A 72,089-nucleotide genomic window follows, 5' to 3' on the forward strand; every position below is an offset into this window, starting at 1 on the left:
AAAAAGTATACCGCCTTCACAACACCATTAGGCCTGCACGAGTATAACAGAATGCCACAGGGGCTTTGTAACAGTCCAGCGTCCTTCATGAGGATGATGATGAGTATCTTTGGCGATCTTAACTTCAGCAGTCTCTTGTGCTACCTAGATGATCTCTTGATATTTGCCCCCAATGAACAGCAGGCCCTCAGCAGATTAGAGGTTGTTTTCCAGAGGCTACGGGAGCACAATCTAAAGTTGAGTCCAAAAAAATGCCATCTGTTGCGGAGATCTGTGAAGTTTCTTGGACACATCGTTGACAGTGACGGTGTTGCTGTTGACCCAGAGAAGGTCGAGGTCATCACCAAAATGTCAAAGAGGGACTTGATGGAAGATGATGGCTGCACTCCTTCAGTTCGCAGAGTGAAGTCGTTCCTGGGGATGGTATTTTATTACCAACACTACATACCAAATTGCTCCTCCATCGCAAAACCCCTGTTTGCTCTCACAGCTGGCCAGAAACGGAGAGGAAAGGCCGGGAAGTACAGTCAGAATGCGGGAGTCTACAGAAAGCTCAAACCTGCGGATTGGACCCTTGACTGCGATTCCGCTTTCGCCGGCCTTAAGGAGAAGCTCCTGAATTGTGTGGTCCTTAGCCATCCAGACTTTACTAAGCCCTTGGTTTTGTCCATTGATGCGTCTCTTGATGGCCTTGGGGCAGTTCTGTCCCAGATACCAGAAGGAGAAACGAAGGCACGCCCGATCGCCTTTGCCAGCAAGACCCTCACTGGCTCACAAAAGAGGTATCCTGCTCACCGACTGGAGTTCTTGGCGCTCAAATGGAGTGTTTGTGAAAAATTCAGCCACTGGTTGAAAGGCCACACTTTTACAGTGTGGACCGACAATAATCCTTTGACCTATATAATGACCAAACCAAAACTTGACGCTTGCGAACAGAGGTGGGTGGCAAAGCTTTCCCCCTACACCTTCAGTATCAAACACATTCCTGGGGTAAAGAACATTGTGGCAGATGCCCTGAGTAGAGATCCGTTTGCTAAATCAGTGAGCCAAAGGTTGATCAGTGAGCCCTATGGAAGTCTTTTGGCCGAGGCGGAGGGAACCAAAGAGGAGAAAGTCCAAGATCTCTTCCGGAGTAAGACCCAGTGTCTCCAGGCACTTGATGCAGGGTGCTGTGTAACTATGGACCCCACTCAAGACAGGCTGGCCGGCAGTCAAGAACCCTCTCATGTGAAATCTGCTTGTGAAGCTCATGTAGAGTGGGAAAGGGGAGCAGAGATAAGAGCAACACAGTTTCTCAATGTTCTTCCCCAGGCGGTGCCCTCAGAACAAGACACACTTCCAGCCCTCTCCATCGGGCGAGCTGAGGCACAGCCAGGAAATAGATCCAGTTATCAGGGAAGTCCTGCCACTCATTCAGAGGGGTGAGCCACCACCTAGGCGAGGGAGGAGGAGGTTAGCTCTTACGACCCAGACACTGTGCAAGCAGTGGCATCATCTAAAAGTCCAGGACGGAGTCCTATATAGGGTAACCAAAGACCCATTAAGCAGAGAGAAGAGGTATCAGTTTGTGCTGCCTGCTAGCTTGAAGGCCAAAGCTCTCGCTGGTGTGCATGACTTCGCTGGGCATCAAGGGCAGGCTAGAACAGCACACCTCGCCCGACAGCGTTTCTTCTGGCCGCAAATGGGAAGAGACATCAAGGAATATGTGAAATGCTGCCAACGCTGTATCCTTGCAAAGACCCCTGAACCAGCTGCCCGAGCTCCCTTGGAGAGCATTCGCACTTCGGCACCCATGGAGCTGGTGTGCATTGATTTTTGGAGTGCTGAGGACTCTAAGCAAAGATCTGTCGATGTGTTAGTCATAACAGACCACTTTACAAAATTGGCTCATGCCTTTCCCTGCGTAAACCAAACTGCAAAGCAAATAGCGAAGAAGTTATGGGATAACGTATTCTGCATCTATGGTTTCCCAGAGCGAATACATTCTGATCAAGGGGCCAATTTTGAAAGCAAACTCATAGCTGAACTCCTCAGCCTCACAGGGATTAAGAAAACACACACAACAGCATACCATCCCATGGGAAATGGGCAAACCGAAAGGTTCAATAGGACACTTGGCAGTATGTTGCGTGCCCTACCCTGACAGCTAAGCAACACTGGGCCCAACAGATACAGACTTTGACTTTTGCGTATAATGCCACCACTCATGAAACAACTGGATATCCTCCATTCTATTTGATGTATGGTCGAGTGCCCAGACTCCCAGTAGACATGGTCTTCAAACAAGTCTTGAGGGATCCAGTCGTGGTGAATTATAAGACCTATGCAGAGAAACTGATGGCGAACCTCCATGTGGCTGCCGACATAGCTCAGCAGCATGCGAGGAAAGGACAGCAACATCAAGCTGATGGCTACAACAAGAGAGTTCATGGAACCCACTTGAACGTTGGCGACCGAGTTTTGTTAGCTAATAAAGCAGAGAGAGGGAAGAGGAAGTTAGCAGATAAGTGGGAAGCCACTATGTATACCATCATAGACCGGAACCCTCAGACTCACGTTTACAAAGTCAGAGACGAAAGTGGGAAAACAAAAGTTGTTCATCGGAATTTGATGTTGGACGTGAGCTTCTTGCCCATGCCAGAACTAAGCGATGAAGAGACGAATGGAGCTGCCTCGGATGTGGCCAGTGAGTTTCAGCCTCCTTCTGTTGATGCTTTGAGTGGCCTAGCAGTAGATGCTTCTGAGGACCGTACATGTTCGTGGTTAAACGCATCCTCTGACTCTGAGTCTATTGGAGAAGCTGATGAGTCTGAGATGGAGAATGAGACGCCCCACTCTCTGTCCAGGAAGTCTGTTCAACTGACACCCACGAGAGCCCAGTCTAAAGAGGTCAGAGGCCAAGGGGAAAATGAATACTCACCTGTGAGAGACTTGTCGGATTCCAGTGACCCCCCTGATTTGCACATGACTGACACTGACTCTGTTGCCCCAATTGATGTTCCTGACTTAGATGAGACAGGGTCTTCGGACGTCAACTCACCTGTTACACTGATTGATAGTCAGATACCCCCTCAAGTACAAGGGTTTGAAAGTCAGGTTGTCAGAACACGTACTGGCAGGGTTGTTAAGGCAGTCGATCGCTTGATAGAGAACATGGTGCAAAAACCACTCACCAAGGGTTTTGTTACAGGAGTCAGAAGGTCACTGTCTTTCCGTTCTTTATTTTAGATACATTTTTGGGATTGAGATATTTTTCTTTATTACCAGTAGTATGACCTGGGTCATGAGATGTTCATAATGGAGGGAAAGTATTCCAAGATTTCATATGATGTATAAGGCATCATATTCACTAGAAGGGGCAGTAGCCTGATCAACTGCTGTTTTCTTTTAACTTACTTTGTAAGTAGCTTTATACGCTGTATATGGGAAATGGAGTCCCAGGGCTATCTTGGACCAAGTGGACAAGAGTTTTATTCTATATGTTTTTGGTTATTTTCCACCCTCGAAGTGTGAAGGATTTTGGTGAAATTAAAGAGGGGTGAATGTAACAGGTCAAAGAATTACAGATTTTTGCAACCGTTCATTTTCTATTTTTATTTTATTTTGTGAGTTGATTTCACCAAAATATTGTATTGTTCAGCATTTTGTGTAGTTTACAGATATTGGGAGAGTTTAATTGTGTAAGTGCGCCCTCTAGTGTTGGTTTGGTTATATGCGGAGGGATGTCATGCTTTTCTCAGTCTGCATTGTACTCGGCTGGGAAAGGTATGTGTTCACTTCGGCGTGATATAAACTTGATATACCTGTTAAAACTAAAACGTTTCAGTGCACATAGTAACTTGTATGTATATTATATGATGAGTGTACGTACATTTAATCAAGCTGTGTCGTGAATTTAGACATTTTTGAGAGTTGAGAAATTGCTAACTTAGCTAACCTCGTGTTCTGTTTAGCTGTAAGTTAGCAATCATCATTCTATCCTCTTGTGACGAAGCTCACGTTGTTCTTTTTATGTTAGGCGGATTCTGGTCGAGGGTAGAGTTTTGAACATTTTCTCTCTTTGATGTTGAACAGGTATGTATTCCCTATATCAGGTTAAAAATGTGTTCATTTAAAATGTTTTCATGTATTGATTAGTGTTTAATGGCACTGAAAAGCTCAAATGTGAAGGATTACATGTTGCTTCGTGCATATTACTGTATGTATTACCTATTTGAAAGATGGTTTATGTCATGTTGCACAGTATTATGTAAAGGCTAAAAGCTCAGAGTTTTTGGCAGAGATAACATGAATATGACACATACATAAGATATACACCAGATGCAATGTTTATTTTCCAATGATGTTGTATTTTATTCCTTGTATTTTTGAATGTGATTATATTGAGTCTGCATTGTACTCGGCTGGGAAAGGCGGATTCTGGTCGAGGGTAGAGTTTTGAACATTTTCTCTCTTTGATGTTGAACAGATTGAGAGAGTTGTACACAATAAAGTGCCTTCAAGTACGCCAGTGTCTTGTCTTCAGTGCACCGGAACACAACGCAGTAGTCGGCAACGAGCAGACCGCGCCGGCTACACCAATACAATACAATACCCACCCTACCACCCTGCCAATACAATACGATACAATACCCACCCTACCACCCTGCCAATACAATACAATACCCACATACCACCCTGCCAATACAATACAATACCCACCGTAATACCCTGCCAATACAATACGATACAATACCCACCCTACCACCCTGACAATACAATACAATACCCACTGTACCACCCTGCCAATACAATACGATACAATACCCACCCTACCACCCTGCCAATACAATACGATACAATACCCACCCTACCACCCTGCCAATACAATACAATACCCACCCTACCACCCTGCCAATACAATACAATACGATACCCACCGTACCACCCTGCCAATACAATACAATACCCACATACCACCCTGCCAATACAATACAATACCCACCGTAATACCCTGCCAATACAATACCCACCGTACCACCCTGACTTTTGAACCTCAAACAATATTGCAACACGGGGGTGCAATCAGTCACCTCTATGGTACCCCAACACATGACCTCTCACCTCTATGGTACCCCAACACATGACCTCTCACCTCTATGGTACCCCAACACATGACCTCTCACCTCTATGGTACCCCAACCCATGACCTCTCACCTCTATGGTACCCCAACACATGACCTCTCACCTCTATGGTACCCCAACACATGACCTCTCACCTCTATGGTACCCCAACACATGACCTCTCACCTCTATGGTACCCCAACACATGACCTCTCACCTCTATGGTACCCCAACACATGACCTCTCACCTCTATGGTACCCCAACACATGACCTCTCACCTCTATGGTACCCCAACACATGACCTCTCACCTCTATGGTACCCCAACACATGACCTCATACTATTCAGTAGTGTTTTAATTAAGCAACAAGGCATGCGAGAAAGTGCTGTATCATGAATACAGTCACAGGTAAATGGCATTGTTCAACCCAGTCAACACATTTACCTGTGACTGTATTCATGATATAACCCTGCCTTTGCGTGCCTTATTGCTTATATTAAACTGTTACCAACATATTAAAATGACAATGAATGACATATTTTCATTAAAACTTTATTTTGAAAAGTAAATTAATAGAATTGAATTCTTCCAACTTCAGCTAACTCAGTCACGTCAAACGTTAACCTTGGAATGAGCTGCATTTTCATTTTTTAGAGCTTATTTTTTTTCTATTGGCATTTACTGGGATATGTCCACGATAATGAAGTCGATGCGTGATTTCGCCTGGCTCAGAAAAAAAGTTGTCTCGTCTCATCTGGGCACCGTTCACTCTCTATGTATGGTACAGAGATCGAAATTCTAAAGTGAAACACTGTTACTAACCCCCCCGCTGTACCAAACTAAATGCAAGGCTGGAAGCAAGGGGAAATAATGTGAGAGTTGAGATGATTGGGACAGCTACACGAACATGATATTCTTATGGAGGAGCAGTGATCATTTTCAGATGGAACTGTTAACAGGCACAGGTGTGTCAGTGACGGACAATACAGCGTGGCTTGGAATGCTGCTTGTCCAATCAGCATCCAGGATCAAAACAACCAGTTTTATAATGGTAGTGTGAGGATGGGATTGCGGATGGAGGGGATCAGTGCAACCCTTCAGCCTCTTCTAATTAGTATGTCTCCTCTCCTCTCCTCTCCTGACTCCTCTCCTCTCCTGACTCCTCTCTTCTCCTCTCCTCTCCTCTCCTCTCCTCTCCTCTCCTCTCCTCTCCTCTCCTCTCCTCTCCTCCTCTCCTCTCCTCTCCTGACTCCTCTACTCTCCTCTCCTCTCCTCTCCTCTCCTCTCCTGACTCCTCTCCTCTCCTCTCCTCTCCTCTCCTCTCCTCTCCTCTCCTCTCCTCTCCTCTCCTCTCCTCTCCTCTCCTCTCCTCTCCTCTCCTCTCCTCTCCTCTCCTCAGGAGGCGCTAATGCCCCCTCTTCTGTAAGCACATTAACTACTCCACAACTCTGTTGGGCCTTTTCTTGACTTTTTCTTGACTTTTTCTTTATCTTTCCTTCATAACAGTCTTTAGGTATTTTGTCTAGACTCCATTGTAGAGAGGTTTTGATGGTGGTGATACAGATACAGGTGAAATAGGAAATATAGTGTGCATCCTGATTTCATTTAGCTTTTGTATCCTCACGCTGATAGGCATGACTGCAGAAACTGTTTGTGTGTTTGTGTTTGTTTGTGTGTTTGTGTGTGTGTGTTTGTTTGTTTGTGTTTGTGTGTGTGTGTGTTTGTGTGTGTGTGTTTGTTTTTGTTTGTGTGTGTGTGTGTTTGTTTGTGTTTTTTTGTGTTTGTTTGTGTGTTTGTGTGTGTGTGTTTGTTTGTGTTTGTGTGTGTGTTTGTGTGTGTGTTTGTGTTTGTGTTTGTTTTTGTGTGTTTGTTTGTGTTTGTGTGTTTGTGAGTGTTTGTTTGTGTGTGTGTTTGTGTTTGTTTGTTTGTGTTTGTGTTTGTGTGTGTGTGTTTGCTTGTGTTTGTTTGTGTGTGTGTGTTTGTTTGTGTTTGTTGTGTGTGTGTGTTCATGTGTGTGTGTTTGTTTGTTTGTTTGTTTGTTTGTTTGTGTGTGTTTGTGTGTGTGTTTGTGTTTGTTTGTTTGTGTTTGTGTGTGTGTGTTTGCTTGTGTTTGTTTGTTTGTGTGTGTTTGTTTGTGTGTGTGTTTGTGTGTGTGTTTGTTTGTGTGTTTGTTTGTGTGTGTTTGTTTGTGTGTGTGTGTTTGTTTGTGTGTGTTTGTTTGTGTGTGTGTGTTTGTGTGTGTGTGCAAACTGTGCACGTGTGGGCTTGCGAGTATTCATGTCCATAATCAAATGAATATTGAATGGTGTGGTAATGTGTATAGGCTCTACCTAATTTAGTAAATTGCACTTCATTGCCAAGAGAATGTGGACACGCCTTCAAATTAGTGGATTCGGCTATTTCAGCCAAGTGTATAAAATCGAGCACACAGCCATGCAATCTCCATAGACAAACATTGGCAGTAGAATGGCCCATACTGAAGAGCTCAGTGACTTTCAACGTGGCACCGTCATAGGATGCCACCTTTCCAACAAGTCAGTTTGTCAAATTTCTGCCCTGCTAGAGCTGCCCCGGTCAACTGTAAGTGCTGTTATTGTGAAGTGGAAACGTCCAGGAGCAACAACGGCTCAGCCGCGAAGTGGTAGGCCACACAAGCTCACAGAACGGGACCGCCGAGTGCTGAAGCGCGTAGCGCATAAAAATCGTCTGTCCTCGGTTGCAACACTCACTACCGAGTTCCAAACTGCCTCTGGAAGCAACGTCATCACAATAATTGTTCGTTGGGAGCTTCATGAAATGGGTTTCCGTGGCCGAGCAGCAAGCTCCCCAAGCGTCGGCTGGAGTGGTGTAAAGCTCGCTGCCATTGGACTCTGGAGCAGTGGAAACGCGTTCTCTGGAGTGATGAATCACGCATCACCATCTGTCAGTCCGATGGACAAATCTGTATTTGGCGGATGCCAGGAGAACGCTACCTGCCCGAATGCATAGTGGCAACTGTACAGTTTGGTGGAGGAGGAATAATGGTCTGGGGCTGTTTTTCATGGTTCGGTCTAGGCCCCTTAGTTCCAGTGAAGGGAAATCTTAACGTTACAGCATACAATGACATTCTAGACAATTCTGTGCTTCCAACTTTGTGCCAACAGTTTGGGGAAGGCTCTTTCCTGTTTCAGCATGACAATGCCCCCGTGCACAAAGCGAGGTCCATACAGAAATGTTATTTTTTTTAGATCGGTGTGGAAGAACTTGACTGGCCTACACAGAGCCCTGTCCTCAACCTCATCGAACACCTTTGAGATGGCCTAATCACCCAACATCAGTGCCCGACCTCACTAATGCTCTTGTGGCTGAATGGAAGCAAGTACCCGCAGCAATGTTCCAACATCTAGTGGAAAGCCTTCCCAGAAGAGTAGAGGCTGTTATAGCAGCAAAGGGGGGGACCAACTCCATATTAATGCCCATGATTTTGGAATGAGATGTTCGACGAGCAGGTGTCCACATACTTTTGGCCATGTAGTGTATATCCATGGATCATTGTGCACAAATGGCTTTAGCCACATATGGGATTCCTGTTTGTACCAGCTGTAGACGTGTTATAAATATCGCTATATAAACAATGATGCCAGAAAGATTTAATTTGTTGTTCCTAAATGTCCTCTACTTTTACCTCCTCTGTGTCTATCTGTCTGTCTGTCTGTCTGTCTGTCTGTCTGTCTGTCTGTCTGTCTGTCCCGCTCCAAACCATTCCTCGGTAATAGCAATTGTAAAACAGTGTCACCATCCCAGAGACATGGTGTGAAAGGTGATAGTCCTATCTATCAAACCTCCAATCAGAGATTAGGATTTACTATCCTTTATTTGGGGTTATAAGGATTCCCTGGGCCTAGTTCTTCTAAAGTTATCTATCTGGATTTCGGATAGGATTAAATGCATAGAAACAGAATGAATAGAACAGACGGATCACTGACTTGAATGGGAACTCCAGTTCTATGTATTATATTTCTATGCATTTAATCCTATCCGATAGCTGAAATCCAGATAGATACATTTTGAAAAACTGGGTCCTGGAGATCAGATGAATGTGTTATCTTCTCTGTGTTTTGCTTTGTATTTGATGGAGGAGTGTTATGGGGTTTTTGAACACCGCTGCTCCTCTCTCCTGGGATGATCTTTTTCATACATCTCTCTGCCTGTCTCCATGTTGATGTTGGTTCCATGTTGTTAATCCCATGGCTGAGCCAGCGACCACCTGTTCATTTTCCCTATCTGGCTCTCTGCTGCATCCTGCTGTCTGAATGTTGAGCTACATGTCTGTGTGTTTCTTGGTCAATCATTTCCCATATATTTCCATTAATGGATGGCCAATATAAGGATGGACATGTCAACTTTATTTTACCAGCTAAATTGACCGAAAACATATTCTCATTTGCAGGTATCGTATAGCTGTGCCTGCAAGCTTTTTGAATGTAAGAGAGGGAGACTTTGTTGCTATTTTTGCACCATTAATGGAGCTGAGAGTCAGTGTTGTGTCTATTGCTGTGTGTCCCCACAGAAGAAGGATGAGAGTATATTTCTATGGGTGTCCCCTGACGCTGTGATGTCACGAGACAGACCCAGAAATGTATGTTCTGAACAGATAACGACAACTCACATCACCACTTCCTACTAGGCCTCCACACCTCCTGGTCTGAATACTGGTCTGAATACTGGTCTAACTACTGGTCTGACTACTGGTCTGAATACTAGTTTAACTACTGGTCTGAATACTGGTCTGACTACTGGTCTGACTACTGGTCTGACTACTGGTCTGAATACTGGTCTGAATACTGGTCTAACTACTGGTCTGACTACTGGTCTGAATACTAGTTTAACTACTGGTCTGAATACTGGTCTGACTACTGGTCTGACTACTGGTCTGACTACTGGTCTGAATACTGGTCTGAATACTGGTCTGACTACTGGTCTGACTACTGGTCTGACTACTGGTCTGAATACTGGTCTGACTACTGGTCTGACTACTGGTCTGAATACTGGTCTGAATACTGGTCTGACTACTGGTCTGACGACTGGTCTGAATACTGGTCTGAATACTGGTCTGACTACTGGTCTGAATACTGGTCTGAATACTGGTCTAACTACTGGTCTGACTACTGGTCTGACTACTGGTCTGACTACTGGTCTGAATACTGGTCTGACTACTGGTCTGACGACTGGTCTGAATACTGGTCTGACTACTGGTCTGACTACTGGTCTGACGACTGGTCTGATCATTTTTCTGACTACTGGTCTGACTACTGGTCCGATTATTTTTCTGACGACTGGTCTAACTACTGGTCTGACTACTGGTCTGAATACTGGTCTGACTACTGGTCTGACGACTGGTCTGAATACTGGTCTGACAGTTCATTATCACCTCAGAATGACTGTATGACAGATACACACCACAACTACGTACTTTACCTACCACATATAGACCACTAAAATGTCACACTGTGAGTCAGACCTCATACAAACATTTGCACACACTTCTAACACTCTCAGTTCAATCTTTCTCAAAGTACCAATATGTCTGGTGACTCGTTTGCACTCCAGACCTAACAAAGTGAGTACAGTGCTTTGCAAAAGTATTCATCCCCCTTGGCGTTTTTCCTATTTTGTTGCATTACAACCTGTAATTTAAATGGATTTTTATTTGGATTTCATGTCATGGACAGCTGCAAAGCTCCACAGTGGAGATTGGAGTATCTGTCCATAGGACCACTTTAAGCCGTACACTTCACAGAGCTGGGCTTTACGGAAGAGTGGCCAGAAAAAAGCCATTGCTTAAAGAAAAAAATAAGCAAACACGTTTGGTGTTCGCCAAAAGGCATGTGGGAGACTCCCCAAACATATGGAAGAAGGTACTCTGGTCAGATGAGACTAAAATTGAGCTTTTTGGCCATCAAGAAAAACGCTATGTCTGGCGCAAACCCAACACCTCATCACCCCAAGAACACCATCCCCACAGTGAAGTTGATGTCTCGTTAAACCGTCAATACGTGCTAAATTAACCGGCACAGCTGATCTCAATTGCGACCATTATTGGTCCCTTCATTACCGCTCCCTAAAAGACGATGTCGGTGTTACCTTAGTCCTGCTTACAACCAAAGTCTTTCAAGATATGTTTGCCCTCTGGTTGGTATTGTAATCGGAACAACTTAGTCCTTTTTCAACAGGCTACGGTCGATTTATCTATTTGACAAGCATTCCGTACAATATAAATAAAGTATTTCATATTTTACCACGGCAAATCTACTGTGGCGATTTATCCGACACTTTGCATAAATGGAAACTAATGTTGGTTTAGCCCTATTGTTTTTATTTTATTAGTTTCCTATTTAATTTATCCAAAAGTGTCTGATATGGTCATTTCTTATCAAGATCAGGGGTCAAATATCCCTGGACTGTCCATATTTGACTGTCCATATTTGACTGTCCACATTTGACTGTCCATATTTGACTGTCCACATTTGACTGTCCACATTTGACTGTCCACATTTGACTGTCCATATTTGACTGTCCACATTTGACTGTCCACATTTGACTGTCCACATTTGACTGTCCATATTTGACTGTCCATATTTGACTGTCCATATTTGCCAGCAGACCTAACCACTACACCACCCCAGGCCACGATTGAACTCAATTCTAACATTAGGATACACTTGGCACTCTTGTATGTCTTAGCCTAGTGGATACCAATATTTATCTTGTGTTATTAAGCTATATAAAACTACAGCTGTTGATGTGTGTGGCTGCATTCATTTCAGATAAATTTTTGTACATTTGAATGTTGCAATACTAGGACCTGGGCCTAGTGTTTGAGCGAGCGAGAAAATTATTTTGATAGCAAGCCCTGATCCCAATGACTCGACTGCCCCCACATAAAGAAAAAGAGAACTGCTCTTTTTCAGGGACTCACAAGACTAATTAGAATTTCCTGATGCAGCAGGAAAATGATTTGCGAAAAAAATAGTGATGAAGTCAAGATCCAACATCTGTACATCACTACCTCATCCACTTGAAAAAAATACAAAATAGTAGCTAGCAAAATGGAGGTTATTTTAATTAGTGCATTTTGCAAGTGGCTAGTTTGCATCAACTACCTTCACTGCAAAGGTTTTGCCTGCAAACTTTGGTTTTGAATTGCGACGTTCTGGCATGTCTGCCTCGTGATTCATTGGGAGAGCTGTCTGTCTGAAGAGGACCCACTGAGGGACATTGATTTTTTTTTTTCCCTTATCAAAGTTCACAAAAGACTCTACCCTGGAGGAAGGTGCCTCGGGGCCCCAGATGTGGTGGTCCGGCCCTGGATTCGGCCATTGGAAATAAACAGACAAGACACACACATCAGAGTGCTATATTTTGAGTTGGGGAATGTGAGGCCTTTGTCGCAAAAGGAAAAGGCAAAAGATGACTCAAAGCTGAATCTGATTCTTCCCAGGGAATGACTGTTGATCTCAACACATTTGAGTGTGGAAATCAACACAACAGTGTCTGAAATCCTCATAATGTACTGAGTCCCTGAGGTCTAACTACAGACACCTTGAGTGAGGTAGACTGTACACACACTGTACACACACACACACACAGACGCACACACACATACACTGACCACACACACACACACACATTATGTGCATCGTAGCATGACCTGACAACAACAAAGCGTCCGTTTCTGCGGATCTTTCCTCTCATCAACATCCCAGCGGATGAAATAGTACAAATGAAGTACTCACCACATATCAGCGATACAGTTTCCCAGGAGGTGGTCCAGGGGGGTGTGTGACACAGGGAGAGAAAAAGACATGGTCAGCAAATTCTAACTCGTACACTGTAGCCTAGATGTTCGGATATTTCACTTACAATACAATGGTGTTAGCCTGGGCACCAGTCTGTTTGTGCCATCATGTCACTCCTTGCCATGCCATACAGGAGTTGACATGAGAGCACAAACAGATCTGGGACCAGGCTACAATAACGTTGCACAGTATAATGTACAATCCAGTACAATCTAGTACAATCCAGTACAATCTAGTACAATTTAGTACAATCCAGTACAATCCAGTACAATCTAGTACAATCTAGTACAATCCAGTACAATCCAGTACAATTTAGTACAATCCCGTACAATCTAGTACAATCTACTACAATCCAGTACAATCTAGTACAATCTAGTACAATGATCAGCCAAGCAGGCATATAGCATATATGTTTTTGATGATCAATATTTACTGTAATCCTTTCTTCTCTACAGTGCCTTGCAAAAGTATTCATCCCCCTTGGCGTTTTTCCTATTTTGTTGCATTACAACCTGTAATTTAAATGGATTTTTATTTGGATTTCATGTAATGGACATACACAAAATAGTCAAAATTGGTGAAGTGAAATTTTAAAAAATAACTTGTTTCAAAAAACTCTAAAAAAATAAATAACGGAAAAGTGGTGCGTGCATATGTATTCACCCCCTTAGCTATGAAGCCCCTAAATAAGATCTGGTGCAACCAATTACCTTCAGAAGTCACATAATTAGTTAAATAAAGTCCACCTGTGTGCAATCTAAGTGTCACATGATCTGTCACATGATCTCAGTATATATACACCTGTTCTGAAAGGTCCCAGAGTCTGCAACACCAATAAGCAAGGAGCACCACCCAGCAAGCGGCACCATGAAGACCAAGGAGCTCTCCAAACAGGTCAGGGACAAAGTTGTGGAGAAGTACAGATCAGGGTTGGGTTATAAAAAAATATCTGAAACTTTGAACATCCCACGGAGCACCATTAAATCCATTATTTAAAAATTGAAAGAATATGGCACCACAACAAACTTGCCAAGAGAGGGCCACCCACCAAAACTCACGGACCAGGCAAGGAGGGCATTAATCAGAGACAATAAAGAGACCGAAGATAACCCTGAAGGAGCTGCAAAGCTCCACAGCGGAGATTGGAGTATCTGTCCATAGGACCACTTTAAGCAGTACACTCCACAGAGCTGGGCTTTATGGAAGAGTGGCCAGAAAAAAAGCCATTGCTTAAAGAAAAAAATAAGCAAACACGTTTGGTGTTCGCCAAAAGGCATGTGGGAGACTCCCCAAACATATGGAAGAAGGTACTCTGGTCAGATGAGACAAAAAATTGAGCTTTTTGGCCATCAAGGAAAATGCTATGTCTGGCGCAAACCCAACACCTCTCATCACCCCGAGAACACCATCCCCACAGTGAAGCATGGTGAGAGACATAGAGACATACTCCAAGAGACTTGCAGCTGTAATTGCTGAAAATGGTGGCTCTACAAAGTATTGACTTTGGGGGGGTGAATAGTTATGCACGCTCAAGTTTTCAGTTTTTTTGTCTTATTTCTTGTTTGTTTCACAAGAAAAAATATTTTGCATCTTCAAAGTGATAGGCATGTTGTGTAAATCAAATGATAAAACCCCCCCAAAAAATCCATTTTAATTCCAGGTTGTAAGGCAACAAAATAGGAAAAATGCCAAGGGGGGTGAATACTTTCGCAAGCCACTGTATCTACTGGAACATGTTCATCAACAAGACTGCAGTGTATCCATTTATACTGACTTAAAGAATCATCCTTAAAAGACTGCAGTGTATCCATTTTGTCATAAATGCTGTAGGTGGGTGTAGTGGTGGAATCAAGCGCAGGACACCGAAGTATAGTCCAAAATACTTTAGTGGAATATCCAACAAGGAAAACAGAACAAACTTGCCCGAAGGCGAAACTACGCACGTAGGCGACAAACAAAAGTCGCACTACACAGGTGCGTAAAACGCTCCAACACAGTGGAGTAAAGCTCAACCGAGCGAATAAGGAAATCGACAAGCAAACATACGACAGGAACAATCACACACAAACACAGACACACCCAACGAGACTAAAATAGAACACTAATGAGGACTAACTAGACACAGGTGTACAACATCAAGACCAAACCAAACGAACATGAAACATAGATCGGTGGCAGCTAGTACTCCGGGGACGAAGACCGCCGATGCCTGCCCGAACCAGGAGGAGGAGCAGCCTCGGCCGAAACCGTGACACATTTATACTGACTTAAAGAATCATCCTTAAAAGACTGCAGTGTATCCATTTATACTGACTTAAAGAATCATCCTTAAAAGACTGCAGTGTATCCATTTATACTGACTTAAAGAATCATCCTTAAAAGACTGCAGTGTATCCATTTATACTGACTTAAAGAATCATCCTTAAAAGACTGCAGTGTATCCATTTATACTGACTTAAAGAATCATCCTTAAAAGACTGCAGTGTATCCATTTATACTGACTTAAAGAATCATCCTTAAAGGACTGCAGTGTATCCATCTATACTGACTTAAAGAATCATCCTTAAAGGACTGCAGTGTATCCATTTATACTGACTTAAAGAATCATCCTTAAAGGACTGCAGTGTATCCATCTATACTGACTTAAAGAATCATCCTTAAAGGACTGCAGTGTATCCATTTATACTGATTTAAAGAATCATCCTTAAAGGACTGCAGTGTATCCATTTATACTGACTTAAAGAATCATCCTTAAAGGACTGCAGTGTATCCATTTATACTGACTTAAAGAATCATCCTTAAAAGACTGCAATGTATCAATTTATACTGACTTAAAGAATCATCCTTAAAGGACTGCAGTGTATCCATTTATACTGACTTAAAGAATCATCCTTAAAGGACTGCAGTGTATCCATTTATACTGACTTAAAGAATCATCCTTAAAAGACTGCAGTTTATCCATTTATACTGACTTAAAGAATCATCCTTAAAAGACTGCAGTGTATCCATTTATACTGACTTAAAGAATCATCCTTAAAAGACTGCAGTGTATCCATTTATACTGACTTAAAGAATCATCCTTAAAAGACTGCAGTGTATCCATTTATACTGACTTAAAGAATCATCCTTAAAGGACTGCAGTGTATCCATTTATACTGACTTAAAGAATCATCCTTAAAGGACTGCAGTGTATCCATTTATACTGACGTAAAGAATCATCCTTAAAGGACTTCAGTGTATCCATTTATACTGACTTAAATAATCATCCTTAAAGGACTGCAGTGTATCCATTTATACTGACTTAAAGAATCATCCTTAAAGGACTGCAGTGTATCCATTTATACTGACTTAAAGAATCATCCTTAAAGGACTGCTGTAACGATCCCGGCAGTCTGAGTCGGGTCCTGTCTGTGGACTAGTTTTTCTGCTCGGGATCTCCAGTTTCCCGAGGGTTCTGGAACGCTCCGGGGAGCTCTCTTGATTTCCGCACCTGCATCCCATCTGCAATCTGCACACCTGGTCCTGATCATCACCCTTCTTAGGCTCTGGCCTAACATCCATTCCCTGCCGGATCGTTAGCCATTAACAGTATGTTTTGTCAGCGTATCAGCCTCTTAGTACTAGCGTTAGTTTTGTTGTTTTGCACCTTGTTGACCTGCCTTGTACTCACCTCAGTTTTTTTCTGTCTACAGTCATTCTCCCGGAACCTTCACCCAACCCCTGCCGTGCCATCATTTAATCTGCCACTTCACCTCCACCTACTCATCTCCGCCACCCGCTCCGTCTCCTGGATTATTCTGCACCTTTTGAATCTGTAATAAACACTCACCTTCGTTCAACTCTCCTTGTCCTGGTCTGCTTCTGGGTTCTGTCTTAGGGAACCGTGACAGAACGATCCGGCCATTAATGAACCCAGCGGACCTGGACTCTGTTCGCCATGCCATTACCCATCAGGAGAAGATGTTGGGCCATCATAGCACGGAGCTACAGGAAATCGCGTTGGCAGTTCGGAACCTTTCTACCGGTCTGACGGAGGTCCAGAACCAGCGCGAGTTTCCGGTGGAGGATCCACTGCCGGTTTCACCCATCTCGCCTGCCGCGTCTGGAGCGGTGTCCTTCCGTGAGCCCAAGGTTCCGACGCCGGATAAATATGAGGGGGAGCTGGGAAGATGCCGTTCTTTCCTCATGCAGTGTGGGTTAGTGTTCGATCTACAGCCCTACTCTTATGCCACAGACAAGGCTAGGATAGCCTTTGTGATTGAGTTGCTGCGTGGTCGAGCGCTGGAGTGGGCTTCAGCCGTTTGGGAACGACAAGACCCCTGCATGGCTTCATACCCGGGGTTCACGGCCGAGATGAGGAAGCTCTTCGACCATTCCGTCCGAGGGAGGGACGCAGCTAGGCGCCTGTTTTCGCTTCACCAAGGAACTCGCAGCGTGGCCGACTTCGTGATCGAGTTCAAGACGTTGGCTGTGGAGAGTGGGTGGAATGAGGAGTCTCTGCAAGCGGCCTTTTACCAGGGTCTGTCGGAGCAGCTCAAGGATGAGTTGATCTCCTATCCGAGCCTAGTGACCTGGACAGCTTGGTAGCCTTGTCTATCCGGGTGGATAATCGAGTCCGAGAGCGAAGGAGGGAGAAGCAATGGGGTCCGTCCAATCGATCAGCTTCTCAGGTTCCAGTCGGGTCGGGGATTGGACCAGAATACGTCGATCATCGTCCACCACACAGGATTAGTGGAGAGGTCCTGTCTCCGATTCTGAACCAATGCAAGTAGGGCGGCACGGGTTAACCAAGGAGGAACGCCAACTCAGACGTAGGACTAACTGTTGCCTCTACTGTGGTGGTTCGGGACATTACCTCGCCACCTGTTCCCGGCGGTCGTCAAACTGCGCGGCTCGCTAAAGTTGGGAGGACTTTTTAGCGAGCCAGTTTCGACCTCTCAATACCTCTGTCAGACCCCGTTTCCCGGCTACCCTTGTGAACAGGAATCAGAGCTTAGCGATTAACGCTTTTATCGATTCAGGTGCCGATGGAAGCTTTCTTGATGCCGAGTTGGTGGAACAGCTGGGGCTTTCCAAGGAGCAATTGCCGGAAGCCATTGAGGCGACCACTCTGAACGGCAGTAGTCTGGCACGTATCACGATGAGGACTGAACCGGTTAAGATGCTGTTGTCGGGGAATCATTCGGAGATGATTTCATTCTTCATTCTGCCGTCTTCCCATGTTCCTCTGGTCCTTGGATACCCCTGGCTGAAGGAACACAATCCCACGTTCGATTGGGTGACGGGCAAGGTAACGAGTTGGAGCCTTGATTGTCATGCTAACTGTCTCAAGACTGCCTGTCCCCATTCGGTTCCCAGTCAGGTGATTGAGGCTAAACCCCCAGATTTGTCCCTGGTTCCCGAGACATATCACGATTTGGGGGAAGTGTTCAGTAAGCAGAAGGCTCTGTCACTCCCTCCCCACCGACCATATGATTGTGCCATCAACCTGTTCCCTGGAGCTGTCTACCCCAAAGGGAAGGTTATACAGTATCTCCCGCCCTGAACGTGAGGCTTTGGAGACCTACATCAAGGAGTCCCTAGCTGCTGGTCTCGTTCGTCCCTCGTCATCACCCCCTGGGGGGCAGGATTCTTCTTTGTGGGTAAGAAGGATGGCTCTCTTCGACCGTGTATTGATTATCGGGGGTTGAATGACATCACGGTCAAGAACAAGTATCCCCTGCCCTTGATGAGTTCTGCCTTCGACTCCTTACAGGGTGCTACGGTGTTCACCAAGCTAGACCTCACGCAATGCGTATCACATGGTCCGGATCAGAGAGGGAGACGAGTGGTTGACGGGTTTCAATACACCGATGGGTCACTTCGAGTATCAGGTGATGCCGTTTGGACTGACCAATGCTCCAGCGGTATTCCAGAGTATGGTGAACGACGTCCTGAGAGATATGATCGGTCTCTTTGTGTTTGTTTACCTGGATGACATTCTGATCTTCTCGAAGGAACCTTCCGACCACGTCCAGCATGTCCGGCAGGTTCTGCAGCGATTGTTGGAGAATCGCCTGTTCGTGAAGGCCGAGAAGTGCGAGTTTCACGCCCACACGACATCCTTTCTCGGGTACATCATCTCCAGGGGAGAGATTAGGATGGACCAGGAGAAGGTTAGAGCGGTTCTGGAATGGGCCCAGCCCGGTACGAGATTGCAGCTCCAGAGATTTTTTGGGGTTTGCGAATTTCTACCGCAGGTTCATCCGGGATTACAGCCGTGTGGCCGCTCCGTTAACTGCCTTGACTTCCAGTATCAGGAGCTTCAAGTGGAATCCGGAGGCGGATCGAGCGTTTCTGGATTTGAAGAGGCGATTCACCAACGCACCGATTCTCTCTCAACCGGACACGGCCCGTCAGTTCGTCGTTGAAGTGGACGCGTCTGATGTGGGAGTTGGCGCCATCCTGTCGCAGCGATGCTCCACGGACAGTAAACTCCATCCCTGCGCCTACTACTCTCGTCGCCTTTCGCCTGCGGAGAGGAATTACGATGTGGGTAACCGGGAGCTTCTCGCGGTGAAACTTGCCTTGGAGGAGTGGCGCCACTGGTTGGAGGGGGCGGAGCAACCGTTTATTGTCTGGACTGACCACAAGAATCTTGCTTACGTGCAATCGGCTAGACGTCTCAACTCCCGTCAGGCCAGGTGGTCGTTGTTTTTCGGACGATTCAATTTTTTCCCTGACGTTCCGACCTGGATCTAAGAACGGCAAGGCGGGACGCCTTGTCTCGGATGTTCTCCAAGACGGAGGAGAGTGGGTCCAAGACCGAGACAATTCTCCCCCGGAACTGCGTCGTGGGAGCTGTTAGGTGGAAGATTGAGGAGGAGGTGATGGCGGCTCTTCGGACGCAGCCCGGTCCCGGTAACGGTCCACCCGGTCGGTTGTTTGTGCCTGAGTCGGTTCGTCCTGCGGTCCTCAAATGGTCCCACGCCAGCAAGATGGCTTGTCACCCTGGCGTGGCTCGGACGATGGCGTTTCTTCGCAGACGTTTTTGGTGGCCTGCCATGGCCGAGGATACTCGGGGTTATGTTGCTGCCTGTCCAGTGTGTGCGCAGAATAAGAGTACCAATCGGCCCAGCTCTGGACTACTTCACCCCCCTTCCTATTCCCCGGCGACCATGGTCGCATCTAGCCCTGGACTTTGTCACTGGGTTGCCCGGCTTCTGAGGGGAACACGGTCGTTCTGACTATCGTGGACAGATTCAGCAAGTTCGCCCACTTTGTGCCAATTGCCAAGCTTCCCTCTGCCTCGGAGACGTCCGAGATCCTGGTTAGGGAGGTTTTCAGGGTCCACGGGTTGCCCAGTGATATCGTTTCCGACCGTGGCCCTCAGTTTACCTCTGCTGTCTGGAAGTCCTTCTGTTTGGCCATTGGAGCTACAGTCAGTCTCACATCTGGTTTTCACCCCCAATCTAATGGTCAGGCGGAGAGAGCCAACCAGAAGATGGAATCCACGCTACGCTGCCTGGCCTCTTCCAACCCCACCTCCTGGGTCTCTCAGTTGCCTTGGGTTGAGTATGCCCACAATACTCTCCCTACATCTGCCACTGGGATGTCTCCCTTCCAGTGCCTGTATGGCTACCAACCTCCCTTGTTCCCTTCTCAGGAGAAGGAGCTCTCAGTGCCTTCTGTTCAGGCCCATATTCGTCGTTGCCACCGGACCTGGCATCGGGCCAGAAAGGCACTCCTTAGAGTTTCGGACCGGTATCAGCTCCAGGCGAATCGTCGCCGGATCCCCGCTCCCACCTACACCATCGGAGATAGGGTCTGGTTGGCCACACGGGATCTTCCTTTACGGACTGAGTCTAGGAAGTTGTTACCGAAGTTCATTGGTCCGTTTGTGGTGGAGAAGGTGATCAATCCGGTGGCAGTTCGACTCAAACTCCCGAGGACGCTCAGAGTCCATCCCACCTTTCATGTCTCCTGCCTCAAGCCTGTTTTCCTCAGTCCTCTGTTGCCTCCTCCGCCTCCTCCTCCTCCTCCTCGGATGATCGGAGGTGGTCCTGCCTACACGGTGCGACGCATCATGGATTCCAGACGGCGGGGCCGGGGTTTCCAGTATCTCGTGGACTGGGAGGGGTATGGTCCTGAAGAGAGGAGTTGGATTCCGCGGCGACAGATCCTAGATGCTGACCTCATCCGTGACTTCTACCGCCTCCATCCTGGCGCTCGGGGGAGTCCGCCCGGTGGCGTTTGCGTCGGAGGGGGGGTACTGTAACGATCCCGGCAGTCTGAGTCGGGTCCTGTCTGTGGACTAGTTTTTCTGCTCGGGATCTCCAGTTTCCCGAGGGTTCTGGAACGCTCCGGGGAGCTCTCTTGATTTCCGCACCTGCATCCCATCTGCAATCTGCACACCTGGTCCTGATCATCACCCTTCTTAGGCTCTGGCCTAACATCCATTCCCTGCCGGATCGTTAGCCATTAACAGTATGTTTTGTCAGCGTATCAGCCTCTTAGTACTAGCGTTAGTTTTGTTGTTTTGCACCTTGTTGACCTGCCTTGTACTCACCTCAGTTTTTTTCTGTCTACAGTCATTCTCCCGGAACCTTCACCCAACCCCTGCCGTGCCATCATTTAATCTGCCACTTCACCTCCACCTACTCATCTCCGCCACCCGCTCCGTCTCCTGGATTATTCTGCACCTTTTGAATCTGTAATAAACACTCACCTTCGTTCAACTCTCCTTGTCCTGGTCTGCTTCTGGGTTCTGTCTTAGGGAACCGTGACAACTGCAGTGTATCCATTTATACTGACTTAAAGAATCATCCTTAAAAGACTGCAGTGTATCCATTTATACTGACTTAAAGAATCATCCTTAAAAGACTGCAGTGTATCCATTTATACTGACTTAAAGAATCATCCTTAAAAGACTGCAGTGTATCCATTTATACTGACTTAAAGAATCATCCTTAAAGGACTGCAGTGTATCCATTTATACTGACTTAAAGAATCATCCTTAAAAGACTGCAGTGTATCCATTTATACTGACTTAAAGAATCATCCTTAAAGGACTGCAGTGTATCCATTTATACTGACTTAAAGAATCATCCTTAAAGGACTGCAGTGTATCCATTTATACTGATTTAAAGAATCATCCTTAAAGGACTGCAGTGTATCCATTTATACTGACTTAAAGAATCATCCTTAAAGGACTGCAGTGTATCCATTTATACTGACTTAAAGAATCACCCTTAAAGGACTGCAGTGTATCCATTTATACTGACTTAAAGAATCACCCTTAAAGGACTGCAGTGTATCCATCTATATAAAAGCATGCTGAAGCTAGCCAAGCATACTTCCCCTATAAATGCTTTATGTACCTGGAATACCACGAGGGAGACAATACAAAGATCTTAAACTGCCATGCAGAATCTATTTTCTCTTTTGAATGTATTTTTCCCTTCATCATCCTTGTTGTAATCCAACCGAATGGTGTCTTCAAATGGCACCCGGTTCCTGTAAAGGGAATATGATGCCATTTGGGGACGAAGCCGTCGTTAACTATCCAAATACTCCGCTGAGAGGGATTACAGGGATTACAAGAAGAAGCGAGTCAAGATCCATGGTCTTGATGAGGTAGTCCTGCTCTGAACCACAGAAGAAGTCAGAAGTCCTAACTCATTAGTGGAGCTAACTTTATACTGAGTAATCAGGGTGCAGGAAAAGAGCTGCCTGCTCCGACTGCTCTATAAATACTTAAACTTGGGTTGCGTCCCAAATAGCACCCTATTCCCTACATAATGCACTACTTTTGAACAGGGCCCCGTAGGCTCTGGTCAAAAGTAGTGCACTATTTAGGGAATAGAGTTCAATTTAGGATGCAACCTTGTTCTTATCGGATAGCACAGAGCCCAGTGTTCAATATGTAATGTACTCGGGAATGGAATATAATTCCTATTACGTTAAGGACAGGTGGCTCATGTTTCATGTCAGTGGGCAAATCTTCTTACTGTCTCTTCTCTCGTCTCAGCAGTTCCTTCCTCACTTAGTTCCCTTTATTTCACTATGGATGCGTCCCAAATGGCACCTTATTCCCTATATATTGCACTACTTTTGACCCATGGGGCTCGGATCAAAAGTAGTGCACTATATAGGAAATAGGGTGCAATTTGGGACACATCCTAAAAGTCCTCTCCAGCTGTTAATAATGGAGAATAGGCCATGATGTATGTGATGTTTCCATTAGGGTGTGAGAATAATGGGAGAGGGAGATATATCTCTCTATATTTCCCTCTCTCTCTCTCTCTCTCTCTCTCTCTCTGTATCTCTCTCTCTCTCTCTCTCTCTGTATCTCTCTCTCTCTCTCTCTGTACTCTCTCTCTCTCTCTCTCTCTCTGTCTCTCTCTCTCTCTCTCTCTCTCTCTCTCTCTCTCTCTGTATCTCTCTCTCTCTCTCTCTCTCTCTCTCTCTCTCTCTCTCTCTCTCTCTCTCTCTGTATCTCTCTCTCTCTCTGTCGCTCTGATATCAGCAGCCTCTTCAAGAGAAAGTCATGACAGAACAAAAGCCTAAAGTAAGAGGAAGTTGACAACACAACACTGTGATGTTTTAGTGTACTGGCACGGAGGCACCAATAGGATGCAGTGATCATGTGATCAGCGTCCGATCATGTGATCACAGATTGCTCTTAGTGATCCACTTAGGTAGGACTCAGGTAAAATGATCAAGTATACCAGAGACTGAGGTCTTGAGTGACTCTTTTCCTATAAACTCTTATCTTGATTTTCAGATCAGATGTGTGAGATGGTTTTGTCTAGATGGTAAACAGCTTATGTCAGAATTTACTTTTTGTAGCACCCCCTTATCACACAAAGGTCATCTGCTCTCAGTGTCAACATGTCTGGCCAACTTATCTCCGTTTGAGCTTTTGGAAACTCATTACAAAAACATGAATGTGTATGCCTGTCTACCATAATAGGGGAATCTACGGTTATCCATGGCTATGTCATGGGCTTAAACAATTTGAGTTTATTACCTGTTTACAAGTAATATAGGCTACTATAATAACATGATTGACAGGTATGACAGACAGGTATGCAGGTGTCAAACATACTTTTTCAGTTCGTTGAGTAGACAATTAATCATTAGGCCTAAAACGATGCAAACAAAAGCTCCCACACCCACCTCCCGAGTTCTCAGACGAGCGAAGAGCCTCTGTCTGCCCGAAATAGGAGAGTAGACGCTGACCGAGGATAATGGTACCGAGGAGATTCGTAAATTTATCGGCGCTGTCAGCCTACTCTACATTGGGCCACTGAAGTGCGTCCTCCCTCCCTATACGCGAGTGGATCACCAACAAACAGTCTCTGCGGATGCTACCGACTGATGCGAGAGAGGCGGGGTGAGATGCTGGCATTCGCAGAAACGGACTGCTTGGGAACCGGGAACCACGGCAGCCAGCCACTGTATCTATGCAGCAGACAACAAAAATAATAGACCAATGAGTCTTAACGCTCCCTCACGCCGGCGGTGTGTGGATACAATATAACAGGACCATAAAACCAAAGGGGCGTAATAGCCTATACTTTTGGTCCATGGTAGGCCTATCATAGATTCCATGCACACGACTGAAGCATCCTCAGTCAAATGCGCTTTGTTAACATTGGCTAAACCACATCTCCACTGTATGGGTTATTTATTTCGCATGGCCCTCATAATATGAGATATATAATAATAATTTGGTGGGTGCTTATATTTGTCCTATTTCGTACATGTACTGGTTTGTTTATACACGTGTGAGTTGGAAATGTGATGTTTGTTTATCCCAACGGCCCCTGAGAGAGGGGGTCAACCATTATCAACTGCAACCCCGAAGCAATTAGGCTTAAGTGCCTTGCTCAAGGGCACAACGACAGATGTATCACCTTGTCGACTCGTGGATTCGAACAAGCGACCTTTCGGTTACTGGCCCAACGCTCTAACCGCCAGTCACTCTGAACCGGATGACAGCTGTCACAACCATAGCGTGAACGCCAACTGGCGCGCGCTCTCGTGCCAGTGGTGGCTTCGCCCTTGCTAATCCACCTGAAATCTTCTTCAGCTCCCCGTGCACTAGTCCACCGGACTACTTACCGTACCTAGGCTTGCCTAGCCTATACTCTCGTCGGTAACTGACAATTCTACAACAAACTATAACGGGAGGAAAGGGATGAGGACAGATTCAGCGTCCGACTGACGTGTGACAAAACAAACCCCATAAAATGACAGTGAAATAGTCATCACAGAGCACATAAAAAACGTAGCCCGCTAAAATGTGTGCCCCGAGATACATGTAAATCGGTTTTGTTAATTCTATACCCACTGCACCACAGCATTAAATGACATGCTAACATTGACTAACGTTGGCCAGACGTTAGCCCATACGTTCACAGATGAGAGAGCTCCAGAAATAGACGAAACGTGCGGTTGACAACGTTGTAGACTAAATGGGTTTACCTGGGTGGATAGGATGACAGCGCGTTGTCTTCGATTCCTTCTTACTATATATATGCCTGTGTAATATTGACCCTTTTGTGCAGTAGCGGCTCCTTTTTATTTTCCCATTCTCACTAACACAGCAACGTCCCTCGGTCAAAAAAAACGTCACTGTGGAGTTGGGATTGTAGTCTACTGTAGGGCTGGCGACATCCATTTACCGCGCCCCTGGAAGACGGTGATTGGAGCAAAGCGCGTTATCTCAGCCAGGTGTCCTGTGGTTTCTCACCCGATAACGTTACGCACGGGCAACGAACTGGGATGAGTGACTGAAAACAACCACTGATTGGTGTTATTTATTTATTTATTTATTTGTTGAGTAGTAGTAGCAATTTGCAAGGTTTGTTACCCAAAAATGTTTTTGTGTAGTCAGACCAGGCCATAAGCAGCTTGTCCACCCAGCTGGCCATGAGCTGAAGGCGCTAAACTGACGTCAGAGGTGAGATGCACTTTGGCCATAAAGGTCAAGGGATGGAGGGAGATCTTGATCTCTGGGCTGAATAAGTATTAATTTACACATTTACATTTTAGCAGACACTCTTATCCAGAGCGACTTACAGGTTAAGTGCCTTGCTCAAGGGCACGTCTACAGATTTTTTTCACTTAGTCGGCTCAGGGATTCAAATCAGCAACCTTTCATTTACTGGCCCAATGCTCTTAACTGGTCTGCCATAGTGATGGTAATCAATAATATTCCAGTGTCACCCAAGTAAAATATTGCTTATACTTTATCACATTGTCTTTGAAATGTAGGATATTAGAGTAGGCTATGCATTTTACTCACTGTTTTGTTTTTTTAAATAATAGACTATGCTCAGATGGAGCTCAGATGTGATAACAATTTAAACATAATATACATTGAACGTTCTCATTATTGTGCTTCACCTGGTGATAACCTTTCTAAATAGAAAATCTGTGGAGGTGGATTGGGCTTTCAGGTGAGAGGTCAGTGAAGATCTGTGGAGGTGGATTGGGCTTTCAGGTGAGAGGTCAGTGAAGATCTGTGGAGGTGGATTGGGCTTTCAGGTGAGAGGTCAGTGAAAATCTGTGGAGGTGGATTGGGCTTTCAGGTGAGAGGTCAGAGAAAATCTGTGGAGGTGGATTGGGCTTTCAGGTGAGAGGTCAGTGAAGATCTGTGGAGGTGGATTGGGCTTTCAGGTGAGAGGTCAGTGAAGATCTGTGGAGGTGGATTGGGCTTTCAGGTGAGAGGTCAGGGAGAGGTCAGGTCCTCTCACTGGAGAACATGGGCAGGGGAAACCAAACATGACAGACTTCCTAAATGTCATGCATGGTTTGTGTTGACTCTGTGTGTGATGGTCAGTCATCCAACAACCTGCCCTTCCTCTAGGCTCCTGGTGGCTTCACTTGGAATTTACTGTGAACAAAGATTTTTTAAATAAATTTAGGCTCAGTCTTTTAGCTTCTTTTTGTTTTTGTTTTGTTTTGTTCCAGTTTTCAAGCTCTGTCCTCTTTTGCTATGCTTTTTGCTCGTTGCCATGACATATTTGGGGACTAATTTTAGAATGCCCACACATCCGCCTACGGGGATGGATACGCTCTCGATCATAGTGCTAAAGAGCATCTCTTCATAACTCTACGCAGCAATTTCCACTGTATAATAATGACCCCCCCTACTAAAATAAATAATACACTCACAACTATCCCTGTTCTAATATTCACCCACGGATAACTGCTCATAGGGTACATCCTAAATGGCACACTATTCCCTATATAGTGCACTACTTTTGATCAGAGCCCTATTGGCCCTGGTCAAAAGTAGTGCACGATAAAGCGAATAGGGTGCCATTTGGGACACAAATCATAATGTGTAAATCATAGTGAATGCCACCTACCTACAATGGCATTTATACACAGCAGCCCCAGCTCCATTAATACAAACAGAAACAGTAGCTACATTGTCCTTCCTAAACAGCAGCACCAGCTATTACAAATACATTTGATTACAAGCAAAAACGGGCTCCAGTCCAGCTCATAATACTAACATATTACTATCATTTCAGAAAGGTGAACTGATCTCAAATTAAACGGGAGAATGCACATGAGTTGAAGAGAGTCATTGCTTTGTGCTCAGTTACCTAATTCCCCATACCTTCTATTGCTGCCAGGGTGGGTTCTGAGATCCAGGTGCATGTAGGGCACGCTCTGTCTGTGTGTGTGTGTGTGTGTGTGTGTGTGTGTGCTTGCATGCGTACACCCCTTGTGTGTGAGTGTGTGTTTTGGTGAAATGACACATGTAAGCAGAAAAGGTATGAAATATTTAAAGCAAACACCCAAAACAACATTCCTTCCCATGAGGACTAGTTCCTGGTTCCTACTCCTTGACACCCTGTGTTGTGCAAACGCTGCAGTCGACTGTGGACGCTGTCACACAGCCGTGTCCATAACACCATACGCATGTACGTACACATTACACACACACAAGCATGCAGACACTGATTATGCATGTGGGACCCCCCCCCCATTTGGGACGCAACCAGCGTAACCAGTAACCATTATGTTCCACTGGTTCAATAGACAGGACTTTTTTTCCTGACCATTTCCCAGATTTACATTTGAGTCATTTAGCAGACGCTCTTATCAAGAGAGACTTACAGGAGCAATTAGGGTTAAGTGCCTTGCTGAAGGGAACATCATCAGATTTTTCACCTAGTCGGCTTGGGGATTCAAACCAGCAACCTTTCGGTTACTGGCCCAACGCTCTTAACCAACCTTTCGGTTACTGGCCCAATGCTCTTAACCAACCTTTCGGTTACTGGCCCAACACTTTTAACCAACCTTTCGTTTACTGGCCCAACGCTCTTAACCAACCTTTCGGTTACTGGCCCAACGCTCTTAACCAACCTTTCGGTTACTGGCCCAACGCTTTTAACCAACCTTTGTGTTACTGGCCCAACGCTCTTAACCAACCTTTCGGTTACTGGCCCAACGCTCTTAACCAACCTTTCGGTTACTGGCCCAACGCTCTTAACCAACCTTTCGGTTACTGGCCCAACGCTTTTAACCGCTAGGCTAACTGCTGCCCCTTTGCTGTCCTAGCAGTAGAGGACTGCTACTGTATCATTCTAGAAGAACATTCCATGTTCCATCTCATTCCATTAGAATTATACAGCAGGCCTTTTTTTTTTTAGAACAGGGAAATGATGACAGACTGTACAGGCCACACCCTCCTCTCTCTAGAGTTGTGACCTTCTATTTTAAGAAATGCCTCGATTTCTCTGCAGTCTTTAACAGTAATATTTCAGAAACAATTAGTCTCACCATGTCAGTCAGACAAAGGATGAAAAGTAGTTTATGTATAAAAATATATAATTTATTTAATTAGAAATAGACAAAAGTGCAACAAATAGGAACTCACTTGTATCTTGGCCAGGTGGTTACAGTGAAAAACAAGTATGATACAAATACAACAACAACCGACAACATGGTGTAATTAATTAAAACAACAACATGGTGTTATTACTTAAAACAACAACATGGTGTTATTAATAAAAACAACAACAACTGGGTACATAAATTATAGTACTAAACTGTACACAGTCTTACAGTATTTAGGTGAATTCGTCAAATGCAGAATTTCAGTCTTTCCTTTGTTCTTTCTATACTTTTTTAAATAAACAGTAAACAATATTATTTACATTCTTCAGCCAAGCCACTTTTTTGTGTTTTTGGACTAGTGTTTTGTCTTTGGATTTTTTCAATTTTATTTCTCTTTTTGACCATGCTGTGAAGGTGAATTCAAGGGTCAGACACAGCAACTTTTAGGGACCCAAAGTCTTAACATTGGACTAAACTGAAAATATATCAGTGGTCAACAACTAATGAAGTGACTAAATAATTAGAGATATTAAGTAACATCCACGTCGAAGTTAAAAGACTCAATCAGAAACATTTCCAATAGTTTCCTGTCAGTTGTATATAATTATATATTCACTCAATATTATGCAGATCAGTCGAGGCACATACCAGTATTATAATATATCCCAAACTATTTTCTGTATTGTTAATATTTAACATATGAAAAAAAGCTTCTTTTTTTTATGTCGTATTCTAACATTTTATGTCAAAATGTTGACATTCGGTTGAGTAAGTGTCTCCGTTCAGTGCCTTTCGCTCCTCTGTACACTACCATGTTATGGTCCTATAGCACTTTAGCAGTGAATATAAATATATACCTTCCTAAGTGATGTGGTAAGTGTCTCTAACATTGAGTCTTCAGTGCGTCAGATCCACCCTACAGTATCTCTGTAGAGATACAGGCAGACCAGTCAAACAGCCAGGTGACTTTAGAGCTGCGCGTTAAAACAAACAAAACAAAACAAACAAAACAAAACAAACAAAACAAAACAAACAAAACAAAACCTAAAAGAGTCAATCTCATGCTTGAACTCACACATACCTTTTTTCAGTCTCACTACTAGGTAGACATGTCTATGGGTAGGAAGGTAGAGATGTGGGGTCTAGGAATTCAAAAAGCTGCCTATGGGTGTGTGTGAGGGTGTGGGGGAGTGATGTGAAGTAGTTTTATCAGTGTGTGTGTGTGTGTGTGTGTGTGTGTGTGTGGGCTGATGTGTTTATGTGCTTGTCGGTGTGTTTGTGTATGCATATGTATCCGTGCAGTGCGTCTGTAATGGCAGCCACGTCGGTTACATATCGTTGTCATAGTCCCCGATCATTCTGCGTGAGTGCGAAGCCAGGAAGATGTCATTGTCTCGTGGACAGTCGTGGTGGCAGGAGCACGTCTTGATGAACATCATCTTGCGCCTGAAGGTGTCTCCCTCGGGGCAGCGGAACTCCACCTTGGCGGTGATGGTGGTGTGGGGGCTGCAGCAGCGACCGTCCGTACACACGCCACAGAACTTGGGCTTGTACATCCTGCTACTGCTGCAGCCTGACAGCGCGAAGCGAATGCCGCGCTGGGACTTGGGGGTCCGTACACACTTCTTCCCTCTCTGTGGAACCAAGAAGAATGGTGGTTAGCTTAGGATGGGAACAACAACTCGCTACATTGTCTATCATGCTTAGGGCAGCTTGGGTTTAACCTTCAGTAAATAATAAGGAGCCAAAGACATTCTACGCTCCTGCATTGCATGGCTTCTTGTTTACATTCACTTAAAATGTGCTGAGAAATGCCATGTGATGTCATCTTACGTCATGCTTATGTACTACACTACAGTTGAAGTCGGAAGTTGACATACACCTTAGCCAAATACATTTAAAATTCAGTTTTTCACAATTCCTGACATTTAATCCTAGTAAAAATTCCCTGTCTTAGGTCAGTTAGGATCACCACTTTATTTTAAGAATGTGAAATGTCAGAATAATAGTAGAGATAATTATTTATTTCAGCTTTTATTTCTTTTATCACATTCCCAATGGGTCAGAAGTTTACATACACTCAATTAGTATTTGGTAGCATTGCCTTTAAATTGTTTAACTTGGGTCAATTGTTTCAGGTAGTATTCCACAAGCTTCCCACAATAAGTTGGGTGAATTTTGGCCCATTCCTCCTGACAGAGCTGGTGTAACTGAGTCAGGTTTGTAGGCCTCCTTGTTGCACACACTTTTTCAGTTCTGCCCACACATTTTCTATAGGATTGAGGTCAGGGCTTTGTGATGGCCACTCCAATTCCTTGACTTTGTGGTCCTTAAGCCATTTTGCCACAACTTTGGAAGTATGCTTGGGGTCATTGTCCATTTGGAAGACCCATTTGAAACCAAGCTTTAACTTCCTGACTGATGTCTTGAGATGTTGCTTCAATATATCCACATAATTTTCCTTCCTCATGATGCCATCTATTTTGTGAAGTGCACCAGTCCCTCCTGCAGCAAAGCACCCCCACAGCATGATGCTGCCACCCCGTGCTTCACGGTTGGGATGGTGTTCTTCGGCTTGCAAGCATTCACCTTTTTCCTCCAAACATAACGATGGTCATTATGGCCAAACAGTTCTATTTTTGTTTAATCAGACCAGAGGACATTTCTCAAAAAAGTACGATCTTTGTCCCCATGTGCAGTTGTAAACCGTAGTCTGGCTTTTTTATGGCGGTTTTGGAGCAGTGGCTTCTTCCTTGCTGAGTGGCCTTTCAAGTTATGTCGATATTGGACTCGTTTTACTGTGGACATAGATAATTTTGTACCTGTTTCCTCCAGCATCTTCACAAGGTCCTTTGCTGTTGTTCTGGGATTGATTTGCACTTTTCGCACCAAAGTACGTTCATCTCTAGGAGACAGAACGCGTCTCCTTCCTGAGCGGTATGACGGCTGCGTGGTCCCATGGTGTATATTCTTGCGTACTATTGTTTGAACAGATGAACGTGGTACCTTCAGGCGTGATGGAAATTGCTCCCAAGGATGAACCAGACTTGTGGAGGTCTACACATTTTTTTCTGAGGTCTTGGCTGATTTCTTTTGATTTTCCCATGATGTCAAGCAAATAGGCACTGAGTTTGAAGGTAGGCCTTGAAATACATCCACAGGTACACCTCCAATTGACTCAAATGATGTCAATTAGCATATCAGAAGCTTCTAAAGCCATGACATCATTTTCTGGAATTTTCCAAGCTGTTTAAAAGCACAGTCAACTGAGTGTATGTAAACTTCTGACCCACTGGAATTGTGATACAGTGAATTATAAGTGAAATAATCTGTCTGTAAACAATTGTTGGAAAAATTACTTGTGTCATGCATAAAGTAAATGTGCTAACCGACTTGCCAAAACTATAGTTTGTTAACAAGAAATTTGCTTGAAAAACCAGTTTTAATGACTTCAACCTAAGTGTATGTAAACTTCTGATTTCAACTGTATATAATACGTTCCTCTATATGTTGTTATACTATATAATACGTTCCTCTATATGTTGTTATACTATATAATACGTTCCTCTATATGTTGTTATATTATATAATACGTTCCTCTATATGTTGTTATACTATATAATACGTTCCTCTATATGTTGTTATACTATATAATACGTTCCTCTATATGTTGTTATACTATATAATACGTTCCTCTATATGTTGTTATACTATATAATACGTGCCTCTATATGTTGTTATACTATATAATACGTGCCTCTATATGTTGTTATATTATATAATACGTTCCTCTATATGTTGTTATACTATATAATACATTCCTCTATATGTTGTTATACTATATAATACGTTCCTCTATATGTTGTTATACTATATAATACGTTCCTCTATATGTTGTTATACTATATAATATGTGCCTCTATATGTTGTTATACTATATAATACGTTCCTCTATATGTTGTTATACTATATAATACGTTCCTCTATATGTTGTTATACTATATAATACGTTCCTCTATATGTTGTTATACTATGTAATACGTTCCTCTATATGTTGTTATACTATATAATATGTGCCTCTATATGTTGTTATACTATATAATACATTCCTCTATATGTTGTTATACTATATAATATGTGCCTCTATATGTTGTTATACTATATAATACGTTCCTCTATATGTTGTTATACTATATAATACATTCCTCTATATGTTGTTATACTATATAATACGTTCCTCTATATGTTGTTATACTATATAATACGTTCCTCTATATGTTGTTATATTATATAATACGTTCCTCTATATGTTGTTATACTATATAATACGTTCCTCTATATGTTGTTATACTATATAATACGTTCCTCTATATGTTGTTATACTATATAATACGTTCCTCTATATGTTGTTATACTATATAATACGTTCCTCTATATGTTGTTATACTATATAATACGTTCCTCTATATGTTGTTATACTATATAATACGTCCTCTATATGTTGTTATACTATATAATACGTTCCTCTATATGTTGTTATACTATATATTACATTCCTCTATATGTTGTTATACTATATAATACGTTCCTCTATATGTTGTTATACTATATAATATGTGCCTCTATATGTTGTTATACTATATAATACGTTCCTCTATATGTTGTTATACTATATAATACGTTCCTCTATATGTTGTTATACTATATAATACGTTCCTCTATATGTTGTTATACTATGTAATACGTTCCTCTATATGTTGTTATACTATATAATATGTGCCTCTATATGTTGTTATACTATATAATACATTCCTCTATATGTTGTTATACTATATAATATGTGCCTCTATATGTTGTTATACTATATAATACGTTCTCTATATGTTGTTATACTATATAATACATTCCTCTATATGTTGTTATACTATATAATACGTTCCTCTATATGTTGTTATACTATATAATACATTCCTCTATATGTTGTTATACTATATAATACGTTCCTCTATATGTTGTTATACTATATAATACGTTCCTCTATATGTTGTTATATTATATAATACGTTCCTCTATATGTTGTTATACTATATAATACGTTCCTCTATATGTTGTTATACTATATAATACGTTCCTCTATATGTTGTTATACTATATAATACGTTCCTCTATATGTTGTTATACTATATAATACGTGCTCTATATGTTGTTATACTATATAATACGTGCCTCTATATGTTGTTATATTATATAATACGTTCCTCTATATGTTGTTATACTATATAATACATTCCTCTATATGTTGTTATACTATATAATACGTTCCTCTATATGTTGTTATACTATATAATACGTTCCTCTATATGTTGTTATACTATATAATATGTGCCTCTATATGTTGTTATACTATATAATACGTTCCTCTATATGTTGTTATACTATATAATACGTTCCTCTATATGTTGTTATACTATATAATACGTTCCTCTATATGTTGTTATACTATGTAATACGTTCCTCTATATGTTGTTATACTATATAATATGTGCCTCTATATGTTGTTATACTATATAATACATTCCTCTATATGTTGTTATACTATATAATATGTGCCTCTATATGTTGTTATACTATATAATACGTTCCTCTATATGTTGTTATACTATATAATACATTCCTCTATATGTTGTTATACTATATAATACGTTCCTCTATATGTTGTTATACTATATAATACGTCCTCTATATGTTGTTATATTATATAATACGTTCCTCTATATGTTGTTATACTATATAATACGTTCCTCTATATGTTGTTATACTATATAATACGTTCCTCTATATGTTGTTATACTATATAATACGTTCCTCTATATGTTGTTATACTATATAATACGTTCCTCTATATGTTGTTATACTATATAATACGTTCCTCTATATGTTGTTATACTATATAATACGTTCCTCTATATGTTGTTATACTATATAATACGTTCCTCTATATGTTGTTATACTATATATTACATTCCTCTATATGTTGTTATACTATATAATACGTTCCTCTATATGTTGTTATACTATATAATATGTGCCTCTATATGTTGTTATACTATATAATACGTTGCTCTATATGTTGTTATACTATATAATACGTTCCTCTATATGTTGTTATACTATATAATACGTTCCTCTATATGTTGTTATACTATATAATACGTTCCTCTATATGTTGTTATACTATATAATACATTCCTCTATATGTTGTTATACTATATAATATGTGCCTCTATATGTTGTTATACTATATAATACGTTCCTCTATATGTTGTTATACTATATAATACATTCCTCTATATGTTGTTATACTATATAATACGTTCCTCTATATGTTGTTATACTATATAATACGTTCCTCTATATGTTGTTATACTATATAATACGTTCCTCTATATGTTGTTATACTATATAATACGCTCCTCTATATGTTGTTATACTATATAATACGTTCCCTCTATATGTTGTTATACTATATAATACGTTCCTCTATATGTTGTTATACTATATAATACGTTCCTCTATATGTTGTTATACTATATAATACGTTCCTCTATATGTTGTTATACTATATAATACGTTCCTCTATATGTTGTTATACTATATAATACGTTCCTCTATATGTTGTTATACTATATACGTTCCTCTATATGTTGTTATACTATACCTCAATGATACTATATATGCTCTCTATATGTTGTTATACTATATAATACGTTCCTCTATATGTTGTTATACTATATAATATGTGCCTCTATATGTTGTTATACTATATAATTGTCTTAGGCCCTGGACCCACCTTGATGTCCTTCTCTTGCTCCACGTGGCAGGGCCGGGTCATACAGACACGGGTCTGCCTCTCCAGCTGGCACCGCTCGTTGTCGTTGGTGACGCGGGACGACACGCCCATGCCGCAGGTGGCCGAGCACTCGTCCCATTTGGTGGTCTGGACTATGCAGTTCTCCCTGGGGCTCTCCGCCGGGACCGGCCCGTGGGCTGACACCTCTCTGTAGACTGACAGAAGGGAAGAAGAGACCAAGGGGTGAATTTCAGATCCTGAGAGAAGAGAAGGGGAGAGGAAAAAGGTGAACAGTGGTGAAAAAGAGGGGAGGAGAAGAGAGAGAGGTGGTTAGTTTGAACTGTGGTAAAGAGAGAGCAGAGACACAGAGAGAGAGAGAGAGAGAGAGAGAGAGAGAGAGAGAGAGAGAGAGAGAGAGAGAGAGAGAGAGAGAGAGAGAGAGAGAGAGACAGATACACAGAGAGAGAGAGACAGAGACACAGAGAGAGAGAGGAGAGAGAGAGAGAGAGAGAGAGAGAGAGAGAGAGAGAGAGAGAGAGAGAGAGAGAGAGAGAGACATACAGCAAGAGCGCGAGAGAGAGAGAGAGACATACAGCGAGAGAGAGAGAGAGAGAGAGAGAGAGAGAGAGAGAGAGAGAGAGAGAGAGAGAGAGAGAGAGAGAGAGAGAGAGAGAGAGAGAGAGAGAGAGAGAGAGAGAGAGAGAGAGAGAGAGAGAGAGAGAGAGAGAGAGAGAGAGAGAGAGAGAGAGAGAGAGAGAGAGAGAGAGAGAGAGAGAGAAAGTGAAAGAGAGTGACATAGAGAGAGAAAAGAAACCCAGACAGAGAGAAAGACAAATTAAGAGTTCTAATTTGTAGTAGGTTAGACTCACCAGCCATGGCTGACTGATAGGGGTTGTCCTGAGGGCTCTGATCACACACCCACTCCTCACAGCACTTCCCAGGGATCTGGATGCGGCGTGGGTACGGGCAGTCTGGGGAGGGCAGCCGCACGTCGCTGGCACAGGTTGGCACGCAGCCGATCTCTCCGTTCATACAGACACACTGGTGCTTGCAGCTGGGCTGGAAGCTCTCGCCACTGCGGTAGATGACCCCTCCCAGGTCACACGTCTGGCCTTCCTGGGCTGAAACACAGGAGGAGACGCCATTTTAGATTTCACGTCTCAAAGGCTTTTAACATCATAATGTTCATGTAAATACCTATTGGACATCGCTTAACCCAGAGATGGCCCTAGTTCGGACAATGAGAACCGAAGCTCTGACAAAGTCAACACAAATATGTAGCAATCTCTACAATAGGAGAGTCAAGAGGTGATCACAGTCTCGATAGATATCTCAAAACCTCCTAGCCTTTCTTTAATAGTATAACAGTAATCCTTCTCCCCCTAAAAAATAAATAAAAATAAAAGGTGGTTGTCCCACTGGCTATCCTAAGTTGAATGCACCAATTTGTAAATCGCTCTGGATAAGAGCGTCTGCTAAATGACTTAAATGTACAAATGTAAATGTAGTCGACAGGAGAATTTAACTCACCCATGCAGATGCCGTGCTCGGTGTCACTCAGCACTGCATAGTCACAGTACAGCTCCTTGTGGTGGTCACACGGCTCCAGGTGGGTACAGGGCTCGCCGGCCTGCCTGGCGCACACCTTACAGCATCCACAGCCGTCCAGAACCAGGCTGGTACCAAACGGGCATGGAGAGGGGTCCGACGGGCAGTCACAGGGATCAGAACAGTCCTGGGCCATTGTCTATAGACAGAAGAAAATAAAACAGTCAGAAATGCTAAAGAAAACATATGTGAATAATGTGTCTGATATCAGGATTTGATGTGTTCATCCACTCAACTTTAAGCACTGAGGTAGGTCTATACTGTCTGTGTGTGAAAGAACCAGAGAATGTTGTATGGGGCTTCTTCACGTTTTGTGTAACACCTCACTTGTAATGCATCTTACTGCCACAAGATGGGGACACGACTCTTTGAGGCCAAATAAATTCTGGCAAGTCTTTTCTATGGAGAGTGATGCACAGTGGTATTACAGCATGCACAAATAAAAACAATATATACAAGTTTAAGAAATCAATATAGGCTACTCAAATGCTGTCAAATCTTGATGTGCTGTTTATCTAAATAAATGTAGTGATAAAATATTAACATAACATTAATTAACATAAACCTGGATTAACTATTTTATAAGATGGGACAAAAACAATTTGGCACTAAATTGTAGGCCCTATGTCGCAATCTGTTAAGTTATTTGTACTGCTTCTCTGTACTCACATTATGTTCCTTTTAGTAGCAATGAATAAGACGAACCCAAGAACATAGCATATTTGAATCCAACAATTTCAGTAGCAATGACACCCGATTATAACAACCCTACTTTTGCATAACCTTGCATTGTTTACAGAGCTGCTGCTGTAGGCTACTTTACAGGCTACTTAACAGAGCTGCTGTAGGCTTCTTTATAGAGCTGCTGTAGGCTACTTTACAGAGCTGCTGTAGTCTACTTTACAGGCTACTTAACAGAGCTGCTGTAGGCTTCTTTATAGAGCTGCTGTAGGCTACTTTACAGAGCTGCTGTAGTCTACTTTACAGGCTACTTAACAGAGCTGCTGTAGGCTTCTTTATAGAACTGCTGTAGGCTACTTTATAGAACTGCTGTAGGCTACTTAACAGAGCTGCTGTAGGCTTCTTTATAGAACTGCTGTATTCTACTTTACAGAGCTGCTGTATTCTACTTTATAGAGCTGCTGTAGGCTACTTTATAGAACTGCTGTATTCTACTTTATAGAGCTGCTGTAGGCTACTTAACAGAGCTGCTGTAGGCTTCTTTATAGAACTGCTGTATTCTACTTTACAGAGCTGCTGTATTCTACTTTATAGAGCTGCTGTAGGCTACTTTATAGAGCTGCTGTATTCTACTTTATAGAGCTGCTGTAGGCTACTTTATAGAGCTGCTGTATTCTACTTTATAGAGCTGCTATAGGCTACTTTATAGAACTGCTGTAGGCTACTTTATAGAGCTGCTGTATTCTACTTTATAGAGCTGCTATAGGCTACTTTATAGAACTGCTGTAGGCTACTTTACAGAGCTGCTGTAGGCTACTTTATAGAACTGCTGTATTCTACTTTACAGAGCTGCTGTATTCTACTTTATAGAGCTGCTGTAGGCTACTTTATAGAACTGCTGTAGGCTACTTTATTGAACTGCTGTAGGCTACTTTATAGAGCTGCTGTAACCTACTTTATAGAGCTGCTGTAGGCTATTTACAGAGATTCTGTAGGCTACTTAACAGAGCTGATGTAGGCTACTTTACAGGCTACTTTACAGAGCTGCTGTATAATACTTTACATCTACTTTACATAACTGTTGTAGGCTACTTTACAGAGCTGCTGTAGGCTACTTTATAGAGCTGCTGTAACCTACTTTATAGAGCTGCTGTATGCTACTTTATAGAGCTGCTGTAGGCTACTTCATACAGCTGCTGTAACCTACTTTACAGAGCTGCTGTAGGCTACTTTACATCTACTTTACAGCACTGCTGTATAATACTTTACATCTACTTTACAGAGCTGCTGTAGGCTACTTTACAGAGCTGCTTGCTGTGAGACCACACCCCCATGGAATGTTTTAGCTGCTATAACTGCACAATGCGTTCCCAAAAGTTGTACTTTAAATCTACATTTACATAACTTAATAATAAATATGAAGACAAGACAAATCATGTAACAAAGCCGGGTGAATGAGAGAGAAAGAATGGGCTATTGCATCAAATGCAAAGTGATGACAAAGTTACATAAATTGGTAGATGAAAATCCAGCACTTTATTAACATCTGATATATAAGATGTCATATTATATATTAAACTTACCGAGCAGATGATGAGGAGAAGGAGGCCAATTCTGGTGATAATTTCCTCAGACATTGTTGCTAGTTTATTTCAACAGCGTGCACACGACAACACGTTTGTTTTCGTTCAGTGAGACAGACAGACAGGAGATTCCCTTTTCAAGCGCTCTTCAGTCATTTGGTTCTGTTGACTCGCTGCAGGGCTCGAGGGCTAGACTGGAGCATGGAGAGGAGAACCCCAACTTTAAATACTCCGTGAGGCGGGTGTAGCCCAGGAAACAAGAGTAATGCCACGCGACACGAAGGGGTGAAAATATTTAAATTCCAGATGGCTTTCTTTCCTAATTCCTGAGAGAAGAGCTATTTCTACAGACAGGCAGCCCGTTCAATCAACCTACTGTATCATATTTCACATTTTCAGACACAAGGCCAGCCAAGTGGGAGTTGTTTTATGTCCTAAAGCAGGAACTGACAAGGAAATGACATGGACTAAAGGAGAACATTGTTCATTTTGGCCATCATTCAGACCAACATAGCCTACATAAAGTGGTTACAGGTAAAGGGGAAAGATTGATAGTGGGATTTTGTAATAACCAGGGGTAATAACATGACAAAGAGTACATCTCAAATGGCACCCTATTTTATATATAGTATGTAGGAAATAGGGTGCCATTTGGGATGAACTCAACCTTTTGTTCACATGACACACTGAGACCAGCCAAATAGTTACTGTCACCAGGTGATTACAGGTGACATGCTGTACAGACACACAGCAACAGGTAATGGTCACTCATTTAAAAAAGAGGGCATGCTCACTGTCTGCCAATGTCAGATCTGGACCGTAAATCTTTGTCATTTGTCAATCTTGGTATTTTCCCACACTGTGCCTCTCCTCTTGTACCTTTCTTAGAGGTAGTCTACAGATAGCACCAGGGCCAGGGGTCTGTACCATTCTTAGAGGGAGTCTACAGATAGCACCAGGGCCAGGGGTCTGTACCATTCTTAGAGGGAGTCTACAGATAGCACCAGGGCCAGGGGTCTGTACCATTCTTAGAGGTAGTCTACAGATAGCACCAGGGCCAGGGGTCTGTACCATTCTTAGAGGGAGTCTACAGATAGCACCAGGGCCAGGGGTCTGTACCATTCTTAGAGGTAGTCTACAGATAGCTTTCCAGAACTTGCAAACTGCTTTTTATACTGTTCAACATACCTTGTGTCAATTGATGCTTATCCTCAATGCTGACAGAACCAGAGGTGTGAGAACCAGAGGTGAGAGAACCAGAGGTGAGAGAACCAGAAATGAGAGAAACAGAGGTGTGAGAACCAGAAATGTGGGAATCAGAAGTGTGGGAACATGAGGTGAGAGAACCAGAGGTGAGAGAACCAGAGGTGTGAGAACCAGAGGTGTGAGAATCAGAAGTGTGGGAACCAGAGGTGAGAGAACCAGAGGTGAGAGAACCAGAGGTGAGAGAACCAAATGTGTGATAACCAGAGGTGTGGGAATGTGAAAGGAGGCAAAGTGCCTCCTGCTCCTCAGAGCTGCCTGGCTAGAGGAAACCATGCCTTGGCAACGCGAGCCAGGACCAGGACCAGGCTCGGAGCTGAAACGGGTACATAAGTTCAAAACAGAACCGTAACTAAGGAGGGTCGTACATTTTCAAGACTGCGGAGCTGCAGAGTGCCTTGAGGTCTCTAGCCGAGAGACCTTCCTGCACAGAGCTCAGAGCACGGGAGGCTGATGGCTGCAATGTGTGAATTCAGAAAGACCAACCTCAGTCAAGAGACAGCCAGTAGAGAGAGTTAGGACATTGAATGCTGTTGATACCGCATGGGCAGGGCATGGACAGTTTCAGTAAAGACTACAGATAGGTCAGAGAGTTCTAATTCACTTGATACTGCATGGACACTGGTGAAGGGCCAGGGACAGAGCCCAGCAGCCAATGATTTTGCATAATAGCTCAACTGGTTGCTATTTATGCACCCTCTACCTTGCAACAGGCAAGGATAACATCCGAAGCCTGCAACCTATTTAAGAGTAATAAACACCATCAAAACTGGAACAGGGTAAACTAGGAATGATGCCAGACTGCCAGGCAGCCCAAGCTTCAGCATTAGCTGCTATGGTTGGAACTCTTGTACTCTACTATCTATCGTAGCCCATGTTTACGATTTGTATTCGCTACCATTCATTGACCACATCACAAACGTGTTGCAGTACAGTGCAAGTCTAGGAACAAAATGCTCCTTAACAACTTCTACCCCCAAGCCATAAGACTTCTGAACAGTTGATCAAATGGCCACCCGGACTATTTACATTGACCCCCCCGTTTTTACACTGCTGCTACTTGCTGTTTATTATCTATGCATAGTCACGTTACCCCTACCTACATGTAGAAATTACCCCGACTAACCTGTACCTCCGCATATTGACTTGGTACCGGTACCCCCTGTATATAGCCTCTGTATTGTTATTTTATTGTGTTATTTTTTTACTTTTGTTTATTTGGTAAATATTTTCTAAACTCTTTCTTGAACTGCATTGTTGGTTAAGGGCTTGTAATTAAGCATTTCACGGTAAGTTCTACACCTGTTGTATTTGGCACATGTGACAAATAAAGTTTGATTTGTAACTCACTCCACTTGTTGTTGTGGTACCACACATGGTCACTAGGAGACCAGTACCACGCTGCTCATATAGAAAGAGGGAGGGAGAGGGAGGGAGAAGTTCACATATTTGTGTGTAAGATGGAACTTGGTGGATTTAACCATGAATAAACATTCCTACTTGTATCCGATCTAAGGATTATTTATTTTTATTTTTTACACACAAGGTGAGATCCTGGGGACCAAACTGAGACAGCACAGGGTCTTTAAGTCAAGGAGTGGAGCATTGGAATAAACAGGCCAGGTATATAACCAACTTTAACCCGTTACAATGTGTTGTTCAATGTCTTTGTCTGCACATGACCATTGCACACATGTATATCCCAGTACATTTCCACTCTGTGGTACTCTGAAGTTCATTCTTAGCACTAAAGGAGCCATGACCATTGTCTGGACATACAGTGCCTTGCAAAAGTATTCATCCCCCTTGGCGTTTTTCCTATTTTGTTGCATTACAACCTGTAATTTAAATGGATTTTTATTTGGATTTCATGTAATGGACTTGCACAAAATAGTCCAAATTGGTGAAGTGAAATGAAAAAAATACCTTGTTTAAAAAAATTCTAAAAAATAAATAACGGAAAAGTGGTGTGTGCATATGTATTCACCCCCTTTGCTATGAAGCCCCTAAATAAGATCTGGTGCAACCAATTACCTTCAGAAGTCCCATAATTAGTTAAATAAAGTCCACCTGTGTGCAATCTAAGTGTCACATGATCTGTCACATGATCTCAGTATATATACACCTGTTCTGAAAGGCTCCAGAGTCTGCAACACCACTAAGCAAGGGGCACCACCATGCAAGCGGCACCATGAAGACCAAGGAGCTCTCCAAACAGGACAGGGACAAAGTTGTGGAGAAGTACAGATCAGGGTTGGGTTATAAAGAAATATCAGAAACTTTGAACATCCCACAGAGCACCATTAAATCCATTATTTAAAAATTGAAAGAATATGGCACCACAACAAACTTGGCAAGAGAGGGCCACCCACCAAAACTCACGGACCAGGCAAGGAGGGCATTAATCAGAGACAATAAAGAGACCGAAGATAACCCTGAAGGAGCTGCAAAGCTACACAGCGGAGATTGGAGTATCTGTCCATAGGACCACTTTAAGCCGTACTGTCACGCTCGTCTACGAGAGAGGACCAATGCGCAGCGTTGAAGGTGAACATAATATATATTTATTAACTGATCACACGATCAAAACAATAACCAACGATGCGTGACGTCTAAGGTTACAACACGAACAAACCTTAACGGAACAAGAAACCACAACACAAAGTGAAAAGACCGATAGTTAAATATGGCTCCCAATCAGAGACAACCAGCTGACACTCGTTGCCTCTGATTGGGAGTCACTCAGGCCCACATAGATATACAAACATAGACTTACATACCCTGGCTCAACATAACATAGTCCCCAGAGCCAGGGCGTGACAGTACCCCCCCCCCAAAGGCGCGGACTCCGGCCGCGCCAAACAACCACAACAGGGGAGGGACCGGGTGGGCACTCCGCCTCGGCGGCGGATCCGGCTCTGGACATGACCCAGGCACGGGTTGTGCTGGACTGACGACGCGCACCCCTGGCTTGGTGCGTGGAGGAGGAACGGGCCTTACCAGGCTGACGACGCACACCGTAGGCTTGGTGCGTGGAGCAGGGACAGGCCGGACTGGGCTGACGGAGCACACCACTGACTTGGTGCGGGGAGCAGGAACGGGCCGGACCGGGCTGACGGGCGCACCCCGACTTGGTGCGGGAGCTTGGATGGGCCGGACTGGGCTGGCGACGCGCACCACAGACTTGGTGCGGAGAGCAGGAACGGGCCGGACAGGGCTGACGAAACGCACCACAGACTCGGTGCGGGGAGCAGGAATAGACCGGACCGTACTGGGGACACACACCACTGGCCCTACACCGGGATCTGGAACGGGCCGGACCGGACTGGCAACACACGCCAGTACCTCTCGCCGTGCCTCTACATCCTCCATCCCCTCTTCGACCAGTGGCCCCCGTAACCTGGCGGCCTCCTCTGGCAACCCACTGGGCCGCTCTATCGCGGCCTCCTGCTGGTCCGACGTCGTGAGCCCCCCCTAAAAAAATTTCTGGGAGTCTCTCTTCCTCGTGGGCCAGGCCTCGATAATTCTCGCCCACCTCTCGCTCCTCTGCTTCCAATCTCCGTCATTCAGCTCCTCATTCGGCTTGACCCAGTCGAAGCTCTGCCTCCACTGTTGCCAAGTCCACCTACTCTGCTCCTCACTAGGCTGCTTGGTCCAGTTCTGGTGGTTTCTTCTGTCACGCTCGTCTACGAGAGAGGACCAATGCGCAGCGTTGAAGGTGAACATAATATATATTTATTAACTGATCACACGATCAAAACAATAACCAACGATGCATGACGTCTAAGGTTACAACACGAACAAACCTTAACGGAACAAGAAACCACAACACAAAGTGAAAAGACCGATAGTTAAATATGGCTCCCAATCAGAGACAACCAGCTGACACTCGTTGCCTCTGATTGGGAGTCACTCAGGCCCACATAGATATATAAACATAGACTTACACACCCTGGCTCAACATAACATAGTCCCCAGAGCCAGGGCGTGACACGTACACTCCACAGAGCTGGGCTTTATGGAAGAGTGGCCAGAAAAAAGCCATTGCTTAAAGAAAAAAATAAGCAAACACGTTTGGTGTTCGCCAAAAGGCATGTGGGAGACTCCCCAAACATATGGAAGAAGGTACTCTGGTCAGATGAGACTAAAATTGAGCTTTTTGGCCATCAAGGACAACGCTATGTCTGGCGCAAACCCAACACCTCTCATCACCCCGAGAACACCATCCCCACAGTGAAGCATGGTGGTGGCAGCATCATGCTGTGGGGATGTTTTTCATCAGCAGGGACTGAGAAACTGGTCAGAATTGAAGGAATGATGGATGGCGCTAAATACAGGGAAATTCTTGAGGGAAACCTGTTTCAGTCTTCCAGAAATTTGAGACTGGGACGGAGGTTCACCTTCCAGCAGGACAATGACCCTAAACATACTGCTAAAGCAACACTCAAGTAGTTTAAGGGGAAACATTTAAATGTCTTGGAATGGCCTAGTCAAAGCCCAGACCTCAATCCAATTGAGAATCTGTGGTATGACTTAAAGATTGCTGTACACCAGCGGAACCCATCCAACTTGAAGGAGCTGGAGCAGGGGGGAATAGTTGTGCACGCTCAAGTTCTGTTTTTTGTCTTATTTCTTGTTTGTTTCACAAAAAAATGTATTTTGCATCTTCAAAGTGGTAGGCATGTTGTGTAAATCAAATGATACAAACCCCCCAAAAATCTATTTTAATTCCAGGTTGTAAGACAACAAAATAGGAAAAATGCCAAGGGGGGTGAATACTTTCGCAAGCCACTGTATGACCATTGCCCACATTGCCCAATAATCAACTTTAGAGTACAACAGAGTGGAAATATACCTGAATGTTATATTAGGAAGCCTAATGTGTGTAGATTTGATTGAGGTGACATCTCCCCTGACCTCAAGCCTCTGTAAGGTCATCCAAACTGGCTCCAAAACAAACCCTTTGACTTTAACAGAGTTAATTGGTTCCTGTGTTAATAATGAACGGTGCAGATGACTAAAGGTCTGAGTCCAAAATGGCACCCTATTCCCTATAAAGTGCACTACTTTTGACCAGAGCCCTATGGTGTCTGCTCAAAAGTAGTGCACTATATAGGGAATAGGGTGTAATTTTGGACGGATCCTGTTTGACTAGCGTTGCTCTCCAACAGTCAAAGCCTTGAAGGCATCGACCACGGCCTATCACCCAGGTCCCTGCTGGAACCATGTCAACTCCACAAATGGCACCCTATTTAGTGCACTACTTTTGAATGAGTTGCCATTTGGGATGCATCCCAGGTCTACCGTTCAGCCACTGCTCTCAGTCTCCACCGCCTTTGTGACGCATCCTAAGTCTTTCATCACAAAGTTAACACTTTTCAAAGCCCTTTGGAAACCGTTTGCTGGCGAAATCCTTCAAAGAACCCCGACCTATTGACACATCGACACTGTGGCGGTCCCAGTCAGAGAAAAACATTCTTCCCTCATTACTTACAGCGATGTGAGACATCAACATCCTCCGAGATTAATCTGTGTGTGAGGTTGGGTTGGGTTGACTCCCTCCTCCTCGTCTCATATCTCAGGCAGGCAGCAAAGTGTGAGGGCCAACAGGGCTTATCATCAGGGGGCTTCCTGGACCTCCTGTGGAGGAGAAGAGATGGAGAGCAGAGTTCAGGGCTGAGTCCCAAATGACACCCTATTCCCTTTAAAGAGCACTACTTTTGACCAGGATCCAATAGGTAATAATGGAATAAGGGTAGTGCACTTTGTAGGGCATAGGGTGCCATTTGGGAGGCACAACCAGGTCACGACTCACCAGGTCACGACCCCACACAGTCAACCTCACTCTCACACTCTTTTATCTCAGCTGACTCGCATTTCCTCCATGCCTGATGACCTCACCTGTTAGTGAAGCTGACCAGAGTTCGTAGAGGAGGATTAGCCAGCGAGGGAGGGTGGAGCGCTCTTCAGCCAGAGCCCAGCCGTGTGATCGGAGCCTGTCGGACAAACTGATTACGTCGAGGTAACTTTCCTGCTGAGACGAACAGAAAGTCGAGGTGGGCCACATCTCGTTTTGGGGGGGGTTTCCTTCATGACGTTCACGCCTGTCGTCTGGGAACGAGATGATGCCCGTGATATTCCTTCTGATAAGAAGGTGAAGTTTGGCTCACGATGCTTACCGTATCGCGTGGAACCCTATGTATATACTGTCGACAATGTCTGCCTCCCAAATGGCACACTGTTCTCTGGTTAAAAGTCGTACACTATAAAAGGAATACGGTGCCGTTTGGGACGCTGAATATGATAGGTGCATTTTATACCCTCAACTTTGAGACGGAGGCCCACACAATCAGAACTAGTGCAAGGCAAAACAACATTCTTCCCACCTTTGCGAGAAAGCGCGTTCCATTTCTTTCATGTTTCATAGAGAGAACAGTGTTTTATTAATTCCGTAAATTTAAAATGTATAGTACATCCTCGCAGAAAAGTCTTACCCCATAAATCTCTGTATCACAATGTGATTAAAGAAAGACTTTGCAGTTCTTATTGTCTTACCTGGAAGGCCCTACAACACTAAATTAGCTGAATAATAAAGTGAAAAGCAGTTTTAAACTACTAAACTCTCTGGAACAACCACCTCTGGATTAGTTTGATTGAGCTGAGACTTTGCAGCTCTCAGTCTTACATGAAACGGTTATAGCAACCTAATGAGAAGTAAGTGACAGGATAACTGAACAATAACTGAATAATAACTGAATAGTAACTGAAAGGCAGTGGGAGTTGGAACAACCAGGCAGACAACAACAACAATGTCATTCTACCTGAGGCCCCTTGTCTTCACCCCTGACCCCCCAGCACGGTCCCACCCAGCCTCTGACTGCCACCCAGCCAGCCAGTCAGCCAGCCTCTTCTACCTAGGTGATAAAAACATCTCCCTCACCATGGATCAAGCCTCTAGTCGCCTCCCTCCCTCCCTCCCTCCCTCCCCCCTCCCTCCCTCTCTCCCTCCCTCCCTCCCTCCCTCCCTCCCTCCCTCCCTCCTCTCCTCAGACACAGACAAACCCCTTTGAACTGGCACACCAAATGTATGTCAATATTATTCTAATTGAGTCTGAACTGGACAAGACTGCAAACACAGGACTCAAAAAATAAAATAAAATACAGTAATACAGGAGAGAGAAAAAACTGTCCAGGCAGAGGGATTTAGTTACTGCTGAGGTGATATAATAGTGTCTTTTCTCACACGGTGCAGGAAGGTGGGTCTCCCTCTCTTCTCCCGGCCGCCCCAGACGTTATTTCAACACTTTAATCTACATGATATACCTCTATTTATTATTTTTCCAGTCTTTTCCCGCGGGAGAGTTGCCCTGCTGTGAAACCCCCTTGCGCTCTATGGATGCGTTCCAAATGGTACCCTATTCCCTATATAGTGCGCTACTTTTGACTGGGGCCCATAGGGAAACCCACAGGGCTCTGGTTAAAAGTAGTGTACTATATAGGGAATAGGGTGGGACTTTAAGCCTCAGTCCTCTTGTTTAGTGGTTCAGCATTAGCATTGTCCTCCCATGCCCACCAACCTCATATCCCCAGACATCAAAGTGAAGCCGTGTAGAGGTGCTGGCATGAGGTTTGATTTCCTGCCAAATGAAAACAGGGCTTCCACAGGCGTCTCCCCCGCCCACCGCAAGGTTGATCCTCCTGGGAGAGTGTTGTTGATGACTGTGCTGCTGATGTCAGTACCTGTTCCCATATCACACCCAGCCAGCCGGCGCCGCAGCCATCACTGAGGACACGAGAGTGATGAAAGGCACATACAGTGCTAGAAAGTCTACACCCCCGTTGAACTTGAGTTTCATGCATTTATATAAGGATTTCCCCCCCACTTATTTACACACCATACTCTACACTTTTAAGGGGATTTTCTGGTGGGGGTGAAAAAAAATGTATATATTAAAAAAATACTAAACTGAAATATTATAATTGGATAAGTTTCCACCTCCTGAGTTAACACTTGGTGGAAGCAACTTTGGCAGCAATTACAGCTGTGAGTCTGTTGGGATAGATTTGGCAATATCTTGCCTTTTTTTTTTTTTACAAAACTGTTCAAGCTCTGTCAAGTTCCTTGGGGAGCATTTTGACAGCAATCTTCAAGTCATTCCACAAATTCTCGATTGGATTTAGGTTGTGGCTCTGACTGGGCCACTCAAGGACGTTTACCTTTTTCATTCCTTAGCCTGTAGCTTTGGCTGTGGCTTCGGTTCGTTGTCGTGCTGAAAGGTGAACTTCCATCCCAGTTTCAGCTTTCTTGCAGAGGGCAGCAGGTTTTCCTCAAGGACTTTTCTGTACATTGCTCCGTTCATTAACCCCTTCTATCCTGATAAGTCAGCAGTCCCCGATGATGAGAAACATCCCCATAACATGGTGCTGCCGTCACCATGCTTCACAGTAGGGATAGCCCTCTCTGATCAGTCTCCTACTTGCTCAGTCATCCAGTTTGGAGGGACGGCTTGATCTAGGCAGGGTCTTGATGGTGCCATACACCTTCCACTTCTTTAATAATCATCTTGACCGTGCTCCAAGGGATATACCCTAACCCCCTGATCTGTGCCTTTCCACAACTTTGTACCAGAGTTCTTTTGAAAGCTCCTTGGTGCTCATGGTTGGAGTGTTTGCTTTGCAATTCACTACCCAGCAGAGGCAACCTACAGGAACTGCTGAATTTATCCTGAAATCATGTAAATCACTACAATTTAACACAGGTGGAGGCCAATAAAGTTGGTGTGTGATTTTGAAGGTGATTGGTTACACCTGAACTCATTTAGGATTGCTATTACAAGGGTAATGGACACTTATCCAGCCAAAATATATATTTTTTAAATTTTCTAAAATAAAATCTTTATTTTTATTTTTTCTCTCTTGGAAGTTGACGGGTAGGATGTGAAGATCAATGGGAATTAAAACGATTTTAATGCATTTTAATTCCAGACTATAAGGCAACCAAAGTTGAACATTTTTAAAGGGGGTGTAGACTTCCTATAGGCATTGTACATCATCCAGGACATCATCCAGGACATCATCCAGGACATCATCCAGGACATCATCCAGGACATCATCCAGGACATCATCCAGGACATCATCCAGGGCATATCCAGGACATCATCCAGGACATCATCCAGGACATCATCCAGGACATCATCCAGGACATCATCCAGGACATCATCCAGGACATCATCCAGGGCATCATCCAGGACATCATCCAGGACATCATCCAGGACATCATCCAGGGCATCATCCAGGACATCATCCAGGACATCATCCAGGGCATCATCCAGGACATCATCCAGGACATCATCCAGGACATCATCCAGGACATCATCCAGGGCATCATCCAGGGCATCATCCAGGACATCATCCAGGACATCATCCAGGACATCATCCAGGACATCATCCAGGACATCATCCAGGACATCATCCAGGGCATCATCCAGGACATCATCCAGGACATCATCCAGGACATCATCCAGGACATCATCCAGGACATCATCCAGGACATCATCCAGGACATCATCCAGGACATCATCCAGGACATCATCCAGGCAATTGTTACTGAGTGGACTATCCTGGCTAAATAAATAAATTTCATTAAATAATCTTTGTCAGACACTTTACTATGGCCCCTGCTTGGCAAAGATGTGTTAGACCCAGAATATCTGTTTCACTCCACAATCTAATGTTCCATGTTCTGTTGAGTCCCCCTTCTCCCTGGCTTTGTCCCAATTTTGGGCAATACTTTTTTTTTTGTTGCACTACCCTATGGACCCTGGTCAAAAGTAGTGCACTATATAGGGATTAGGATACCATTTGGTACGCAGGCCCTATCATCGGCCCTGAGGATCTTTGTTCTCGTCAGTAACAGAGCATGACCTACTCAAGTTCCACCAAACTTTAATGAGAGCACTCTCGTAAAGTGTGGACCCAACTGTATAGTTTGGATGAGAATGGGGGGATCACAGAAAAAAAAGGTGCTGTCTAGAACCTTAAAAGGTTATTCGGCTGTCCCCATAGGAGAACCCTTTGAATAACCCCTTTTTGGTTGCAGGTAGGTTCTTCTATGGGAACAGCCGAAGAACCCTTTTGGAACCCTTTTGTCTAAGAGTGTATGTGCGATGTCGTCAAATTTTTTCCCTCTCTTGTTGGAAGGGGGAGTGGGTTGAAGACATTGAGAGCTTATTTAGGTAAAGTCAGAGTGAGATTACCAAGAAGTCAACACTGGTTTAATGGCGGCAAACTTTGGCCAGTTTGCCACAGCACAAATGCTTCGAAATCCACATGACAACACAGAAGAAAAAAAAATCGATGTCATCACGAAATGTTACCCGCCAATTTTTATCTGGTGCAAGAGCGTGAGTAGAAATTAAAAAAGAGAACCACAGAAAATTCCAGCTCCCAAAAAGACTAATGGGGGAAAAAGTCCTAATGTCAACATCGCATGCGGGCAGCAACTCAAAAAGTGTCCCAAATGGCACCCTATTCCCTACATAGTGCACTACTTTTGACCAGGGCCCCATAGGTCAAAAGTAGTGCACTCTATGCAGTGCCCTCAGAAAGTATTGACTTTCTGTGGGCACTGCCCTTGACTTTTTCTAAATTGTGTTGTTACAGCTTGAATTCAAAATGTATTACATATTTTCTCTCACCCATCTACACACAATACCCTATAATGACAAAGTGAAAACATGTTTTTAGAAATGTTTGCACTTTTATTGAAAATGAAATACATAAATACACCAAAAAAAAGTATGTGGACATCTCGTTGAACATCTCATTCCAAAATCATGGGCATTAATATGGAGTTGGTCCCCCCTTTGCTGCCATAACAGCCTCCACTCTTCTGGGAAGGCTTTCCACTAGATGTTGGAACATTGCTGGGGGACTTGCTTCCACTCAGCCACAAGAGTATTAGTGAGGTCGGGCACTGATGTTGGGCGATTAGGCCTGGCTCGCAGTCGGCGTTCCAATTCATCCCAAAGGTGTTAGATGGGGTTGAGATCAGGGTTCTGTGCAGGCCAGTCAAGTTCTTCCACACCGATCTCGACAAACCATTTCTGTATGGACCTCGCTTTGTGCAGGGGGCATTGTAATGCTGAAACAGGAAAGGGCCTTCCCCGAACTGTTGCCACACAGTTGGAAGCACAGAATCATCTAGAATGTCATTGTATGCTGTAGATTTCCCTTCACTGGAACTAAGGGGCCTAGCCCGAACCATGGAAAACAGCCCCAGACCATTATTCCTCCTCCACCAAACTTTACAGTTAGCACTATGCATTTGGGCAAAAAACAGTTATTGTGCTGATGTTGCTTACAGAGGCAGTTTGGAACTCGATAGTGAGTGTTGCAACTGAGGACATCAGCACTTGGCGGTCCCGTTCTGTGAGCTTGTGTGGCTTACCACTTTGCGGCTGAGCCGTTGTTGCTCCTAGACGTTTCCACTTCATAATAACAGCACTTACAGTTGACCGGGACAGCTCTAGCAGGGCAGAAATTTGACGAACTGACTTGTTGGAAAGGTGTCATCCTATGACGGTGCCACGTTGAAAGTCACTGAGCTCTTCAGTAAGGCCATTCTACTGCCAATGTTTGTCTATGGAGATTGCATGGCTGTTTGCTCGATTTTATACACCTATCAGCAATGGGTGTAGCTGAAATAGCCGAATCCACTAATTTGAAGGGGTGTCCACATACTTTTGTCCACGTTGTGTATCTAATTTACACAAGTATTCACACCCCTGAGTCAATACTTTGTAGATGCACCTTTGGCGGCGATTACAGCAGTGAGTCTTTTTGTGTCTCTAAGAGCTTTAACACTGGATTGTTTTCCTTCTGCTTATATGTCACGGTTTCGGCCGAGGCTGCTCCTCCTCCTGGTTCGGGCAGGCTTCGGCGGTCGTCGTCCCCGGAGTACTAGCTGCCACCGATCTATGTTTCATGTTCGTTTGGTTTTGTCTTGATGTTGTACACCTGTGTCTAGTTAGTCCTCGTTAGTGTCCTATTTAGTTCTCGTTGTGTGTGTCTGTGTTTGTGTGTGATTGCTCTTCTGTTTTGGTGTTGGAGCTACGTACTTCCCTCCAGTGTTTGGAGAGGTTTTCGCACATGTTAGTGCGCCGTTTGTTTGACGCCTGTGTGCGCCGTTATTTCGCCTCCGGGCTTATTGTGCTCATTTACTACGTGAATATTTCACTAAAGTCTTTTGGACTGAGCTTCTGCGTCCTGCGCTTGATTCCTGCACCACACCCACCTTCAGCACCCCTTGACATTATAGCTGTATTCCATTTCTTTTTATCCTGAAAAACTCCTTAGTCCTTGCCAATGACAAGCATACCCATAACATGATGCAGCCACCACCATGCTTGAAAATGTGAAGAGTGGTACTGTTGTGTTGGATTTGCCCAAAAACATAACACTTTGTATTCAGGCCAAGAAGGTCATTGCTTTGCCACATTCTTTGCAGTATTACTTTAGTGCCTTGTTGCAAACATGATGCATGTTTTGGAATATTAATTTTCTGTACAGGCTTCCTTCTTTTCGCCATTTAGGTTAGTATTGTGGAGTAACTACAATGTTGTTGATCCATCCTCATTTTTCTTACATCACAACCATTAAACTATACTAAACAAAAATATAAACGCAACATGTAAAGTGTTGGTCCCATGTTTCATGAGCTGAAATAAAAGATCCCAGAAATGTTCCATATACACAAAAAGCTTATTTCTCTAAATAAAATTGCACTAATTTGTTTATATCCCTGTTAGTGAGCATTTCTCCTTTGCCAAAATAATCCATTAATATGGAGTTGGTCCCCCCCTTTGCTGCCATAACAGCCCCCCCCCCCAAAAAAAAATATAACATTGTAAAGTGGTTATCCCACTGGCTATAAGGTGCACCTATTTGTAAGTCGCTCTGGATAAGAGTGTCTGCTAAATGACGTAAATGTAAATGTAAATGTAATGATGAAATCCCTGAGCAGTTTCCTTCCTCTCTGGCAACTGAGTTAGGAAGGATGCCTGTGTCACGCCCTGACATAGAGATCTCTAGTTGGTTTGGTCAGGGTGTCATTTTCTACGTGATTATCTAGAATGTGTATTTCTATGTTGGCAGGGTGTGGTTCCCAATCAGAGGCAGCTGTCGATCGTTGTTTCTGATTGGGGATCATACTTAGGCAGCCATTTTCCTATTTTCCTATGCCAACCTATGTTGTGGGATCTTGTTTCTGTTTTGGCTTGTTGGATGTTTAGCCTTTTGAACTCCACGTTCTGTTGGATTTTGTTATTTTTGTCGGTGTTTATATAATAAATGACTATGTACGCATACCACGCTGCACCTTGGTCCAATCCTTTACTCAACGAACGTGACAGAAGATCCCACCACCAACGGACCAAGCAGCGTGAACAGGAGGAGCAGACATAATGGACTTGGGAGGAGATCCAGGCAGGTATGGATCGCCTTCCTTGGGAGCAGACGGAGGCAGCAAGGGAGAATCAACGGCGATGCCGACGGTGCCGACCGCTAAGGAAGCCCGAGAGGCAGCCCCAATAAAAAAAAAAATGGGGGGGCACACGGGGTGGTGGGCGAAGCAGCAGGAGGCCCTGAAAGACCTGCAGCTCAGCACTCTGAGAGAGGAGACCACCACCTTACGGGGGCTGATAGAGAAGGAGGAGCAGGAGCTCTCCATTCAGAAGGAGGAGCTGCAGGAGGCCCACAGGGAGAAGGAGTCAGTGGATGCACGGAGAGAGGAGCTGGCTAGGCAACAGGAGGAGCTGAGAGAGGAATTAACCCTAGAGAAAATGAGAACGCAGTCCTTAGAGCAGAGGCTGGCGGAGCCAGGTTTCAGAGTAGAGCCAACTCCCCGCACTAGCGTTAAGGAGCGTGGGACCATACAGGCACCCTGTTATGCTGTGATACGCACTGAATCTCCAGTGCGCTTGGTGCCCGCGCCCCGCTCTTGCCGGGCTAAAATGACCGTTCAGCCAGGACGGGTTGTTCCTGCTCCTTGCACCAAACCAGTGGTGCGTGTCTCCAGTCCGGTACGGCCCATTCCTGCTCCTCGCACCAAACCAGTGGTGTGTGTCGCCAGCCCGGTACGCCCCGTATCTCCTCCCCGCACCAAACCAGTGGTGCGTGTCTCCAGTCCTGTACGGCCCGTACCTGCTCCCCGCACCAAGCCAGTGGTGCGTGTCGTCAGTCCGGTCCGGCCCGGCCCGGCCCGTTCCTGCTCCTCGCACCAGACCAGTGGTGCGTGTTCCCAGTCCGGCCCGGCCCGTTCCTGTTCCTCGCACCAGGCCAGTGGTGCATGTCCCCAGCCCAGTACGGTCCAGTCCAGGGTCAGAGCAGTCTGCTCCACCGGTGCCTAGTCCAGCTCCGGTTAGCTGCTCAACTCCAGTGCTAGAGCAGTCCGCTCCACCGGTGCAAGTCTAGTTCCGGTCAGCTGCTCCACTCCAGTGCCAGAATAGTCCGCTCCACCGGTGCCCAGTCCAGCTCCGGTCAGCTGCTCCACTCCAGTGCCAGAGCAGTCCGCTCCACCGGTGCCCAGTCCAGCTCCGGTTAGCTGCTTCAGTCCAGCGCCAGAGCAATCCGCTCCACCGGTGCCTAGTCCAGCTCCGGTTAGCTGCTTCAGTCCAGAGCCAGAGCAGTCCGCTCCACCGGGGTCCAGTTCAGCTCCAGACAGTGGCTCCACTCCAGTGCCAGAGCAGTCCGCTCCACCGGTGCCCAGTCCGGGTCCGGTCGTCTACTCTCCCACACCAGGGTCCAGACAGGGCTTGGTGCATCGTGGGAGGACTGAGAGGGGAAGCATCGCGCCGGGGTCCAGACCGGACCAAGTGTGCAACGGGGAGCCAGAAAAGGAGAGGATAGTAAGGTTGACGTCGCGCCCGGAGCCGGAGCCGCCACCGAGGCTAAATGCCCACCCGGACCCTCCCCTAATGAGTCAGGTTTTGCGGCCGGAGTCCACACCTTTTTGGGGGGTACAGTCACGCCTTGACATAGAGATCTCTAGTTGGTTTGGTCAGGGTGTCATTTTCTATATGATTATCTAGAATGTTGGCCGGGTGTGGTTCCCAATCAGAGGCAGCTGTCGATCGTTGTCTCTGATTGGGGATCATACTTAGGCAGCCATGTTGCCTACCTTAGTTGTGGGATCTTGTTTCTGTTTGGCTTGTTGGATGTTTAGCCTTTTGAACTCCACGTTCCGATTTTGTTATTTTTGTCAGTGTTTATATAATAAACGACTATGTACGCATACCACGCTGCACCTTGGTCCAATCCTTTACTCAACGAACGTGACTGCCTGTATCTTTGTAGTGACTGGGTATATTGATACACCATCCAACGTGTAATTAATAACTTCAGCATTCTCAAAGTGATATTCAATGTCTGCTTTTTTTATTTGTACTCATCTACCAATAGGTGTCCTTTGCGAGGCATTGTGTGGTCCTCTGTAGCTCAGCTGGTAGAGCACGGCGCTTGTAACGCCAAGGTAGTGGGTTCGATCCCCGGGACCACCCATACACAAAAAATTTATGCACGCATGACTGTAAGTCGCTTTGGATAAAAGCGTCTGCTAAATGGCATATTATTATTATTATTATTATTGGAAAACCTCCCTGGTCTTTGTGGTTGAATCTGTGTTTGAAATGTACTGCTCGACCGAAGGACCTTACAGATAATTGTATGTGTGGGGTTACAGAGATGAGGTAGTCATTCAAAAATCATGTCAACCATTATTATTGAACACGGATTGAGTCCATGCAACTTATTATGTGATTATTTGTTAAGCACATTTTTACTCCTGAACTTATTTAGCCTTGCCATAACAAAGGGGTTGAATACTTATTGACTCAAGACATATTCAGCTTTAAAAGTTGTATTAATTTATAAAATGTTCTACAAACAGAATTCCACTTTGACATTATGGGGTATTGTGTGTAGATCAGTGACACAAAATCTAAATGTAATCCATTTTAAATTCAGGCTGAAACACAACAAAATGTGGAAAAAGTAAAGGGGTGTGAAAACATTCTGAAGGCACTGTAGGTAATAGGGTGGCATTCCTCCTCCAGGCCCTTCAGCCCTCCTCCATCATCCTCCATCATTCTCCATCATCCTCCATCATCCTCCATCATCCTCCATCATTCTCCATCATCCTCCCATCATCCCATCCTCCTCAGGCTCTGATTATTTTTGCCTAAAAGAATGGCCGCCCTCGAGGAGACCTGCTGGGGTTACGAAAGCACCCTGTTTTTAATGAGGTGAGGTGGACGTTCTAAAAATAGAATGCAGGCCTGGACAGAGCTGCCTCCTGCCTCCCTCCCCTCCGCTCCCTCCTGCCTCCCTCCCCTCCGCTCCCTCCGCTCCCTTCCCTCCTGCCTCCCTCCCCTCCGCTCCCTCCGCTCCCCCTCCCCTCCGGTCCCTCCGCTCCCTCCCCTCCTGCCTCCCTCCCCTCTGCTCCCTCTGCTCCCCCCCCTCCTGCCTCCCTCCCCCTCCGCGTCCTCCGCTCCCTCCCCTCCTGCCTCCCTCCCTCCCCCTCCGGTCCCTCCGCTCCCTCCCCTCCTGCCTCCCTCCCCTCTGCTCCCTCTGCCCTCCCCTCCTGCCTCCCTCCCCTCCGCTCCCTCCGCTCCCTCCGCTCCCTCCCCTCCTGCCTCCCTCCCTCCCCTCCCGGTCCCTCCGCTCCCTCCGCTCCCTCCCCTCCTGCCTCCCTCCCCTCTGCTCCCTCTGCTCCCCCCTCCTGCCTCCCTCCCCCTCCGCTCCCTCCGCTTCCTCCCTCCTGCCTCCCTCCCCTCTGCTCCCCCTCCTGCCTCCCTCCCCCTCCGCTCCCTCCGCTCCCTCCCCTCTGCTCCCTCCCCTCCTGCCTCCCTCCCCTCCTGCCTCCCTCCCCTCCGCTCCCTCCGCTCCCTCCGCTCCTGCCTCCCTCCCCCTCCGCTCCCTCCGCTCCCACCCTCCTGCCTCCCTCCCCCTCCGCTCCCTCCGCTCCCTCCCTCCTGCCTCCCTCCCTCTGCTCCCCCCTCCTGCCTCCCTCCCCCTCCGCTCCCTCCGCTCCCTCCCCTCTGCTCCCTACCCTCCTGCCTCCCTCCCCTCCTGCCTCCCTCCCCTCCGCTCCCTCCCCTCCTGCCTCCCTCCCCTCCTGCCTCCCTCCCCTCCGCCTCCTCCTGCCTCCCTCCCCCTCCGCTCCCTCCGCTCCCTCCCCTCCTGCCTCCCTCCCCTCTGCTCCCCCCTCCTGCCTCCCTCCCCCTCCGCTCCCTCCGCTCCCTCCCCTCTGCTCCCCCTCCTGCCTCCCTAACCTCCTGCCTCCCTCCCCTCCGCTCCCTCCGCTCCCTCCCCTCCTGCCTCCCTCCCTTCCGCTCCCTCCACTCCCTACCCTCCTGCCTCCCTCCCCTCCGCTCCCTCCCCTCCGCTCACTCCGCTCCCTTCCCTCCTGCCTCCCTCCCTCCTGCCTCCATCCCCTCCGCTCCCTCCGCTCCCTACCCTCCTGCCTCCCTCCCCTCCGCTCCCTCCGCTCCCTCCCCTCTGCTCCCCTCCTCCTGCCTCCCTCCCCTCCGCTCCCTCCGCTCCCTCCCCTCTGCTGCCTCCCTCCCCCTCCGCTCCCTCCGCTCCCTCCCCTCCTGCCTCCCTCCCCTCCTGCCTCCCTCCCCTCCGCTCCCTCCGCTCCCTCCCCTCCTGCCTCCCTCCCCTCCGCTCCCTCCGCCGCCTGGCCGCTGGCTGCCTGCGTTCTGTCTCTGCTGCTTCTCCCTCAGGATGCTGTTTTGAAGTCTCTGGTACATTCCTCACACGCTTGGCCAGCCTCAGTGTGTGGTCCAAATGGTACCTTATTCCCTTTGTATTGCACTACTTTTGACCAGAGACCTATGGAAATCCCCCACTACATAGGGAATAAGGTGTCATTTGGGACATAGCCTCACATAACTTTATGCCTCTTTTTCCCTCAACCCCCATTTCCTTTCCGCCTCTGTTTCCCCCCCCCTTTACCTCTCCCTCCTTCCTTGCCTTAAGAATGTTTGAGAAGGACTCTTTGTCCCATAGCTGTGGTTAGCTGGTGTTCTGTAGCATTGTCTGGTGATGTTGGGCACCAGGTACCTGAAGACAGCTGACTCAACATAGCCTGAGTCCTCTCTTTAGTTCCAGTTTTCCAGAATGGTTGATTCAGTCAAAACAGTCTCTGTAGATCTGTAGACTCTTCACCTGCAGAGATCCCCATCTCATATTGAATATGGGCTTATTACAGAGATCCCCATCTCATATTGAATATGGGCTTATTACAGAGATCCCCATCTCATATTGAATATGGGCTTATTACAGAGATCCCCATCTCATATTGAATATGGGCTTATTACAGAGATCCCCATCTCATATTGAATATGGGCTTATTACAGAGATCCCCATCTCATATTGAATATGGGCTTATTACAGAGATCCCCATCTCATATTGAATATGGGCTTATTACAGAGATCCCCATCTCATATTGAATATGGGCTTATTACAGAGATCCCCATCTCATATTGAATATGGGCTTATTACAGAGATCCCCATCTCATATTGAATATGGGCTTATTACAGAGATCCCCATCTCATATTGAATATCCAGGCTCTGTCGCCGCCGGCCGCGACCGGGAGACTCATGGGCGGCGCACAATTGGCCCAGCGTCGTCCAGGGTAGGGGAGGGAATGGCCGGCAGGGATGTAGCTCAGTTGATAGAGCATGGCGTTTGTAACGCCAGGGTTGTGGGTTCGATTCCCACGGGGGGCCAGTATAAAAAAAAAAAATGTATTCACTAACTGTAAGTCGCTCTGGATAAGAGCGTCTGCTAAATGACTAAAATGTAAATGTAAAATGTATGGGCTTATTACAGAGATCCCCATCTCATATTGAATATGGGCTTATTACAGAGATCCCCATCTCATATTGAATATGGGCTTATTACAGAGATCCCCATCTCATATTGAATATTGGCTTATTACAGAGTTCTTCCATCTTAATATAAACGGTACTGGCAGAGTTCTTCCATCTTAATATAAACGGTACTGGCAGAGTTCCTCCACCTTAATATAAACGGTAGTGGCAACTATTTCAGTCAAGCACTGCACATACCTATTACGCAAAACCCCCCCAAAATCCCAACAATGCCGGTTTCCTTGGATGCGGAGAAGGCATTCGACCACATAAAATGGCCATACTAGTTTAGAACACTCTCAGAGTTTGGTTTAGGGCCAAACTTCATTAAGCATATATCACTTTTATACAAGTTACCAACAGCCAAAATCTGCATTAATGGTCTGATGTCAGATGTCTTCACCCTCCACAGAGGAACAGGCAAAGGGTGCGTTCTCTCACCTTTGCTCTTTATCCTGTCTTTAGAACCCTTAGCCTGTCTTTAGAACCCTTAGCCTGTCTTTAGAACCCTTAGCCTGTCTTTAGAACCCTTAGCCTGTCTTTAGAACCCTTAGCCCGTCTTTAGAACCCTTAGCCTGTCTTTAGAACCCTTAGCCTGCTTACTTGGAGATTATAAAAGGATACAAGGAATTAAAATAGGTAAAGAGATCTCAAACTAAGCCTTTATGCAGATGACGTAGGGGAGAGTGGGGTAAGTTGACACATTCTTTTAAATTCAACATCACTCCATCAAGGGAAATATAGTATTATTTCTAACAAAGATATCTACATATATTTCAGGATGTGGTGTATCCCTGGAAATAATCAGAATTCATGTAAACATTACAGTTTTGAAAACACAGGGTAAGTTAAGCTGCCTACACATTTCTCTACTGAATGAAATATTACCACAACCTTTTTTTTAAACCATGTCTATCTTTATTTCCCAAACAAAATTCAACACATTCACAATCACTTTTTGTATTTTCATCATTTTAAGCATATTTTAACACATGCTTAACACCTAACAAACACTTTGTACAAAAAAAAAACTTTTTACATAGGCCAGTCCCTGTTGTTACCTAATATCCCAGTGATAACGCATTATGCCTGGGAAGAAAACATTTCAATTTGCTAAACTTGCAATTGGCTCAACCATTGGCTCAACTTACCCCAAGGCAGACATGTTGACTATATTAGCCCACATTAGGGAGGCACTTTCATGCTAGGTTTAGGACCACAGATTGAAGCTTATAGAGACCCCAACTGATGTATAGAACAATCTTAAACTAATCTACTTTGGTTTAGATACAAGCACCATGCAACCTCTAACACAAATCCGTTTTTTGGACCTAACTTGCTTACCATTTTTTCCATGTGGTTTCTTCCTTCACAGACTCCATGAAATTATGACCTGTTCCTAAATATTTGGTCAAATGATACATTTTGTGTATGGTTTCCTAGAAATAAGGGTGGCTCAACTCACCCCTCTTGCTCAACTCACCCCTCCTGCTCAACTCACCCCTTCTCTCAACTTACCCCTTTTGCTCAACTTACCCCACTCTCCCCTACTGCTAAAAGTACAGAATCCCCAGACATCACTTTATCATGTACAAGAAACAATCTCAAATTTTAGCAAGCTATCTGGCTATAGGATAAATTGGGGAAAATAGAAGGTAATGCATTTAAATATACACTGTCACATAGACAGTATTGCTTCCCTCCCATTCAAATCAAATTCAGTTTTATTTGTCACATACACGTGTTTAGCAGATGTTATTGCGGTGTAGCGAAATGCTTGTGCTCCTAGCTCCAACAGTGCAGTACTATCTAACAAGTAATATCTAACAATTTCACAACATATACCCAATACACACAAATCTAGTAAGGAATGGAATTTAAGAATATATACATATATGGACAAGCAATGACAGAGCGGCATGGACTAAGATACAGTAGAACATTTTTGTAGAACATTTTTGTAGCTCAATTCTGTAGCTCAATTGGTAGAGCATCGCGCTTGTAATGCCAGGGTAGTGGGTTCGATCCCCGGGACCACCCATACGTAAAAATGTATGCACACATGACTGTAAGTCGCTTTGGATAAAAGCGTCTGCTAAATGGCTTATTATAATATTATAGAATACAGTACAGTCGTGGTCAAAAGTTTTGAGAATGACACAAGTATTGGTCTTCACAAAGTTCGCTGCTTCAGTGTTATGAGATATTTTTGTCAGATGTTGCTATGGTATACTGAAGTATAATTACAAGCATTCCATAAGTGTCAAAGGCTTTTATTGATTACATTAAGTTTATGCACAGAGTCAATATTTGCAGTGTTGACCCTTATTTTTCAAGACCTCTGCAATCCACCCTGGCATGCTGTCAATTAACTTCTGGGCCACATCCTGACTGATGGCAGCCCATTCTTGCATAATCAATGCTTGGAGTTTGTCAGAATTTGTGGGGTTTTGTTTGTCCACCCGCCTCTTGAGGATTGACCACAAAGTTCTCAATGGGATTAAGGTCTGGGGAGTTTCCTGGCCATGGACCCAAAATGTCAATGTTTTGTTACCGAGCCCCTTTGTTATCACTTTTGCCTTATGGCAAGGTGCTCCATCATGCTGGAAAAGGCATTGGTCGTCACTGTTACGGATACAGGTATCCTGTGTTTTTGTGTGTTCCTACTCTTTCTGCCCTAATCACAGGTGTCCTGTATGTTCCTGATTGGTGGTCGTTGAGGTGTCTGCTGATTGGACCAATCAGTGAACATTCCTATTAATTGCACCACCTGTTATTCGTTTGTTCAATCACACATCCCATTTTATAAAAACCAGACTTGTGTTTGTTGGAGGAGAGAGAGACTTTTGCCATATGTGAGTATGGACACGGTGGTGTCCTGTGTGTTGTGTACTCGCTAGTTGATGATTACCCTGTTTAGTAGCTTTGTGTGTTTTTTGGGAAAGGGGGGTTTAAGCTAGATGCCCTTGGGCGTACATTACCCGTAGGACGAAATCTGTCTATAAACACCAGTTAGACCTGGAGCGGACCACCCACTGTATTTTTGTATGGTAGCAGTAGCCTAGCGGTTCTTTAGGCAGGCTAGATCAGTTTAGGGGGTTTTACACTATTGTTTCATTTCTTGGGTCCTGCTCAGCCCTTTTTCCCAAACCCTTACCGTGTGTTCATAAATAAACACTTTGTGTTTGACGGTAGTTCATGGTAGTTGTGTCTTATTTGTTCTCACTATTCCATGTCACACTTATAATTTACATGAATTTATGTTACGGGTCTCATGTCCATCCACCCTAGATGTTTAGAGCCACGGGGGTTCGTAACAGTCACCAAACTGTTCTTGGATGGTTGGGAGAAGTTGCTCTCGGAGGATGTGTTGGTACCATTCTTTATTCATGGCTGTGTTCTTAGGCAAAATTGTGAGTGAGCCCACTCCCTTGGCTGAGAAGCAACCCTACACATGAATGGTCTCAGGATGCTTTACTGTTGGCATGACACAGGACTGATGGTAGCGCTCACCTTGTCTTCTCCGGACAAGGTGTTTTCCGGATGCCCCCAAACAATCGGAAAGGGGATTCATCAGAGAAAATGACTTTACCCCAGTCCTCAGCAGTCCAATCCCTGTACCTTTGGCAGAATATCAGTCTGTCCCTGATGATTTTTCCTGGAGAGAAGTGGCTTCTTTGCTGCCCTTCTTGACACCAGGCCATCCTCCAAAGGTCTTCGACTCACTGTGCGTGCAGATGCACTCACACCTGCCTGCTGCCATTCCTGAGCAAGCTCTGCACTGGTGGTACCCCGATCCCGCAGCTGAATCAACTTAAGGAGACGGTCCTGGCGCTTGCTGGACTTTCTTGGGCGCCCTGAAGCCTTCTTCACAACAATTGAACCTCTCTCCTTGAAGTTCTTGATGATCCGATAAATGGTTGATTTAGGTGCAATCTTACTAGCAGCAATATCCTTGCCTGTGAAGCCCTTTTTGTACAAAGCAATGATGATGGCACATGTTTCCTTGCAGGTAACCATGGTTAACAGAGGAAGAACAATGATTTCAAGCACCACCCTCCTTTTAAAGCTTCCAGTCTGTTATTCTAACTCAATCAGCATGACAGAGTGATCTCCAGCCTTGTCCTCGTCAACACTCTCACCTGTGTTAACGAGAGAATCACTGACATGATGGCAGCTGGTCCTTTTGTGGCAGGGCTGAAATGCAGTGGAAATGTTTTTTTGGGGGATTAAGTTCATTTTCATGGCACAGAGGGACTTTGCAATTAATTGCAATTCATCTGATCACTCTTCATGACATTCTGGAGTATATGTAAATTGCCATCATCAAAACTGAGGCAGCAGACTTTGTGAAAATTAGTCTTTGTGTCATTCTCAAAACGTTTGACCACGACTGTATATACATATGAGATGAGTAGTGCAAGATATGTAAACATAATTAAAGTGACTAGTGTCCCATTTCTTAAAGTGGCCAGTGATTTCAACAGGCAGCAGGAGATAAATACCTTGGAGTAACGTTAATACCCCAAATAGATTAAATCACCCGCTTTAACATAGCCATTCTAACTAAAAAGATAACGATCGATCATGAAAGATGGAAAGACCTTCCACTGGGGTAAAATAGAAAATAAAAATGAACATTCCTCCATGTATAACATACTTCCTCAGTGCAATCCCTCTCCCCTTTTTGGAGAATGGTTCAAGAAGTTCAATCATTTGTTCAGGAAGTTATTCCGGAGAGAGAAACTAAAAATGACAAATCGAAGAAGTGGCCTGGGCCTTATATTCTGGAATACTATTTGACATTTAATGCAAGGTACCCTCTTAAATCGGCTCATAACAATGATCCCACTTCCTCTCATTGGGAGATTATAGAACAAGAAGTCTTAGACATTAACAAACGTCTCTTCGGGCCCTGCTGTGGTACAATCTGAAATACTGTAAAGGGATAAAAAATCCCATCAGAAGATTCTCCTGTGATATTGCTTCTAATTTACATAAAACTCTGAGCTTTGTTGGAATGCAATCACCCTAAAGGAAACCTTTAGTAAATATAGAATGGGAAGCTAAAGGAAACCTTTAGTAAATATAGAATGGGAAGCTAAAGGAAACCTTTAGTAAATATAGAATGGGAAGCTAAAGGAAACCTTTAGTAAATATAGAATGGGAAGCTAAAGGAAACCTTTAGTAAATATAGAATGGGAAGCTAAAGGAAACCTTTAGTAAATATAGAATGGGAAGCTAAAGGAAACCTTTAGTAAATATAGAATGGGAAGCTAAAAAAAATGAATTCAACCCAAAAATACTTCCTACTCTAGGTAAAAAATAAGGTCAATTTTTTTTAACACGTGGGAGACAAGATCTCCCCTCCAAAGTCTGCTGAACTGGAAAACAAACGTATTGATCTCCCCTCCAAAGTCTACTGAACTGGAAAACAAACGTATTGATCTCCCCTCCAAAGTCTACTGAACTGGAAAACAAACGTATTGATCTCCCCTCCAAAGTCTACTGAACTGGAAAACGAACGTATTGATCTCCCCTCCAAAGTCTACTGAACTGGAAAACAAACGTATTGATCTCCCCGCCAAAGTCTACTGAACTGGACAACAAACCTATTGATCTCCCCTCCAAAGTCTGCTGAACTGGAAAACGAACGTATTAATCTCCCCTCCAAAGTCTACTGAACTGGAAAACGAAAGTATTGATCTCCCCTCCAAAGTCTGCTGAACTGGAAAACGAAAGTATTGATCTCCCCTCCAAAGTCTACTGAACTGGAAAATAAAGTATTGATCTCCCCTAAAAAGTCTACTGAACTGGAAAACCAACGTATTGATCTCCCCTCCAAAGTCTACTGAACTGGAAAACGAACGTATTGATCTCCCCGCCAAAGTCTACTGAACTGGAAAACAAACGTATTGATCTCCCCTAAAAAGTCTACTGAACTGGAAAACGAATGTATTGATCTCCCCTCCAAAGTCTACTGAACTGGAAAACAATGGTATTGAAATGTTTAAGTCCAAAAGACACATAGCAGATCTTCTGTCATCTTTATAAAACCCTTAATAACCCCAGATCTTCTGTATAACATGGTGTACAATTATGCTGTGAGAATGATTTGGGTGTCCACCTCTCTCCTGAAACATGGGGAAATATCTGGAAAAATATGTACAAAGTGTCCAATTCTGTTCTGAATAAAGTTATCCATTTAAAATATCTGCACAGAGTATATCTGACCCCTAGGAAATTTAAACTTATGCAACCTTCTGTGTCTGACAAATGTTGGCACTTTAGTATTGGCAATGAACAATTTACACACTTGATCTGGAAATGCCCTAAACTAATCCGATACTGGTATTCATGTGGTAATGAGATGTGGGTTTATTCACATGGGATTGAGATGTGGGATATAAATACAGGCCTGATTACTGATGCCCACCTCTTGCAATAACTGAGAGGGTTGCTGTGTTGACACCTGAGGGCCGGTTTCCCGGACATGGATTGGTCCTGGTCCTGTGCCGGGAAGCATTCTCACTAGAAACGTTCTTTAGTTGTGCTTTTTCGGTCCGGGGTAGGGCCTGGCCTGTGTCCAGGGGGGGCTGAGCCTGGCCTCTGTCCAGGAGGTTGGGCCTGGCCTGTGTCCAGGGTGTCTGGGCCTGTGTCCAAGGGTGTCTGGGCCTGGCCTGTGTCCAGGGGGGCTGAGCCTGGCCTCTGTCCAGGAGGTTGGGCCTGGTCTGTGTCCAGGGGGGTCTGGCCTGTGTCCAGGGGGGCCTTGCCAGTGTCCAGGGGGGCCTTGCCATTGTCCAGTGGGGCCATGCCAGTGTCCAGGGGGGCCTTGCCAGTATCCAGGGGGGCCTTGCCTGTGTCCAGGGCTGTTGGGCCTGGCCTGTGTCCAGGGGGGCTGGGACTTGTCTGTGTCCATAGAGGTTGGGCCTGGCCTCTGTCCAGGGGGGCTGGGCCTTGCCTGTGTCCATAGAGGTTGGGCCTGGCCTCTGTCCAGGGGGGCTGGGCCTTGCCTGTGTCCATGGAGGTTGGGCCTGGCCTGTGTCCAGGGGTTTGGGCCTGGCCTCTGTCCAGTGGGTTGGGCCTGTCCTGTGTCCAGGGGGGCCTTGCCATTGTCCAGGGGGCCATGCCAGTGTCCAGGGGGGGCTGGGCCTGGCCTTTGTCCAGGGGGCTGGGCCTGGCCTGTGTCCAGGGCTGTTGGGCCTGGCCTGTGTCCAGGGGGGCTGGGACTTGTCTGTGTCCATAGAGGTTGGGCCTGGCCTCTGTCCAGGGGGGCTGGGCCTTGCCTGTGTCCATAGAGGTTGGGCCTGGCCTCTGTCCAGGGGGGCTGGGCCTTGCCTGTGTCCATGGAGGTTGGGCCTGGCCTGTGTCCAGGGGTTTGGGCCTGGCCTCTGTCCAGTGGGTTGGGCCTGTCCTGTGTCCAGGGGGGCCTTGCCATTGTCCAGGGGGGCCATGCCAGTGTCCAGGGGGGCTGGGCCTGGCCTTTGTCCAGGGGGGCTGGGCCTGGCCTGTGTCCAGGGCTGTTGGGCCTGGCCTGTGTCCAGGGGGGCTGGGACTTGCCTGTGTCCATAGAGGTTGGGCCTGGCCTGTGTCCAGGGGGGCTGGGCCTTGCCTGTGTCCATGGAGGTTGGGCCTGGCCTGTGTCCTGATTTCTCTCTGTCATCCGGATCTCTCTTTGTCATCCTGATCTCTGTCAGTCTGATCTCTGTCATCCTGTTCTCTGTCATCCTGATCTCTGTCATCCTATTCTCTGTCATCCTGATCTCTGTCATCCTGATTCTGTCATCTTGCTCTCTGTCATCCTGATATCTGGTCATCCTGCTCTCTGTCATCCTGATATCTGTCATAATGTTCTCTGTCATCCTGCTCTCTGTCATCCTGCTCTCTGTCATCCTGAACTCTGTCATCCTGATCTCTGTCATTCTGATATCTGTCATCCTGATCTCTCTCTGTCATCCTGAACTCTGTCATCCTGATCTCTGGTCAACCTGATCTCTGTCATCCTAATCTCTGTCATCCTAATCTCTGTCATCCTGCTCTCTGTCATTCTGCTCTCTGTCATCCTGATCTCTGTCATCCTGATCTCTCTCTGTCATCCTGATCTCTCTCTGTCATCCTGCTCTCTGTCATCCTGCTCTCTGTCATCGTAGTGCTAGCTGTGCCACTAGAGATCCTGGTTCGAATCCAGGCTCTGTCGTAGCCGGCCGCGACCGGGAGACCCATGGGGCGGCACACAATTGGCCCAGCGTCGTCCAGGGTAGGGGAGGGAATGGCCGGCAGGTATGTAGCTCAGTTGGTAGAGCATGGCGTTTGCAACACCAGGGTTGTGGGTTCGATTCCCACGGGGGCCAGAATGAAAAAAAAAATGTATGCACTCACTAACTGTAAGTCGCTCTGATTAAGAGCGTCTGCTAAATGACTAAAAATGTAAATGTAAAAAAAAAAATGTCATCCTGATCTCTGTCATCCTAATCTCTGTCATCCTGAACTCTGTCATCCTGATCTCTGTCATCATGCACTGTCATCCTGATCTCTGTCATCCTGTTCTCTGTCATCCTGATCTCTGTCATCTGATCTCACTCTGTCATCCTGATCTCTGTCATCCAGATCTCTGTCATCCTGAACTCTGTCATCCTGAACTCTGTCATCCTGCCCTCTGTCATCATGCTCTCTGTCATCCTGAACTTTGTCATCCTGCTCTCTGTCATCATCCACTGTCATCCTGTTCATTGTCATCCTGATCTCTGTCATCCAGATATCTGTCACCCTGAACTCTGTCATCCTGCTCTCTGTCATCCTGCACTCTGTCATCCTGAACTCTGTCATCCTGATTTCTCTCTGTCATCCGGATCTCTCTTTGTCATCCTGATCTCTGTCAGTCTGATCTCTGTCATCCTGTTTTCTGTCATCCTGATCTCTGTCATCCTGCTGTCTGTCATCCTGCTCTCTGTCATCCTCATCTCTGTCATCCTGAACTCTGTCATCCTGCTCTCTGTCATCCTGCACTGTCATCCTGACATATGTCATCATATTCTCTGTCATCCTGATCTCTGTCATCCTGATTCTGTCATCTTGCTCTCTGTCATCCTGATCTCCGGTCATCCTGCTGTCTGTCATCCTGATCTCTGTCATCATGTTCTCTGTCATCCTGCTCTCTGTCATCCTGCTCTCTGTCACCCTGAACTCTGTCATCCTGATCTATGTCATCCTGAACTGTCATCCTGATCTCTCTCTGTCATCCTGATCTCTCTCTGTCATCCTGCTCTCTGTCATCCTGATCTCTGTCATCCTGCTCTCTCTCTCTGTCATCCTGAACTCTATCATCCTGATCTCTCTGTCATCCTGCTCTCTCTCTGTCATCCTGAACTCTGTCATCCTGATTTATCTCTGTCATCCTGATCTCTCTTTGTCATCCTGATCTCTGTCAGTCTGTTCTCTGTCATCCTGAACTCTGTCATCCTGATCTCTGTCATCCTGCTGTCTGTCATCCTGCTCTCTGTCATCCTCATCTCTGTCATCCTGAACTCTGTCATCTTGCTCTCTGTCATCCTTCTCTCTGTCATCCTGTTATCTGTCATCCTGTTCTCTGTCATCCTGATCTCTGTCATCCTGATCTCTGTCATCCTGATTCTGTCATCTTGCTCTCTGTCATCCTGATCTCTGGTCATCCTGCTCTCTGTCATCCTGCTCTCTGTCATCCTGCTCTCTGTCATCCTGAACTGTCATCCTGATCTCTCTCTGTCATCCTGATCTCTCTCTGTCATCCTGATCTCTGTCATCCTGCACTCTGTCATCCTGATATCTGTCATCCTGATCTCTGTCATCCTGCTCTCTCTCTGTCATCCTGCTCTCTCTCTGTCATCCTGAACTCTGTCATCCTGATTTCTCTCTGTCATCCTGATCTCTCTTTGTCATCCTGATTTCTGTCAGTCTGAACTGTCATCCTGAGCTCTGTCATGCTGATCTCTGTCATCCTGAACTCTGTCATCCTGATCTCTCTCTGTCATCCTGATCTCGGTCATCCTGATCTCGGTCATCCTGTCTCTGTCATCCTGCTCTCCCTCTGTCATCCTGATCTCTGTCATCCTGTTCTCTGTCATCCTTCTCTCTGTCATCCTGCTCTCTGTCATCAAATAGGATATACTATGTAGGATGATGTATATGCTTTGCATTTATTACATTCTGCTGTTCTAAGATGCTTGGATGGATAGCCACACTTTTGCATTAATAACTACATTCATGATAAACTGCCTGTTCCTTTCTAAAGATCATAATCTACATTCCTGTTAATGTGGTTCCAAGCGAGCCTCCCTTTCACAGCCCACATTGTCTTAGTGGTGGAGGGGAAGGCCCTGCTAAGCTTTTATTTCAAAGAGATATCTGTGAATTATGGAGGTTGACATTCACGTTTCATTCCTGTGGGGGAATCCCACCAAAGCTCTGGGGTGGTCCCGTTCATTTCAGGGCCATGCAGAGACATGCAATATGACATCAGTCATAGCACTGTGAATGGCTGTGGCTGGAGTTCTAGGGCCTTTGGAATCTTCTCTCCCTCACTCCCTCACTCCCTAGCTTAGTGAGTTAGGTTAGCCTCTACTGTATCTATACACTAACCCATGGTCATGGAAAAACCAGGGATGAATTGTGATTTATTGATTTATTGGACATTCTCGATTCTTCATGAGAAGAAATGGATAACTGCACATTTTCTGGGGTGTGTTCCCAACTTAGAGAAGTGGAGAAAAGCAGGAAAATAAGAAACATAACTCACTGGCTGGGAGGGACTCGACCTGAGACTGGCTGGGAGGGACTCGACCTGAGACTGACTGGGAGGGACTCCACCTGAGACTGACTGGGAGGGACTCGACCTGAGACTGGCTGGGAGGGACTCGACCTGAGACTGGCTGGGAGGGACTCCACCTGAGACTGGCTGGGAGGGACTCCACCTGAGACTGGCTGGGAGGGACTCCACCTGAGACTGACTGGGAGGGACTCGATCTGAGACTGGCTGGGAGGGACTCGACCTGAGACTGGCTGGGAGGGACTCGACCTGAGACTGGCTGGGAGGGACTCCACCTGAGACTGGCTGGGAGGGACTCCACCTGAGACTGACTGGGAGGGACTCGATCTGAGACTGGCTGGGAGGGACTCGACCTGAGACTGACTGGGAGGGACTCGACCTGAGACTGACTGGGAGGGACTCGACCTGAGACTGGCTGGGAGGGACTCGACCTGAGACTGGCTGGGAGGGACTCCACCTGAGACTGGCTGGGAGGGACTCCACCTGAGAGTGGCTGGGAGGGACTCCACTTGAGACTGGCTGGGAGGGGCTCCACCTGAGACTGGCTGGGAGGGACTCCACCTGAGACTGGCTGGGATGGACTCCACCTGAGACTGGCTGGGAGGGACTCCACCTGAGACTGACTGGGAGGGACTCGATCTGAGACTGACTGGGAGGACTCGACCTGAGACTGACTGGGAGGGACTCCACTTGAGACTGGCTGGGAGGGACTCGACCTGAGACTGACTGGGAGGGACTCCACCTGAGACTGGCTGGGAGGGACTCCACCTGAGACTGGCTGGGAGGGACTCCACCTGAGACTGGCTGGGAGGGACTCCACCTGAGACTGACTGGGAGGGACTCGACCTGAGACTGACTGGGAGGGACTCGACCTGAGACTGACTGGGAGGGACTCCACCTGAGACTGGCTGGGAGGGACTCTACCTGAGACTGGCTGGGAGGGACTCCACCTGAGACTGGCTGGGAGGGACTCCACCTGAGACTGGCTGGGAGGGACTCCACCTGAGAGTGGCTGGGAGGGACTCCACCTGAGACTGGCTGGGAGGGGCTCCACCTGAGACTGGCTGGGAGGGACTCCACCTGAGACTGGCTGGGATGGACTCCACCTGAGACTGGCTGGGAGGGACTCCACCTGAGACTGACTGGGAGGGACTCGATCTGAGACTGACTGGGAGGGACTCGACCTGAGACTGACTGGGAGGGACTCCACTTGAGACTGGCTGGGAGGGACTCGACCTGAGACTGACTGGGAGGGACTCCACCTGAGACTGGCTGGGAGGGACTCCACCTGAGACTGGCTGGGAGGGACTCCACCTGAGACTGGCTGGGAGGGACTCCACCTGAGACTGACTGGGAGGGACTCGACCTGAGACTGACTGGGAGGGACTCCACCTGAGACTGGCTGGGAGGGACTCCACCTGAGACTGGCTGGGAGGGACTCCACCTGAGACTGGCTGGGAGGGACTCGACCTGAGACTGGCTGGGAGGGACTCCACCTGAGACTGGCTGGGAGGGACTCCACCTGAGACTGGCTGGGAGGGACTCCACCTGAGACTGGCTGGAAGGGACTCCACCTG

The 72,089-nt window shown here is 45.4% G+C and overlaps 1 protein-coding gene across 2 annotated transcripts; it reads right to left on the reverse strand.

The window, feature by feature from the left end:
* Nucleotides 1-28,761: 28,761 nt before the first annotated feature.
* Nucleotides 28,762-39,813, reverse strand: LOC121572245 (CCN family member 2). 2 transcript variants are annotated; one of them, XM_041884203.2, is made up of 5 exons: nucleotides 39,511-39,813; nucleotides 37,169-37,385; nucleotides 36,508-36,759; nucleotides 35,639-35,895; nucleotides 28,762-30,422 (listed from the first exon to the last, which is right to left on the reverse strand). In XM_041884203.2, exons 1-5 carry the CDS (start codon nucleotides 39,562-39,564, stop codon nucleotides 30,117-30,119), a joined length of 1,086 nt encoding a protein of 361 aa, XP_041740137.2. In that variant the 5' UTR covers nucleotides 39,565-39,813; the 3' UTR covers nucleotides 28,762-30,116. The 2 variants fall into 2 exon arrangements, with proteins under 2 accessions (XP_041740137.2, XP_041740136.2); XM_041884202.2 differs by having other exon boundaries at nucleotides 35,639-35,853; nucleotides 39,511-39,810.
* Nucleotides 39,814-72,089: the final 32,276 nt, after the last annotated feature.

The sequence above is a fragment of the Coregonus clupeaformis genome, chromosome 8, assembly GCF_020615455.1.
Source record: "Coregonus clupeaformis isolate EN_2021a chromosome 8, ASM2061545v1, whole genome shotgun sequence".
In the NCBI taxonomy this organism is placed as follows: domain Eukaryota; kingdom Metazoa; phylum Chordata; class Actinopteri; order Salmoniformes; family Salmonidae; genus Coregonus; species Coregonus clupeaformis.

Coding starts and splice junctions, on each gene's coding strand:
- LOC121572245 (XM_041884203.2), bottom strand. CDS start 39,564: ATGTCTGAGGAAATTATCACCAGAATTGGCCTCCTTCTCCTCATCATC. Junction 36,760..37,168: donor CGAGCACGGCATCTGCATGG/GTGAGTTAAATT, acceptor CCTGTGTTTCAG/CCCAGGAAGGCCAGACGTGT. Junction 35,896..36,507: donor CTATCAGTCAGCCATGGCTG/GTGAGTCTAACC, acceptor CTCTTCTCTCAG/GATCTGAAATTCACCCCTTG.